Raw genomic sequence first — 60,948 nt, forward strand, 5'->3', positions numbered from 1 at the left:
GTTAGCAGGGAGTTAGTTTTCCACAGCTGATGGGCAGCAAGGCTGGAGCTGTGGGCATAAGCTGCATCCTGGGGCACACAGCTCAGGCCATGGCAGGTTTATTTATTTATCTGAAAGGCAGAGTTATAGAAAGAGAGAGAGAGAAAGGCCTTCCATCCACTGGTTTACTCCCCACATGGCTGTGTAGCCAGAGCTGGGCTTTCCCAAAGGTGGAAACCTCATTCGGGTCTCCCATGCAGGTACGGGGCACAAGCACTCGGAGTGTCTTCCACTGTTTTTCTTGGGTGCTGGATTGCAAACAGAGCAGCCAGGACTTGAACCCATGCTCACATGAGACGCCGCTGCACCCGGAAGTCCTCTCTGACTCACTGTTGCATTGCTTTTCTGCTTCTGTGGGAGCTGAATTCGGTTCCAGCACACACATGCCTCCTTTCTTCCTGTACCCCAGGCAGACATCAGCAGCGGATCCCAGATCTCCTGCTCCATCATCCAGAAACGCACCTCGGAGTTCCAGATGGCTTCCAGCTGTAGCTTGGCTCCAGCGTCCCACCTGCCCACTCTGATGACCGCCCTTTAGGTTCAAGGAGGGGACCTGCAGCCGAGCTGACCCTCCGGTCACTCTCAGGCTGCAGCCTAGGCCTGATGGGGCCGGCTCCTGGCAGGGGTGACCCTGGGGTCCTCTCCTGCATGGTGGCCCCACTTCTGCAGGGCCTCCAGGAGACGGGTACCTCGGGTGGGTAGCTGCTGCTGCAGAAACATTTGCTTTAAGTCTTAAAATATCAGGTTCCCACAACTCACCGGGGCTGGGGGCTCCCTGAGGGGCTGGGAGGGACTTCAAGAGTAAGATGATTCCCAGAGCAGCCCCCATGCCACTCAACTGAAGGCAGCCCGTCAGGGCGTGCAGAGCGTCCTGCTGAGGCCCCCTGCCCCGCTCCCAGCATCCCAGGGGTGAGGGGGCATCCCCCAGTTCATTCTGTTCTCCACTACACCCCAGCCTCGTCTGAACCTGGGCTGGGGTGCAGGCTGGACCCTGAGCGTACTCCAACCTGCTCCTGTGGGGACTGGAGTAGGTCGCAGCCAAGGACAGTCTGGATGGAGAGACAGAACCAGGAGGCAAGGAGACGGTGACCGCCCCTCCCTGCCCCTCCACCCCGGGGACGGGGTCCCACCACAGGGTCTTGAAGGAGGAGAAGAAACTCCTGCCCCAACCCAGCAAAGAGGCGTGCAGGTGCCAGGTTCAAGCAAGCGGCAAGGGGCAAGGGGCAAACCGCCATGGGCCCTTTCTCTGGCACAGGTTGGTGGCAGAGGCGGTGCTGGTACTTGGTGCAAAGCTGGCTCCCTCCCACCTCTGCCCCCTGGGACAGGGTCCCTCTCTCCTCCCCTCCCTCACCAGCAGACCACCAGCCTCGGCCCTGGGGACTGGCCCCAGTGCAGAGTAGGGAATTGGAGCCAGGAGGCAACAGCTGGCTCCACTCCAGCATGCTGGGGTAGGACTTGGTGGCAGTGGGGGTGGGGGGCACCGCCTTCATTCCCAGGCCCCCAGCCCAGCCCATTCCCAGGCTGCACCCCATCCCCCAACACCAGCAGCAGCAGCGTTGGGAAAGTATCTCTTATCTCCCCCTCCCTGGGGGTTACCAGGACCCCCTCTTGGTGCGTGCCACCATGTCCAGACCTGGGTATGGCTATTTTTGCATAAGGGACCCTCTGCCACCTGCCTGGAGATACCATGTGCCCAGAACCCTGCACACCCAGGAAATCTCCCATTTCTTAGCTAGGGAAATGGAGGCGCAGACAGGCCATGAGACCACAGCTGTGGCCATGGGAGTGTGTGAGTGTGTATGTAGGGGGTGGGGGGAGGTGGCCAAAGACACCTCCAAGCTGTATCTGGGGACAAAGACAGAGGCTCCCCCTCCCTCCACCAGCGCCCCTTTCCCGAACCAGACTTGGAGGGGTCCCGGCCCTGCATCCACAAGGGCGAGAGTCAGACGTGGAGGTTGTTGGCGCCCCGAAACCCGAGCCGCAGGGGCTCTCTGACCCCTGCTGCGGCCTCTGGGATCTCAGAGAAAATCCTGGAGGCCCAGTTAATACCAAGACCAATTTTTATTTCAACAAAGCTAATGCTCAACAATGCGATGCTGAGGCGGAGGGATTTTCCTGCCTTCGGAGCACTGCAGGAGGGGGCTGGGGTCCCCCCTCCTCCCCTGCAGCTGTCCCCTGGAACAGGCCGGGAGGCGCGACCCCTCAGGATACCCCACTCCTCCAGGCACTGCACTTCCTAGTCCCCTGGCCTGAGGTGGGGGGAGCTTCAGCCGCTAGCACTACTGAGGACCGGGGGTGGGGGGCACCTGTTTGGGTTCTTGGGGTGCAGGGGGGCCTAGTCAAGGCCCACATTGCAAAGGGCTAGGAAGGGTCTGGGGTGTCCTTAAGGCCCTCCAGGGAGGCCCCCATGGGGAGAGGAGCAGAGAGGCAGCCACTGGGGTTCAACCTCACAGCGATCCCTATCCTATCCCCAACCAAGCTTCCCCGGAAGCTGTCCCTCCCACTGGCTAATCGATGATCCTGGGGCCATGGGCCGGAACCTGTCAGAAATTCCTCCTGACAATGACCACATGGACAGCGTCAGAGAAGGCCAGGGCCTTCATCCCACCCCCATCCACCCCCTGCCCCCTGCCTGCTGTCCCAGGCATTGTACTGCGTTAGTCTTGGTGTTGGGCACTCAGCTGGCTGGGCCTGGCTGGTGTTCCCTGTCCTGGTCCTCCCTGCAAAGTCCAGGCTTGTGCCCAGTGCTGGCATCCACCCGCCGACCTGACCTCCCAGGGTGGAGGGCTGGGTGGGGAGCTGGAGTGGAGAGCGTAGGATGTGGAGACTGCCCTGAGTGTTGGAAGGACACGGACCCCTCTTGCCACTCCCAGCCCATGGCCCCCCTCCAGGGGTTCTGGTCTCACTCTGAGGGTCTTCATGAGCCCCCGAGGGCAGGGGTGGAGGCTCAAGGGCATCCACCGACAGGCCAAAGTCAAACCAGATGGGCTGGGGGGCCCCGCGGGGCGCAGAGGGCCATTTGTCACCGTTATCTGCCCTGCCGCCAAAATCACAAACACATTTTTAAGTGAAGGACTGCCCGCCACCGGCCTGCGGGCCCCTGATGCCGCCCAGCTGTGGCCACACGGCCAGGAGAGGAGGAGAAAGATGCTGGGGTGCGGGCGCCATCGGCCGAGGGGCGGGGGTGGCAGGCACTGGACTGCGTGGTCCGGGGTGGAGGGGTACCTTCTGCATGGGGTGAGTGGCTCACTGCTCATTCTGGGAGGCTGGGCTGGCATGGCCAGAGAGACATGGGTGCTCACAGAATGAGCATCAGGGACCCCTTCCACCTGCCCCCACCCCTGCTTCCCACTTCCACTTGTGGCCACGTGCCCAGACCCTGCCTGGCCCTGTGTCCCTACGGCAGCACCCTGGACTCCCAAAGGGATGGACCCTCGGGAGGTAGGAGCGCCAGGAGAAATGGCCTGTGACGGGTAGGCGTCCCGGGCCAGCAAAGGCAAACAGTGTCAACAGCTAATGAGCAGGAACCGGCCCGAGGCCTAGGTCCCGGGGAGGGGGGAGGGCCATCGCTCATCCTGACAGCGGGCGGCGCGGGTTTGGGGGAGGCCTGAGGAAGCTCTCTGGGGACCCGACCCCGCGTGCAGATGGACGGACCGACGGATGGATGGTGGAGGTCTTCCTCCTCACTGTGCCAACCCCCCCCCCACCCATCACCCCCGGGACTTGCTTGAGGGGTTCCCTGTCCAGTACTCGCTCACATTCAAAATTTTGTGGGGGCAAAAAGCAGGGTTGGAGGGAAGCGGGTCTGGGGAGCTTCGCAGTTGCACACTGGAGAGTAAGAGCCCTGGTCCCCCTACCCTGGGCTGGCCTGGGGCCTTAAAACCTTTGGTGGCATCAGTTCCCCCATTTCTGCAAGGCAGGGGGAGGCCCCCTCATGCACAGCCCCCAGCCACCCTGTATGCCCCCCTGCCCTGCTCTCCACAATCACCTTGAAGCAAGCCCCCCCCCCCCCCAGGCAGGTAAGACCACATCAGGCTGGGTGGGTGTCCCCGGCTGCCCTGAGCCACAGCCACCTAGAAAAAACTCCAGGGGGTTGTGAGCACAGCCAGGTGTGGGGAGCACCCCACCCCACCCCCAGCCATAGTGGCGTTGCCTGCAGAGGGGCCTTCGAGGTGCCCTAGCCCCCCGTCCTTCCCCAGCCCTGGGGAAGCGAGGTGCAGTCATAAATTCACACCGCCAGCCGCCGGCGGGATAAATGTGTCATCAGCTGAGCGATTTACGAGTACAACCCTGGCCCGCGAGGCAGAGAAAACACTTGTGTGTGTGCACACAGGCAGGCGGCAGGCAGTGCAGGGCCGGGCCGCTGGCTGTACAGGGTGCACCAACAGGGGAAGCTGGGCATTAGACCAGCACTTGGGCAGGTGGTGCGGAATATGCAGGGGTACTGGGCAACAGGACCAGGAGACTCCAGGTGTTATGTGCACAGAAATGTAGGCCAGGCCTCCGGCCAACCCAGATGGTTGGCATGCCAGGGAAGGGACAGGGACACACAGCAGAGGTGCAGGCTGGCACTTGGGCCCTCCTCTGCTGCTTTCCCAGGCACATTGGCAGGGAGCTGGATCAGAAGTGGAGTAGCTAGGACTTGAACCAGCACCCGTATGGGATGCTGGCGCTGTAGGTGTCTGCTTTACCCTCTGCACTGCAGTACCAGCCCCTTGCATTGCTTTGGGTGCCTAGAGGAAGCAGGCAGGGACTCAGCCCAGACACTAGGGGGAAGAGTGGGGCCATCCCTGGGCCTTGTCCCTTCACCAGTTCTGTCCATCTTGCGCACCAGGAGGGCACCAGTCCAGGTTCTGCAGCCCAAGCCTGACACAAGTAACCACAGGGAGCACTCTGGGGGGGACCTAGACTTGGGTAGGTGGGGTTGGAGAGCTCACAGCCACAGTCCTGAGCAGGCCAGGCCTCAGGGTGCTGCAGGAGGTCAGTGGAGTGGGTGCTGAGGTCTACCACCTCAGTGGGGAACGAACTGTCAGGGCTGGTGGGCCAAGGGGCAGCACGCACACTACCTACCATGTGTACCCAGGTCTTCACCTCGCCTCCCCACCAGAGAGTCTAGCAACAGCTGGACTCTTTGCCCACGGAGGTGGGGGTTTGACACATGTCTCAGAGAGACAACCGTGGCTTCACCACGGCTCCGCACCAAAGGGGGGCACCATAGGGACTGGCACAGTGGCATAGCCGATAAATCCTCCACCTGCAGCATGGCCAGTTAGAATCCTGCCTGGCTGCTCCACTTCTGATCCAGCTTCCCACTAACACACCTAGGAAAAGCAATGGAAGATGGCTGCAGTGTTTGGGCCCCCCCGCTATTCATGTGGGAGGACCTCCACGGGGATCTGTTCCTGCTTTTCATATTTGCTAATATTTATGTTTGAAAGTCAGAATTACACAGGGATTTTTTTTTCATCCACAGGTTCACTCCCCAGATGGCTGCGATGTCTGGTGCGGAGCCATGCCAAAGCCAGGAGCCTGCAGCCTCATCGGGGTCTCCCACAAGGGTAGAGAGTATTGAGTACTTACACCACCTGCTGCCTTCCCAAGGTGCTTCTGTCTGGAAGCGGGGCTGGGCTCAAACCCAGGTGCCCACATATGGGGTGCCCAACGCTGTCCCCTCCTGGCCCCAGAATGACACTCTGGGGCTTCCAGATTGCTGTGGGTCCAGCACCCCCTCACCCTGCCGTGCCCTCCCCAACCTGTGGCGCTGGTTTCCTTCCAGCCCCTGGCCCCCCAAGCTGCACTCATCCAGAAGGTGATGTGGGAGTGCATGGGGCCGGGCGTGCTGGGACAGGCAGCCGTGTCAGGCTCCCGCCCTGCCCCCAGACCCGCTCAGACAGAGCCCCTTCCCTCCTTGGCATCTGTAGCGGCTGGCTGGAATTCTTGAAGAGCATCTTTAGATAAACACAGCAAAAGGAAGAATAAACTCATCAACACCCATCACATCCAAACAGACGGGGGGTAAGGACGCCCGGAAGGACAGACGGATATGGGTAGCACCTCCCTCGCCAGCTAGGGCTCTGGAGACCCTGGCCCGGCTGCTGTGGCACACAGTGGGGACCTAGTCCCGGCCACAAGCCTCCCTTGTGCCTGGCATGCCAGATCCGACCACAAGAACCCATGGGGGCCAGGAAGGTAGCTGTTGGGGGGTTGGGGGACTGCAGATCCGCTGAGCTTCCTGCTGGCTTGTCCCCAGGCTCTAGCTGCCACTCAGACCACTCCATTCCCCCATGTCGGATGGTGCAACCCTGGCAGTTGGAAGCATCGTCCCTTCCCGTCCCCTGGTCCTGTCCAGCTGCCCTGGAGGTCCTGAGCCCAACCCCCTCCTGGCTCACTTTCCAGCCTCCCCCAGGCCTACTGATGGTGATGGGGGCCGGGGACAGTGAGGACCCAGTCAGAGAGTCCCTGCCCATGTGTCCTTGGAAAGCAAGCAAGGCAAGGCTGCCAAGCCTGTGTGTGCATGCAGTGTAGACGGCAGCGGGTGTAGACAGCTTGTTCTGCTGCGCTGCTGCTGACACCGAGAGGTGGGGGCTGGGGGCAGCAGAGAGGGCCACCGCCAAGGCCAGGCCTGGGTCGCCAGAACCAGTGACCCTGAAGACCCTCCCTCAGCCTGGGGGTGGCATGGGGAGCGGTGGGGAGCAGTGGCAATGCTGGCCAAGACCCCTGGCTGATTTATAACCCTCCCACCGGGAGTCACACGGCCAAAGCCCACCTCCCCCGCTGCCTCCTCCACCTCCCTGCTTGCGGGGGCGGTGGTCAGCCGGAGTCGGGGTGGGGGTCTCTCAGCTGGTTTCCAGATGGGCTTGGGGAGGGGGTGGTGGGAGGCGCCTCTTCCCCACCTCACTGTCCTGGTCCCTCTCTCTCTGTCTCAGGGTCTCTGTCGCCTGGGTAGTGGGTGAGTGGGTGGGTGAGGATTGGTGATTTATAACGAGCCGCCTGTCTGGCATAGGAAGCGGCGCCGAGGGTGGGCGCAGACGCCGCGGTGAGCTATGGGCCCCCAGGGGGGCGCCCCTGCCACCCACGCCAATGTTGTTGCTCTGTCTGGACAGCGGGTGCAGCCCCCTCCCCCACACAGCCAGGGCAGAGCCCCCCACGACGGTCCCAGGGCCTCCTCTATGGGGGGTTGTGGGGGAGGCAGTGGCGTGCCCCCGCAGCAGCTCCCAGGCCTGCTGGAAGCTGACTCCTGGCCACTCCTGGCTCTGCCACATCGGCCACAGCCCTCCTCCTCCTCTTCCTGCTCCCCCTACCACGGTGCACACAGCAGGAGCCCAATAAGTGTTTACCGAGCAAACACCAGGGGCGGAGGGAGGGCGCACCTGGGCTGACCTCCCCTTGCAGCCTGCGGAAGAGGTCTCTTATCTACAGGTTTGACGGGCTGTCAGGGCGCCCGGGCCAGCCCCGGGAAGGAACCCCCTGCTCCCCTACCCGGGGCCTGGGCTTCTGCAGGCTGGCCTCTGGCGGGCGTCTTCTGCGGGCCGCGCGCGCCCTCTGGCGGCGGCGGAGGACAGGGTCGCTGCAGCTCGGGCTTCCTTGCACCCATTACACAGATGGACCGCAAAGGACCCCTCGGCTTGCTAGCTGTGCATGGGCCCTAGATGTAGCCGGATCCGCACACCCACCCACCAACTGCTGCTGATAGACCTCAGAGAGGGGGGCATATGGTCTGAACCAAGACATACCTGGGTCAAGGGAGGAGGAGATTGGCTGTTAAAGGATGGTGTACCAAAGGCTAGGCCCAGGGCTAAGGACCAGGGGTCAGCCAACCTGGGGACTGGAGGTTCTGAGCCAGGGGCTGGACAGGAGACCCCGCCTTCTTGGTCTGAGGGTGCAGAGGGGACCAGGTGGCCGATGTGGCCCTGTGACAGGTGCACAGTCTGTGAAGACAGAGCCAGGGCCAGCACAGTTCTCCCCCGCCCCCCCGGGTCTTCCCCCTCGCACCATTCAGGGGCGCTGAGCTGGGACCGTCCACTTCCCCTACAGGCCCCAGGGTCAGCACGTGGCGGGTCAACTTGGGGTCAGCAGGGTGGGTGTGGTTGGATGTGGTCAGTGGCTGGACTCAAAGAGGGAAAACAGGCAAGGGGCCGATCCTGGGGTCCAGCCCCCGTCACACCTGTCAGGGAGCAAGCAGCCCTTCCCTCACATCAGGACCCCAGCTGCTTTCCCCTCTGCTGCTGCCTCTGGGAGTCCCTATGTCACTGCCAAGGGGGGACATGGCTGCCTGGCAGCTCTCAGATCATGCAGGCCAAGCCCCTGGAGGTCACCTAGGATGCCCAGGGATCCCCTGGGCCCTTCACTTCCTCCTGCCTGGTCGTGACCTCTGACCCGCCACGAAGGACCCTGCCCCCTCCCCACACCCTGGGAGGGCTAAGGTGGACAGCTCATTTGTGTGAAGGCGGCCATCGTAGTTGATGCGGTGATAAAAGCCGGATGAGGGCCGCAGCCTACAATGAGCCGGATGCCAGGCACCTGCCTCCCAAGAGGAGCTGGCTCAGCCCCGAGATAGCATCAGCTCTGCTCCAGGGCCATCCGTCTTGGCCACAAAGGCCATGTCAGCGGCAGCCTCCCGACCCAGGTCAGTTGCTGTCATGGGGCGGGTGGGGCGGGAACAGGTCTGAGGCCTCTCATCCGGGTCCCCAAGGGCAGGGGCTGTGAGTGTCCCCAAGGGCAGGGGAGGGTGTCCTGTCCCAGCACCCCAGCAGCCAGTGAGCACAGCAGTGGTTGTCATGGCTTGAGAGGCCCTCATGGAGGGTGGCCACCCCGGGACCCTGAAGCTTAACTACCAGCACACTGTGAGCACCTCAGGAAACTGGGGTGGGACGGGGAGGAAGTGGTATGGCAGGGCGCTTTATGCTTGGGGCTAATGACCGATGCTGGGGTGAAGAGACTTCCCACACCCTGCTGCCCACTTGACTTCCACAACCCACACCCCCAAACTTCCCAGGCCCAGTCTGTACTGTCACCATCCCATCACGCACAGGGGCTTGGCTGGCATGTTAAGATGCAATCATGTGTCTCTATGAGCCACCTTTCCCCACCACCCTTGGGGACTTCCCTGGAGGTTTCAGAGGGAGGAAGCGTGTGTGCGGGGTGGTGGTGGTGGTGGCAGGACTCTGGCACAAAGACAGAGGAGAAAGGTTTATTCAGCTCTGCAGGCCAGGAGGGAAGAATATGCAGGGTCTGAGCGCCACTGCTCCAGAAATGGAGCGGCACATGGCGGTTCATCCCTCGGGGATTTGGGACAACATGTAGGGGCAGACTACGAGCCAGACCGGAGCTCTGAGCGCAGGGTCCCTTCCCGGTGCTCCCGGCCTGGTGTCCGGCTCCTCTCTCAGGACGCGTCAACTCCAGCCTGCGCACCCACCAGCGGGGTTGTCAGTGACTGTTGGGGTGCGATGCGTCGGCGGGCGCTCAGCCTCCGCAGGCGGCACAGCAGTAGCACCAAGAGCAGCGCGTGCAGCAGGCCAAGGCCCAGCAGCACCATCTGTGCCGCCAAGGCCCCCCAGCAGAGGTGGCCCAGCGTGCAGGCGGCGCGCAGCTCATCCTCGGCCAGGTAGGCAAGCAGGCGGCCACGCAGCACTGCAGGCGCGACACAGCGCAGGTGACGGTAAGGCGCGCGCTCCGGTCGGCCAGCCAGCCAGGCGCGCAGCGGCACCAGGTGGCAGTCACAGCGCCAGGGATTTGCGTCCAGGTACACGGTACGCAGCGCGGGCAGCGCATCCAGAAGCCCCGGTGGCAGCATGGTCAGGTTGTTGCCAGTCAGCACCAGTTCTGTGGTGTTGGGCGGAAAGACGGCTGGCAGCGTCGCCCAGGTCAGCCCACGGCGCCCGCAATCCACGTATGTCCCTGCGCAGGCACAGGACGCCGGGCAGGCCGCGCGGCTCGCTGGTGAAGCCAGCAGCAGGAGCAGCAGGCTCAGAGCCCCGCGCGGCCCTAGAAGAGAAGCGCCACTGTGAGCTGGGCGCGTGGCTAGGTCCGCAAAACTCTCCACCCGGGGAACACACTGCGCACCCTGGCTGCCAGGTCCCCTCTCCACCCAGGCGACCTCCAATCTCTCTCCCTTCCCACCTGAGCGCTCCCCTAAGCCAGGTCTGCCCGGGGAGGACGCGGGGTGGGGGGCATCCCTACCAGACCCCTGGACTCACCGGAGCCCATGGTGAAGAGTTTGTACGCCCCCGTTTGCTCTGGGAGAGAGAGGCCCCGCTGCAGGGCGCAGACCACAGAGGCCGCCAGGAATAACCCCAAGGCTGCACCCCCGGGGCACTGCAGCTATAGATAGGGTGCTATCGCTCTGGCCCCGCCGCCACGTGCTTCCGTCCCCCCACCCACCCAGGGCCGCACGCAGCACGGAGCCACTGCCACTTCACCAACATGTTCTCCTGTCGCCAGCACAGGACACGGAATTCACAACGGAACAAAACGGAGCTGGGGGAGCTGGAGGGCCATGCGGAATGGTGGGGTGGGGGGGAGCACACATGGGAGATCAAGGGCCAAAGGGTTGCCAGAGGGAAGGGGGGTGCCTGGCGCTCGGGACAGTGAACGACCCGCAGTCGGGGTGCAGTTAGGGTTGGGCCTGGCACAAGAGCAGAAGTGCACGCACCGCAGAAGCGCCCACTTGAGGTGGAGAGCAGCCCGACCCCTACAGGGTCGCTAAGGGCTCTGCCCATGCACATGGGTGGAAGGGAGGGAGAAACCAGCCCACCTGGGCAGAGTGAACGGAGGACTGGGCCCACCTGGGGCCTCCCTGGGGTAGCCCTGCGGGGACAGGCACAGAGAGTTCCCAGGTCTCCCCCGCAGCCCTGGGTGAGAAACACAAGGCCCCCTCCTCTGCCTTGCTTACCCACCCCTTGAGCCTACAAGCACTGGGCAACCCTTTGGGAGGTGGGCATGTGGGAAGATGCCTCCACTTCAGCTCCTGCACCATGGGGGCTAGAGGGGGCCAGTGGGCAGACATGGGGCTGTGGCACGTCCAGGCACCCTTGGGAACAAGCACAAATGACCTGGGAGAAGCCGGGGCTCAGAATAAATTAGGGTCAGTACGGGGGGCGGGGCAGAGGCTCCGCATCTTCTTCCGGTTGGGAACAGTCAGGTCAGGGGCCACTCTGGGCTTGGGTCCAGGCCAGACCCAGATCCCAGTGAATCCTGGGACAGGAGGCGAGGCCTGTCTGGGGCTCAGGGGCGGGAGCCAAGGTGGCATGGGGGAGGGGCGAGGTCACTGGTCCTGCATCTGCTGCTTCATCTTCTGTAGCATCTCCTGCATGCGCCTCAGCTGGGGAGTGGGAAGGCAGGGAAGAGGTCAAGCCCGGCGCCAGCCCCCTCCCCTGCCACTGAGCCCCACCCCACCCAGCTCCCCCCGACTTGGCCACTCAGCCCCACCCTACACCCAGCTCCTCCCACCCGGCCCAGGCTCCTTCCCCCGGCACTTGGCTCCTCCCCTGGGTCCCCACCCACCTCCTCATCCTTCATCCTGATGAGCTTTTCCGTCTCAGCGTCGGGGGTGGGCAGGGGCAGGATGGGGATCGGACTCTCCATGCGGCTGTCCTGGGTCAGTTTGCTGCGGGGACAGGGGGCTCAGCGTGGGGGGCTACAGGTTGCCTGTGCTGCGCCCATCCCCCGCGCTTTGGCCGGGGCCAGGCCCAGGCGCTGCATGCCCACCTGGTCATCTGCTGGATGCAGTGCGCTCGATAGTTCTCATAGTGCACGTCACACGTCACGTCCTTCAGGTCGTGCATGTGCGTGCGGATGAGCATGTTGCGCAGCTTCACGAAGTCGCAGTGCGCCTGGTTCTCCACTGGGGGGCAGCAGCGGACAGTGGGTGGCTGGACTCACCCACAGTGGGGTGTTATAGTGGGCGGTAGGTGGCTGGAGGAGGGCCACGGTGGGGAGGTGGGGGTGAGGGTTAGAGCCTTCACAACTCGGGTCCCCAGTGACCTGACCCCAACTCACCCTCTACGATGCCCCAGGGGTACAGCCGCCCTCGGACACGCTGCCCCTTGGCCTCCACCACCGTGTTACTGCCAATGACTGCAAAAGGGGCGCTTTCCTAGGGAGGTGTGGGAAGGGAAGAAAGGGCTCAGCTGACCCCACAGGAGTGCCAGGCCAGCTGGTGCCATTCCCTGCTGGCCACCCACTCTTCTGCCAGAGCCCCAGCAGTGGCAGCTGCAGAGGCCCGGATGCCTGGCCTTGGGGTCAGGGGGCTGGTCCCCTTGTGCAGGTGACCCAGTGGGAAGCAAGCAGGGCAAGGCTGAGCCAGGTGAGGACCCCAGCCCTAGAACACCTCCTCAGGGGGGACCCCAGTGGCTCTTCCTCAACCCTGGGCTGGCAGCCCCTGTCCCCCCGCCAGCCTGGGCCCTGCCACCTTCAGTTCTCGGTCCTGCTGCTTGAAATCTTCATCCTCATCAGAGTCACACTCAGGGAACTGGTATACGTGGATCCCAAATTTGTCAATCTCCTCTCGGATCTGGGGAGGTGTGTGTGGGGGGGGTGGTGGCTGTCAGGGGTGGGGTTTCCTCTTCCCGCCCCAGACTGCCGCCCTGGGGGAGGGCCGGCTCACCCGTTCCTTTAGCTTCCGGATCTCGCTGGGCACGAGGCAGTCAGCTTTGGCGATGAGTGGCACAATGTTGACTTTCTCATGCAAGGCCTTCATGAAGCCCACGTCCACTGGACGCAGCCTGTGTGGGCATGGCATGGTGACTGGCGCAGCCCTGCCCAGCCGGGCCCTGCCCTGCCCTGCCCAGCCCGGCCCGGCCTGGCACCTACCCATGCCCAAACGGGGAGATGAAGTAGAGGCAGCAGTGCACCCTGTTATCCTGGATGTTCTTGCGGTTGAGGCCGCTCTCATCCCGGAAGTACTGCTCGAACTGCTGGTCCACATAGTCGGTGATGGGTTTCCAGCTGGGGGAGGGGGAGGGGGCAGGACACAGGAGGGCTGTGTGAACCCAGGGCGCCCAGCCCCCCAGGTGCGGACGGGGACAGGCCCTTCCTCCCTCACCACTCGGAGTTGTTCACCGCGTCGCCGAAGCCCGGTGTGTCTACGATGGTGAGCTTTAGCTTGACACCCTTCTCCTCGATGTCCACCGTGTGTTTCAGGATCTCCACCGTCTGGTTGATACGCTCTGCATGGGGGAGGGGGAGGCACCGTGTGACCCCAACCCACCACCTGCTACTCTGACTCCCTCCCTGCTGGCAGCCTCAGTCACCCTCCGTGTGCTGCCCTGGCCACACAGCTGGGCCACCCCCCACTCCTGGGCCGGGAAGTAGGGAGGTCCAGGCGGAGGTCAGCAGGTCAGGACCCTGTCTTGGGGTTGGGGAGCCGGGGAAGGGTCACTCACCCTCGGCACTGAGCAGCTTCCGGTCCTTGTACAGGTCAGTTAGGAAAAGGCTGTGGACCAGAGTGGACTTGCCCAAGCCGGACTCACCTGCCCCCCAGGGACAGCGGAGGAGTCTGGTTAGCTCTGTGCGTCTGTCCCCACCCCCACCCCAGGCTCTCCCAGCCCACTCACCGGCCACCATGAGCGTGAAGTCAAAGCCCTTCTTTACCGACTTGCGGTGCACCTGGTTGGGCAGCGTGGCAAAGCCCACATACTGCTTGTCAATGTCCTGTGGGGGAAGCGGGGTGTGGGTGGGCCAAGTGAAGGGTGCATTGGAGGGGTGGCCAGCATGGGGGATACCTCCTCAGATGCACCAGGAGGTCCCTTCCAACGGGCAGGGTCCTCCCTTCCTGTGTGGGAGGCCCCAGGACTTGGATCCCCGCTTCACTCCACTCCACCCCCCACCAACCCTGGATGCAGTCCAGGTCTGCCATAGCGCAAAAAGTGGCCCCTCCTGGCCACGATCCAACAGTGCGTGCGTGGGGGTGGCGACCGCAGTAGAAATGGGCTATTTATAGCCAATGGCCGAGAACCTCCCCCACCCATCCGCCTGCCTCAGAACAGACCCCGGCCCTGCCAGCCACTGCCACGTTGTGACCCAAGTCGTCCTCAGGGTTCTGGGCTGGGTTGGGCAGAGCGTGCACCCATTGACCCACATTCCACACACGCACGCACCTTGAGCCGCCGCTGGGCCTGGGTCCGCGGTGACAGCAGCTGCTCCACCAGGCGGTCCTGGGGCGCAGCCAGGGAGTCCATGGCGGCGATGGCCAATCCCCCCCCTCCTTCTCCAACACCCTGGTTTCCCTGCCCGGCCGCGTGGACCTCAAGGCCAGCCAGCAGGAGCCGGGCGCTCGCTAAGGACTCGCGGCCAGGACTGTGTCCCTTACGCCTTGCTCTCGCCCCCGCTCAGCGGGCACGGAGGCCAAGGGCCGCAGCGGGGTGGCCGTCCACCGTGGGGGTCGCCGGTCCAGCGAGCCGTCGACGGCGCCATCCGCCCCCCTTCTCCTGGGCGCTGCGCCCCCGAGCGCGCTGGCAGCTGCGTCGCGGCGGCCTGGGGGCGGGCCCGGCTCCCGCACGCGCGCTGGAGGCGGGGCTCCGCGGCGGGCGGCGGGGGGCGGCGGGGCGCTGGGTCCCGCCCGCCGTCGCTGGGAAACGGTCTTCTGCAAATTGGGGCCACCGGGCGGAGCCGCCGCGGAGCGCGCGCGCAGGCGGCCACAGCGCTGCGTGCACCGAGAGCCGCGCAGGAGACACCCAAGGGAGGCCTCTGTGTTAGGGTGTCCTGACGGCGCGGGGCGAGGCGGGGTCGCCCACGCGGACGAGAGGACCAGCAATGGGTGGGATGGGGTGGGGCGTCTCCAACGCCCAGGCTACTGCGCGGCTTCTGCCTGCCAGAGGGCGCCCGCAGGACCTCCAATGACGCATGGAACCGCATGGAATCGACCCCACTCAGTACCCACCCACCCCCACCCTCGCGCTGCTCCAGACACGGCCTGTGGACCCTCCTGGCGGTGTCGCCGCGCTCCCAGGGGCCCATGCAGGCTGCACTCGCTGCACCCCTCCGCTCCATGTGGATGACATACCCAGGCGTGGGTGCATGTTTGGGAGATTCTTTCCCACTGTGGAGCCCCCCAATCCCCGATCCCCCAAGACATGCTGGAGTCCCAGGCGAGGTTCAGAGCCCATCTCTCTCTCCAGAAGGTGACGCTTGTGGTGTGGGAAGAGACGGGGGATTACCCTCTTAGATACAAACTGGACCACCACTAGCTGACTTGCCCTGCTGCCCTCAGATGCCCCCCCCCCGCACGGATGACCTGGGGTTGCCCACACGTCCCTGCAGGCACCTGGGTCACCTGTGAGCTTGCCCTCAGGTCCTGAGCCACAGGACAGGGCCCTTGCCCTGATGTGGCGGCTCCAGGAACCTCCTGGCCACTCCCAAACCAGGAAGGCCACCTCAGGAGCCCAACAGACCTTCCCTTCATCCTGTCTTCCTAACCAGACATCCCAGCGTGGCACCAAGCCCGAACCGGTGGGGCCAGAAAGCAAGCTGGGAAGGATGTTAGGTGAACAAAACAGCTGCCCCTGGCTACTCTGCCCACCCCACCTCCCCCTAATCTCACTCCCTGTCCCACTCCATGACCTCCAACCATTCCCACCTGGAGGGGAGGGCCAGCCCCCAGCAGGGAACAAGAGCCTCCTTCATCCTCTGGCCCCGCTCCTGCCACTCCCAGCAGCGGCCACAGGAAACCTTCTCACTGGCCCTGGCCAGTCCTCTGCCCGCCCTGCCAGCGTCCAGTACACACACACACACACACAGAGTCCTCGGCCCGTTCACAGCGGCTGGAGCCTCAGGGGCCACTGGAGCACCTCCTGGAGCACACCCCTGGCCACACGTCAGGTTGGCAGCCAGTCTGGGCACCCCAAGCTCTTGCTTGGCTGATGGGAGCTGGAGGTACGCCCGCTGCCTCAGTTTCCCCACTTGAGAACAGCTATCTGGTGGAGAAGAGGACAAGAGTCTCCTCTCCTCCCATCACCCAGCCGGCCAGGTCAAGTCCCACATCTGGAGTCCTCCCACCCCCACCCCCATAAACACCCCTAGGGTTTCTGAGCCAAGCAGGGCAGCAGTGCCCACAGCTGCCGCTGGGAACTCTGGAGGCATCTCCATTCTTAGAATCTCTGTGTCAGCTCCGGAAGCGGCAGACAAGGCTGCTGCCCCAGAGGAGGTTGGGGGGGCCGGGGGTGGGCACATGGGTAGGCAGAGCCCCCACCCCCAATCCTCAAACTCACAGGATTGAAGTGATGCTGGGATAGATGCTGGGCTTCAGTAGCACCCACAGTGATAACAGCCAAGCTATCCTGTGTCCCCCAGATCCAAACACCCCTTAAGCCCACCACTGTCAGTCCTCTCCCCCCGCACTTGTATGCCCTGTTTGTCCAGGCCTGGGGCACAGGCCATGAGGGTGAGGCTGGCCACCTCGGCTGACTGCAAAGGATGGGCAGCAGACACAGGATGGAGGCAGGGGGAGCTGGCTGGTGCTTGGGGGGAGGGGCGGGGTCTGGGTATCCTGAAAACCCCCAGGCTATGCCAAGGAGGGGGCACCACAGCCCCTGGAGAAGCCTCAGGCTTCCCTTGAACAATAGCCCAGCTGGCTGGCTGCGAGTCCCTAGCTCCTCTCAGGCTTTGTCTGACTGCTGGATGGAGAAGCAGCCCCTTGCCTGACGCAGGCTACTGGGGGGAGCCAGGCACACCTGCCTGTGGGCAGGGTGGGGCCCCCTGCCAGGCAGTCGGGTGAGGCGTACCCCACCCCACCTGCCTCACAGTTCCTGCCCAGCTTGGGCCAGAACTCCAAGGGGGCTTCTGGGGCGGGGGGCTTGCAAGTGTGCACATTCTAGTTCTGATGGGGGCTGCTCCACCACGGCCCCAACCAACCAGCCTCGTCCCCTACCCCTCCCAAAACCAGCTGGGTTTAAGCCAGAGAGGCCAGCAGAGACCCCCACCCACCTTGCTAGCCACTGCTTCCTCTGCTGTCAGACCTCAGAGCTTCGCATCCCCCCCCCCATCATTCTATTTGCACAAGGCGGTGCCCAAGGCCAGCACCCACCCCGGCGGGGTGGAGAGGAAGCCAACCCCTCCAGCAGACCCATTGGGTGGGCACCGGGATGACTCAGATGAGGAGGCCTCAGCAGGCGGCAAGTCACAAAGCAGCGCACCCTGGAATCTTAGGGGTTACACACACATCAGGGGGCACAGAGATGCTCCACCCAGCAGAGGTGCTCCCCCCAGCTAAAGGACCTGGAGCCCGCCCCCACACCCCGGCGCCGTCTGTGAATCTGTCATGATCATGACCTCCCCCAGGACCACCTCCCTGCCCGGCACGTGGCCTAAGACGCGATGGAGGGTTGCTGGACCAGAAGGTAGGGGGGCCCATCCCATCCCCCACCCTGGGCAGGGAGGGGGCTCACGGCCCCTTGCTGGCTGGAAAGCGTCCCCGGCGCGCGGCGCCCACCCTGGCGCTGACCAGCGCTGACCAGTGACCGCGACGCTGGGGCTGGGGCACGGGCGGCGGAGGGCGGGGTCGCCCCAGTGCCACAATGGGTTGACAGCAGGGAGTGCTATTGGGGCGCACGCGCGCGCGTACCTGCTTGTCGTCTGTGCAGCCGGGTCGGGGTCGGGGTCGGGATCGGGATCGGGATCAGGGTCCGGGGCAGGTCCCAACCGGCGAGGAGAGATGGAAAGACACGGTGAGGGGCGGGCGGGACAAAGAGGCGCGCGCGCGCGTGTGGGCGCGCGGCGGACAGCGGGCTCACCTGGGGTCGCCAGCTTGCTCTTGTACCGCAGGCCCGTGCTCATGGTGGCCGCGGCGGGGGGGACGTGCGGCGGCGGCGGCGGCGGCGGCGGGGCGGGCGGGGCGGCGAGCGGCGCAGGCCGGGCCGAGACGGGGTGACCCGCCCTCCGCGCCGCCGCCGCGCCCCGCCCGCCCGCGCGCCCCGCCAGCCAATAGGCGCCCGCCGCGCCCACGCGCGACCCGGCGGGGGCGGACCCCGCGGAGCCCCCCACGGTCGGTCCGCGCTGCGGGGCTCGGGCCGACGCCCTCGTCTCCTCTCACCCGCGGGCTGGTCCCATTGCCAAGCAGTGCCCGCCTGAGCCCCTGATGACCGTGCGCTCCTGGTCAGATGGCAGAATCCGACTCCCAAACACCCTCCCTCGGGCGTTTGTCCAGCCTTGTTTTTCCTGGGCTGTGAAATGGGAGTCTGGGTGACACACAGCAGAGCCCAGCTGGAGCCTCCTGAAACGTGTCCAGAAGGACTTGCAAGGGAAGCAAGTGGGTGCTGTGAAGGCTGGGCCAGGGCCTGCAACCCACTTACAGATCGGGGGAGCTGAGATCCACACCCCTCACCCATTGGCGGGACTCAGTGCACCAAACCCCTTGAAGACACCAGTATCCTCACTGCTCAGTCCTGGCTTGCCCAGATTCCGTGGCAAAGCCGATCTGTCTCTCCTTCCTCTAGATCTAGCCCCAATGGTCATGACCAGCCTGAAGGTGCTGGTGAGGGGGGCATGCAGGATTTGAGAACAATATTCCGTGTGGAGGGAGCTCAGGGGCCTTGCTCTGAAACGGTTGGGCTGGTCGGTGAAAAATGGCACCTGGGTATTTAGCAGCCAGCTCCATTGGGGTCATTGGGGAACAGGGGACAATAGGGAGGAAAGACAGGAATTATAAAGGAGGGGACCCCTCCCTGCCTGGCCCACTGTGGGAGGGTGGCTTGGGGTGGCTCTGGCTGGATGGGGGCCAGGGGCGTTGGAACTTGACTTAGCAGGTGTGCCAGAGCAACAGGTTTTAAAACAATCCAGGCAAGCGATGAGGCATACCACATGGGCATGACCCTGTTATACCAAGGTGAGTGTATCCCAAAAGACAACGTAGGGACACACACTTGGGTTAGAGGCCAGTGGTTAATGGAGAACCAGGGAGCAACAGATGGATGGAGCCCAGGGCAGCCCCGGGTGAAATGCTTCATGGAAAATTCCCCCAGAGGTAAGGCTAGCCTTTTGGAGCAGCCAGTCAAGTCACCTGCAATCACTCCAGCATCCCATATGGCCACTGGTTTGGGTCCCAGCTGCTGTGCTCCCTGCTACCGCTCCTGGGAAGGCAGCAGAAATAGCTCATGGCTTGGAACCCTGCCACCCAGGAGTCCCAGGCTCCTGGTTTCAGCCTGGTCCATCCCTGGCTACTGCAACAGTTTGGGGAGTGAACTGACAGATGGAAGATATCTCTCTCTCTCTGTAATGTCACCTTTCAAAGAAAGAGAGAAATCTTAAAAATACATGTCCAAAGCCTATGGTGATAGGGACAAGGCTGGGTAAGGGGGAGTGGGGGGATCCCTTCCTGGCAGAAGGGGCAGGGTCTGTCCCCTGTCCTCAGTGAGCATGCGTTCAGCAGACAGCTCCGAACCCATCCCAGAAAAACCCAGGCTGTGCCCTGTGTCTGTGGTGACCCGCTGGGTGGCAGCCCTTGATGGCTCACATGTAACTGCCTGGAAGGACATTTCTAAAGTCTGGCAAATGGGCAGCAAGGACTGTGGTGGTCAGATCTGCAGGCCACCAGGGGGACCCTGAGCCTTGGGAAGCTTGTGAGCTCCTACCGGCATGTCCAGGAGGCCCAAGCAAAGCTTCCGCAAGGCTCCTGTCCCATGCACCCAGAGCACCCCTGCCCTGGAGCTCGGCATTGTGTGTGTGTGTGGTGTGTTTGGGGGGGGAGGGCAGTATCCAGCTAGGATGCCGCGGCTTACAGGAAACTGTGTCTCCAAGTGGGTGTTTGTGTCTGTTCTCCACAGCAAGCTGTAGTACACAGAGGATTGTAAATAAATCACTCCTGTGCTGGGGAGGAAAAAAAAATGAGCTTTTAATTCATAAGGGAAAGTTAATGAGCAACAAAAGAAGCTACGTCAAGAAAAAAAAAATCTGTTCAGCCAATTTGGGCTACACATAGCTTGATGCTTTTCAGAGAAAAAAACCCAGAAATTCATTGGTTAAGAAATTCTCAAGAGTGCTGGCACTGTAGTGGATCAGGTTAAACCTCTGCTTGTAAACCGGCTCATTCCACAGGAGCCAACTGCTCCACTTCCAGTTCAGCTTCCTCCAGATGAGCCTGGGAAAGCACCATGTATAAATTTAGGTGACATTTATCCCTGGAAACTGCGGTCATGGACTTTACCCCCTACCCCATGCAGAAGAAAGACAGAGGTGAAGCAGGTATCTACACAGGTTTAAAAAAAAAAAAAAAGAAGCCAGTAAGAGACTTGTAAGGGAGTTTTAAATTCCCCTTGACACAGAAGCCGAAGGGAGTGTTGCTTCAGCCCTTATTTGGTGGGAGATACTGGTTTGTGTTTGGCTGGCCCTCAGAGGGGATCCCCCACTAGAATTCAACAGTCGGTTCCAGGTTGCAGCTTGGGTGGTGGCTTGAAGCAAGCTCCACCTTCTTCTGGTTGCCACGGCAACCCTTAGAAGGAACTCCTGGCTTCAGGGAGACAGATGGTCCATCTGCTGGTTCATTTCCCAAAAAGGCCGCAACAGCCAGAGGATGGGCTGGCCTGAAGCTAAGAGCCTGGAACTCCATCTGGGTCTGCTGCAAGGATGGCAGGGGCCCAAGCGCTGTGGCTTTCCCAGCAAGCATCACCAGGGAGCTGGGCAGGATGCGAAGCAGCTGGGACTTTACCTGGCACTGACAGGGATGCTGAAAACAGCTTAACCCATTGCACCACATCATCAGCCTGCCACCCTCGTGTCCCCTGGGGGCTGCTTACTCCGGGTCTCTGTTGACTTTGCACTGGGCGGGGCAGGGGGGTATGAGCATCCAGTATCCCTGGGTAGGTAGAGAGGGCCAAGGTCTTGGAGGTGCCCGCAGAGAAGAGGTATGCTATGGGAACCCAGCAGTCAGCTCCGTGGGACAGCATCCCCCCAAACCTGTGTTCCCAGGCTGTGCTTGGCCCCTGTGTATAGTGCGGGGTGTGCGTGTGTGTGTGTGTTTGGTGAATGCACAAATTGAGGAGCTGTTGCTCAATTTTTTTGATAGGAGAATGGGAGGGATCAAGCATGTGTCGCCAACCACAGCCAGGTTGTTCTAGGAGCACAGAGCAGCTAGCCCCAGTCACACATGCTGGCCGTTAAATCAGCCAGTGTGTCCAGGGATCGTGCCCGAGGCCACACGGCGTCCCCAATTCCCTCAGCAGCTGGAAGCAAGGCACTACAATGAGCGCCTATGCTAGGGGGCAGGGAGCCAGCTGGGGGATCCCAGAGCCAGGGTGTGATGGGCTGGGGAGGAGGGTGGAAAGGAGGCAGGCCAGCCAGGTGGGGAGAGGGGGTTCCCAGAGCTGGGATGGGGTGGGGTAGGGTGGTATGGGGTAGTGGTAAAAGAGAGACCTGGGTGAGATAGGGTGGACTGAGGGGTTGAGGAAAAAAAAGGCAGGCCAGACCTGCTGGTGGGGAGGGTTCCAGAGCTGGGATGGGATGGGATGGGATGGGGGGTGGGAGGGTGAAAGAGGGGGCATACCAGCTGAGGGGGTCCCAGGGGTGGGATGAGATGGGGCAGGGTGGATGGGGGAGGGGCAGCTGGGCCTGCAGAGCAGCCCAGGGCAGCGCCCTCGGGGGCAGGTGACTCAGGGCAGAAGAGCTACCTGCCTGTGAGTGTTCCCATCCCCTCCAAAGGGAGACATCTCCCCTGGGGCTATCTCTGGCCCTTCCCTGGCTGGTTCTGTCCGCACCCAGTGTTGGGACCTGATGAGAAGCCGCAAGCGCAAGCGAGAGAACAGAAAGATGAAGGAGATAGGTCACTGGCGCCAAGAAGGAGGGAGATCATCCCGCAGGGCCCCAAGGCAGGAACAGAGTCCCACAGGAACAGGCAGTGGGTGGGGGCTGAATCCTGAGGCAGCCAGTGGGCGGGGCGTGGTCAGGCTCACCCCCACTTCCCGTCCACCTCTCCTCCAGGAGACAGCTGCCAGGTCAGCCTAGGAGCACCAGGCCAACCACAGGATGTGGTCAACTGCTTTCCCAGGCCACAAGCAGGGAGCTGGATGGGAAGTGGGGCCACCGGGATTAGAACCGGCACCCATATGGGATCTCAGCGTGTGCAAGTTGAGGATTTTAGCCTTTAGACTACCGCGCTGGGCCCTTTAAAGCTTCATTTTTAAAACTGAACGCACCTGTGTCCTAAATCGGAGCCCCCGGCTCTTGGTTTTAGCTCATTGTCAGCACAGGTAACTGGGAGGTGGCAAACAAGTGAAGGCAAGCGTGATGGGGTTCCTGGCACCCGCTGTGGGACACCTACACTGTTTCTGCCTCCAGGTTGCGGCCAGTGGATGGGATTCCCATCCGTCTCTCTGTCTCTGGGCATCCGCAGTAAAGAATGAACAAAGAGAGGAGAAAGAGGATTACTGGTTCACTCCCCCAAATGCCAGAAACAGCCAGAGCTGGACCAGCAGAAGCCAGCAACCAAGAGCTGCATCCAGACTTCCCACATGGGCGGCAGGGATCTAACCCCCTGGGGCCATCTGCTGCTTTTTCTCCTCTCATTAGCAGGAAGCTGGTTCAGAGTAGAGCAGCCAGAACTCAACCAGCACCCATAAGAACGTCTTTTGGGACCCGGCGCTATGGCCTAGTGGCTAAAGTCCTTGCCTTGAACGTGCCAGGATTCCATATGGGCGCCGGTTTTAATCCCGGCGTCCCCACTTCCCAACCAGCTCCCTGCTTGTGGCCTGGGAAAGCAGTAGAGGACCCCCACACCCACGTGGGAGACCCAGAAGAGCTCCTGGCTCCTGGCTTTGGATCGGCACAGCTCCAGCCATTGCGGTCACTTGGGGAGTGAATCATCAGATGGAAGATCTTCTCAGTCTGTCCTCCTCTCTGTACATCTGACTTTGCAATAAAGATAAATAAATCTTTAAAAAAATCTTTCAGTGGGACTTGACTCGGGGTGGGGCCTGGGGTGAAGCTATACACGGGGCCTCTGATCTCCTTGATCTGGGTTCATGGGGACCCAGCGGAGGGGGCTTTGTCCAAGGCGAGCTGGAGAGAGGCTGGGTGGGCTGATGAGGGCTGAAGGGGTTGGCTCTCTTTCTGCAGCATTCAGGCAGGACCCAGCCCACTGGCCAAGAGAGGAAACAGCGGTGGTCCAGACTTCAGCAGCGCTGAGCAGTGCAGGAACATGAGTTCTACTTGTCTACTGTGGGACTTGGCCACCCAACCACACGAGCCACAAGACCTGAATCTGCCCACACACAGCAAAAAAAGGGACCATAAAGCAGCCAGAAAACAGAAGAGTGTGAGAGCTCCTTGCACTTTTAGAGCCCTGCGGGGACAGGCCTCCTGCAGGCCCCTAGTCGGACAGGCAGGGAATCCCCCAGGCATCTTCTCCCAGCTGCCCCCAGGGCTTTGAAGGGGAATGTGGTCGGTTTGCTGCAGCAGGGACACTGGGAGGGACACTGCACAGGGGCCTCTAACTTCACAGCAGAGCATCCCTGGTGTGAACCTATGGAGGGCATGGCTGGCTCCCAGCTGCTCTCCAGAAACCCAGCCAGGCAATTCCACTTGGAGTAAAATGTCTGGTGGTCCAACTCAGGCACAGAATGGAAAATTACTTGGAGCTGACTCCAGATGTAACAAAACTTCAGAGTCTAATAGTACCTCAGGGAGTGGCAGTCTCATCACAAGAGGAAAACGGAAGCACAGAGGAAGAAGGAAGGTAACTTTGTAACTCAGGGAGCCTCTGAGAAGATTGTACAAGTCAGTACTCAGCCAATGAGGAGCTGGGGGAGGGACTAGCGTGATGGATATAAACTGCCTAGGGCGCACCTGCTCACCCCACACCTAATCTTGGAAGACTGCTGGGAAGAAAGGTCTCCTGGAGTGGACAGGCTGTCAGGCAAGGCTATTTCCCACATGCTCCACTGTGAAGCTAAGGCATGCTGGAACAGCCTGGGTCTGGCGGGCAGGCTGCAGCTGGGGGCCCTTAACCGCAGCTGCCATCTGGCCTGCGTCCTTCCATCTAGGATAGATGCCTATGGGACCTGAGCCAGCTGCAGCCTTCACAGAGGGACTTTCAAGGCTGTGATGGGGTCACATAGTGCATTTCACTCTTTCAAATGTTCTCCAGACAGACGGATCATTTTCTGCTGTCATTTGAAAGAGCGTGGAGTGAACTGAAATATTCTGGAAGGCAGGGAGCTGGGGATGGAGCTGCTTTGGGCTCACGTCTGAGAGCCTGGGTTTAGTTCTCATCTTCACCTCACCTCTGACTGTTGGGAGCCTTTGGGGGAGGGAGCCAGCAGCTGGGATCTCTGCTCTCTTGCTCTTTCTGCACCCCAAAAATCTTACAGGTGTAAGCTCTAGTGAAGAAAAATAGAAGCAGTCTAATACAAACTTACACCCTACTCCCACCCAACGCCTCTCTCCAGAAATGGCCTACGGTGTATAAAGACAGTGGTCTCATTCAAAACTTGGGCCTGGAAGTGAAGTGCAAACAGGATAATGGGTGACATACTGTACATGACTCCAGCCCGACAAAGGACATCACCGTGATGTAGGCAACTCACTGGGATGGAATGCTGTGATGCAGTGTGTTAAGCTGCCGCTCGGGAATGTCTGCATTTTGCGTTGTATCGGAGTGCCGGTTCAAGTCCTGTCTCCACTTCCAACCCAGGTTCCTGCTAGTGCAGACCCTGGGAAGGCTGCGTGGGTTCCTGACATGCACGTGGAAGACCCTACAGAACCTCAGGGCTCCTGCCATCAGACTGGCCCAGCTCTGCCGTTGTGGCCATTTGGGAAGTGAACCGGCAGGTGGAAGATCTCTTCTCTCTCTCTCTCTCTCTCTGCCTCTTCTCTTTCTATAAATGTGACTTTCAAATAACAATAAATAAGTCTTTTTAGAAAACCGCCTTCCCTGGCGGCACTTGCATCTGTGTTATTACCTGTACCTTTGTGCCTATCTGGTTTCATGCCTGGCATGTGACACAGGTTACCCACATGCAGGGCGGTGACTGTTTAGGGCGGGGGAGCATTTCAGTGACAGATGTACTGAGCAAACGAGAGTACTTCAAAAAATACATGGAAAAAATTAAAGAAAAAAAAAGTACATGAAGATGGAATTTAAAAAGAAGTTGATTTGGATGCTGAGGTGAAATTGACATTTATGCAAACAGGGAGGCATCTGAAAGTTCATGGAAATAAGTATTATGTCGTCAGAACAGGTGTATCTTAGAATTCTCTTTCCACAGAGTTTTTGTTTATTTTAACTGGACTGCTTTTGATTTATAGCTGAATGGGCACAGGTTCATGGAACAAACATATACTTCATTTTTACACTTTTTACACAGGCTTGTAAACAGAAAATTACATTGGGCCCGGCGGTGTGGCCTAGTGGCTAAAGTCCTCTCCTTGAATGCCCTGGGATCCCATATGGACACCGGTTCTAGTCCTGGCAGCTCCACTTCCCATCCAGCTCCCTGCTTGTGGCCTGGGAAAGCAGTCGAGGACGGCCCAAGGCATTGGGACACTGCACCCGCGTGGGAGACCCGGAGGACATTCCTGGTTCCTGGCTTCGGCTCAGCGCGCACTGGCCTGTTGCGGCTCACTTGGGGAGTGAATCATCGGACGGAAGATCTTCCTCTCTGTCTCTCCTCCTCTCTGTATATCTGACTGTAATAAAATAAATAAATCTTAAAAAAAAAGAAAGTTACATTGACACATGAACATATGACACTTCAATTTCAGATTTAAGACAATGATTTCCTAAGAGAATACAGGTTATATATTTCAATAATTAAAGGCTCTTAGGTGTAAACTGTGTCATGTATACTCTTAATTGTATATATTTTAGGCCAATGGAATCTGTAACTAAGTACTTACTGGGTTCACAAAAACTCAAAGCATGCCCATATGGTGTTCTTTTTTTTCTTTTTCTTTTCTTTTCTTTTTTTTTTTTAACATTTCTTTACTTTCATTGGAAAGTCAGATACACAGAGAGGAGAGACTGAGAGAAAGATCTTCCATCCGTTGGTTCACTCCCCAGGTAGCCGCAACGGTCGGTGCTGAGCTGATCCGAAGCCAGAAGCCAGGAGCCTCTTCCAGGTCACCTGCATAGGTACAGGTCCCAAGGCTTTGGGCTGTCCTCGACTGCTTTCCCAGGTCACACACAAGGAGCTGGATGGGAAGTGGAGCAGCAGGGACCTGAACCGGTGCCCATATGGGGGATCCTGGCTCATGCAAGGTGAGAACTTTAGCCACTAGGCTACCACGCTGGGCCCTCTTTTTTAAGAATCATTTTAATATCAATTACATAGCTGAGGGGGTCATAGACCCATGCTAGTCTCTGATTAAGGTGGAGAGTGTGGGGGGGGTGGGTGTGATAAAATGTTTCAATTTTTCTCCTGTGTCCATGGTGGTGGAGACCAGTGGGGGAGCGAAGGGAGAAATGCGCCACTCCTTGCTGCTAGCACATCAGTGTTGACATTGAGTACTGCGCTTGTCTGGCTCAGACCCCCAGTCTGGGCTCTTGTGAGCACCTGCAGTCTAGCAGGGTGTCCCCAAAGAAGGCCTCCTAGGCCCCACCCCAAGCCCTGGTTTTCGCACATGCCTGTGGGCGGTGCGTCATAGCCTGGTTCTGCCTGTCCCCAACCTCAGCTTTTGTGTGTGCCATTGGCTGCTGAGGCCTAGTCAGGGTGACCCCGAAGAACCCCTTCCAGGACCCAACCCCAAGCATGGCTTCCTATGTCTGTGGTGGCTGCTGTGCCCTAACCTGGGCCTCAGGGCTCTGAGGCTGACCAGGGCTCCAGCACATGGGAACAGAGGTGTTGTGCCCTGTGGTACAGGAGGCTGCAATTGTCAGGGCCTGGGATGGCACACAGCAGGGATGTCACTGTCCCAACCATCTTGGAAAATGACAACCTGGATGGATGGTCGACTGCATCGTTTTGTCTGCAGCCTGGGCAATCAGTGTCCTTCTGTCCTGAAAAAGCCGTGTGATGTGAGGGGACTGACTCCCCAGCCCCAGGTGGGAATGCTGCATGGGGGTGGTCATGCATGGGAAGGGGCCACTCCTGGTGTGGTAGTGGGAAGAGGAGGAGGTGGACGGGTGCCCGGCTGGTCAGAGGAGCCATCCTGTCTCTTTTGGCTTGGCACCTGCCGCCCGCCCAGGGGGGCTGCCGCTGAGACTCCATGCCTTTGTGTAGGGGAGTCTGCAGGGTGGGCTGGGACCATTGGCTGGAGCAGGAAGGCTTCTTGCCTGCTGAAGCCCCACCCACCCGTTGCCTGGGAGAGAAAAGCCCCATACCACTGGGGTGTTTGGCTTGGCTGGTGCACTGGATGGAACTGAATCAGGCTCCAGGGGAGGTGCTCAGTGAGCAGAGGGTACATTCCATGGTGGCGGTGGGGCCTGGCACCGTCTTCTGCACCCCTGCCCGGCCCTGAGGGGGGGCACCCATGGGTTCAGTTTTGTTGGCCAAGGCATGGAGACCTGGCAGGTGGTGGGATGGGGGGGTGACAGAGGGTCTCCAGTGGCCTCCAGGGGTTTGCTGTGCACACAGCTCCTCCCACCCCATCACCCACTATCCTCAGGGGACAGCAGCTCAAGGTGCTGTGACCCTGGTCCAAGGTGGCTTCTACAGCAGCCTGGGCCAGTCTGGGGGTGGCAAGGTGGTCTGGAGAGGCATCTCACGGTGTCCCACTTCTGTCCCTTGCACGCAGTGTCTGGCAGGAGCCGAGCCAAGGGGCCTGGGCTCAACATTATTCCCCATGCCCAACTCCTACCTGAGGGGCTAGCTCTTCTAGGAGCAGGCTTCACACACACACACACACACACACACACACACACACACACACACTTCCTGGTTCATTCCCAAATACTTGCGATAATAGCCAGAGGCTGGGCCAAGTTGAAGCCAGCAAGCTGAAACTCCATCTGTCTCCCACGTGGATGCAGGGGCCCAAGCCCTGGTCCACCCTCTGCTGCCTCCCCAGGTGCGTTAGAAAGCTGGATCAGAAGTGGAACAGCCAGGACTTGAACCAGCGCCCAAATGGGAATGTGATGTCACAATGCCAGCCCCTCTCTGCCTCTGGAATAGATGTCTAATGGAAGTTTGTGCTTTTGCAATTTCTAGTCTTATGACAAACATGTGAACTGCAAAAAGGAACAGAGAATTGCTCAGGCAGGGCAGGCTGAGCAACAGAAACCCAGGGGCACTCTCCCCATGGGTACCCCCCACTCCACCTCAGCCCCCAAGGGAGGCAGGGGCTCTGTAGGGATGTCCCCAAAGCCCTAGACCCCACCTAGTCAGGGCCTGACATTCTGGAAGGGAAAATTCACAACTCTCATCCTTTAAGGAGCTGAGTAATGGGGCCGGGGCGTGGACATTCCAGGCGGGGTCAGGAGTGGGAAAGGCGGCTTCCCTGTCTCGGCCTCTAACCTCACACATCCTCGGTGCGCAGGTCCGGTGGCGTGTGGTCAGCCGGCCCGGCAGCCACGGGGACCGCGCGGAGTGCACCGCAGAATTCCAATGGCCGTGGTCAAGACTTTAGGCCTGAAGCCACTTTCTGCCTGCTGCTGCTGCTGCCCAGAAATGTCAATGGGAAGGACCGACCTCTTGGCAAAGACCATGTCATCAAAATGGACTCACTTAGAAGCTTGGACGGATGGGCGAGACATTTCCATCCCTGCACCCAGGAAAGTTTCGGCTCACCTGAAGGAGAAGCAGGCGTGGCTTGGGTTGTGAGCTGTGTTCAGAGATTCCCCAGCCCCCCCCCTCCCCACGCCGCTAAGATGAAGCTGGTCTGAGATTGGCGAGTCTGACAGGAAGTTGGCTGCTCGGGACACTGTTTCTCAGCCTCTGACTTCAGCAAGATGAGAGGCAGCCCAATTTTCCTAGATCAGGTTTCCAAAGAAATGGAAATTACTTGTGCTTCTGGCAGCGGCTCCCGCCTGGAGAGATGAGCGTGTTTGTCCCTGGGAAGGGGCGGGGGACCTTGGCGTTCGGACTCCACCCCGGGAGGGCGAGGTGTTCAGCCACAGCCTTTCCACAGTGACCCCAACACAGGGCAGGCCCTCCCCCCCAATGGCAGTGTCCACCGGGAAGATCACGGCCATGGGTGCCTGCTGATCTCCTAGACATGGCTAACCCAGGTGGAGATGAGCTACAAGGGGGCAGTACGCATGTCTGACCTTGGATGACCCCTGCCTGACCTTGTAGTGACCATATCTGACACCGGATGACCCCTGCTTGACATTGTATGATTGTGCAGGACACACACCCCCTATAGATCTCAGTTTTTATTTTTTATTTTTTTTTTAAAAAAAAGATTTATTCATTTTATTACACCCAGATATACACAGAGGAGGAGAGACAGAGAGGAAGATCTTCCGTCCGATGATTCACTCCCCAAGTGCGCCGCAACGGGCCAGTGCGCGCCGATCCGAAGCCGGGAACCTGGAACCTCTTCCGGGTCTCCCACACGGGTGCAGTGTCCCAATGCATTGGGCTGTCCTCGACTGCTTTCCCAGGCCACAAGCAGGGAGCTGGATGGGAAGTGGAGCTGCCGGGATTAGAACCGGCGCCCATATGGGATCCCGGGGCTTTCAAGGTGAGGACTCTAGCCGCTAGGCCACGCCGCCGGGCCCGATCTCAGTTTTTAAAGGAGATATTTGCTGGCTCTCATGAGGGATGTTAGCATTGCAAGTGGCTGCTTAACATACTGCACCACAATGCTGGCCCCCTCAGCTCTAACGTCTTCTAGGGTAAGAGCTGATGGGTTGATTCCTGCTGGGGACTAGGTCTTGGGGGCGGGGCTAGATGGATCACAAGGTCGGAAAGGGTGGTTCTCTCCACAGGATTGGTCATTTTTTTTTCATAATAGATTTATTTTTTATGATGTTTACATCGTTGAGAAGGATCATGTCCATGTAGACCACTGATTAGGAATGGAAAGGTCAAGAAATGAGGGAAAGTGATAACTGCTTTCAATCTTCCTTTATTTTTTTAAAAAAAAATTTATTTTTATTGGAAAGTCAGATATACAGAGAGGAGGAGAGACAGAGAGAAAGATCTTCCATCTGATGAATTCACTCCCCAAGTGGCCGCAAAGGCTGGAACTGTGCCAAATCCAAAGCCAGGAGCCCAGAGCCTCCTACGGGTCTCCCACGCAGGTGCAGAGTCCCAGGCTTTGGACCATCCTCAACAGGCGGGGGACTGGATGAGAAGTGGGACTGCTGGGATATGAACTGGTATCCATATGGAATCCTGGCATGTGCAAAGCGAGGACTTTAGCCACTAGGCTACCACGTCGGACCTTCCAATTTTCCTTTCTATTCTTTCTGTATCTGGGGAAAGGGGGGAAGATGGAGAGAGGGTCACTCCCAGCAGTCTAACCGCCTCAGTACCCGAGGATGTGGGACAGCCACCTGATGTCATCCTAGGGTCCCCAGTGTGGAGTCTGTTCAAATGATATTGCTTAGATGGTTTCAATAGTTCTGAGATGCTGTTGGTTTCATTGTTTCTAGGTTGAGGAAATCCTTCCAAAGTCCATTGGCTGACACAGTCCTCCTAAGAGTGTCCTCTTGACCAGATACTTGTCCGGGAGAGTTGTCCAGTTTGTTCTGCCCTCCTTGGTACTAGACGTCCTCTGCAGGCCTCAGTGAACTGGTTGTCATGTACCCATGTGCATCTGGGCATGCCATCCACTGCACGGGATTCAGCAAACAAGGAACCCTGGTTCTGACACACGCACTCCATGGTCAGACCACACAGATCCTGTGATTTTCCACGTAGTTGGAGTTTTGAGCTCAGTGGTCCAGTTTGGGGGAGTCCCCAAAGAAACCTCATCTAGGTTGATCCTAGACCTGACTTCCCGTGAGTGCCCGCCAGTGTGCAGTCTGGCTCAGTCCATCACCCACATCAACCTGCACACACACTAATGGCCGCAGCCACCTGGTCAGTTCTGTCCCCAGCCCCATATCATACACAAACCAATGGATGCTGCAGCCCAGTCCTGCCCACCACACACTTGGCCCACTTACACACCAGTGAGAACTATAGCCTAGTTGGAATGATCCCCATTAACTCCTACTAAGCCCACCTCTAGCCCCAATTCCTGAGCATAATGGTGTGTGCACCAAACTGGTCCAGTCCATTCCACATCCAATTCCAGCATCAAGGGATGCTGCAGCCTAGCTCAGTCTGACCAACACCACTATTCAGCCCACACTTACGCCAGTGGGCATCCTATTGTCTGTCCAGCTTGGCCTGCCCCCAGCCCTGGTTCTCATGCTTACCAGCAGGAATTGCAGTCCATCAGAGAGCTCCCCACAGTTTCTGTACTAGGCCCACTCCCTGCCGCGGATCTTGTACTTCCCAGGTGGTCTTATAGTCTAAATCTGACAGGACTTACTCCCAGGTCTAGCACTTGCCGGCTGATGCCGCGGCAAAGCCCAACCAGCCCACACTCACTCTGGCTCATGCGTGTACTAGTGGATATGGTCACTTGGCCCAGCCTGGCTCTCCTGCTAACTCAGTCCACATGTAGGCCAACAGGAGTTGTGACCCTGCCTGGCCTGGTCTGCCCCTGGTCCCAGCTCTCATGCTCACCTGCGGGAGCAGTGGTCTAGGAGGGCAGCTCCCACTGCCCCTCTTCTGGGCTTCCCTCCTACACTGGGTCACATGCATTGGTAGATATTGCAATCCAGTCTGGCCTGGCTCACCTCACCTTGGCATTTGCTGGTGGGTGCTACAGCCTAGCCCAGCCTGGACTACCCCCAGTCCCAGCCCTAATTCAGTGAACTGGCTGATGTGTGGCCCGACCCAACCTTTGCCAATGGGTGTTATGAACTGACCCAGCCTGGTCTTCTCTCAGACCTGACCCACACTCCCATGCCAGCGGGTACTGTAACCTGGCCTGGTCTGGGCTGCTCCCAGCCTTGGTTCTTGGACTCACCTGCAGGGACTGTGTTCTGACAGATGAGTTCCCCAATCTCTTCTATCAGGTCACCTCCCAGTGGCAGATCTCACGCACTCCAGTGGGTCCTTGGCCCAGCCTGACTTGGCTCACCTCCTGTCCTGGCAGGCACAGCAGTCTTGCCCAACAGGCCCACACCCATTCTGGCTCTTAGTGTTGGGTGCTACAGCCCAGGGCTGGTCATGTAAGCAGTTTGACTTTACTCTGTTCTGGACTTGCTGTGTAATATGCCCTCTGCATTGGTCCTGCCAGATGCCAGACCAATAGGGCCACTTGACCTTGAACTTTAAACACTCCAACGACAAACTCACCCAGGTCTCTTCCTTCCCAACACTCTCAAAGATTTTAAGTAACAGTGTTCTGACTGACGCACCTCCCCCAAACTCCAATTCCAAATACTATCAACACAGGAGTTGAGGGATGGGGACTGGTGCTGTGGGATCGTGGATAAAGCTGCCACCTGAGGGGCTCGGCTGAATCTCTGCCTTGCATCCACTGGCATCCCCTGTGGATGCCAGTTCTAATCCCGGCTGTTCCACTTCCTATCTAGCTTCCTGCTTGTGGCCTGGGAAAGCAATAGAGGATGGACAAAAGCTTTGGGACCCTGCACCTACATGGGAGACCTGAAAGAATCTCCAGGCTGCTGGCCACAGACAGGTCCCGACTCTGGCTCCTGTAAGCATCTAGGGTGCAGCTAGCAGTTGGAACATGTTCCCTCTGTCTTTCCCCGACTTCTCCCTCTCCCTGTAACTCTACCACTTAAATATATAGGTCTTCTTCTTCTTCAAAAAAAAAAAATAACTAAATCTTAATAAATAAATGAAGTTTAAGTTGGGCCTGGGGGGCTTCCTAGAACACCAGCTTCCCCTCACCTCCCCCCACCCAACAACAAGGAACCTCCAGCAGGCCGGAGCAGCAAGCCCCCTTCCCCTACCAACAGTGAATGAGTAAATGAAACTGAAGTGGGCCAAGGCATGCTGCTAAAGGGACAGAAATATGGGGCTGGGACATGGTTATCTGACAGCCACTGCAGCAGCAAGTGAGTCAGCCAAGAGCCCACGCCAGGTGCTAGGAATTGCCAGGTACTGGGAAACGGATGGTTGAAAGGTTGTCGGGGGAAGGGGTCAGCTGCTGGGCCGGAGACTTCCGGCAGACGCCACCTGGGCCCTGGGAGTGTCACAGGTTCCAGCCAGGGCTCTGTCCTGCCACTCTTGCTCACACCATGTCCCACCTGGAGGACTGGTCGGACACACCCAGGCTAAGGGTGTTACATCCATGTCACCGAGACAGGGAGAAGCAAGGAGGTTGCTGCTGATCCATGCTTGGCCAATGCATGTGTGAGCCACACCCACGTGGCGTTCCCAGATGCCAGCTTGGATCTGGCTTGGCCCAGCCCTGGCCAGATGGGGCAGGGGGAAGGCAGAATAAACCAGTACATAAAACTCTGTGTTTCAAATGGAAAAAAAAAAAGAAAGAAAGAAAAAGAAAAGAAAAACAGGGGCAGGCACTGTAACAGAGCAGGTTAAACTACTGCCTATGATGCCAGTATTCCATATGGACTCCAGTTCAATTTGGCTGCTCCACTTCCGACCCAGCTCCCTGCCAATGGCCTTGGAAGGCAGCAGAGGGTGGCTCATGTGTTTGGACTCCTGCACCCATGAGACTGAATGTTCCAGGCACTGGCCCTGGCTATTGTGGCCATTTGAGGAGTGAACCAGTAGATGGAAGATCTCTCTCTCAGTCACTCTGCCTTTCCTTTCTTTTTTCTTTTTCTTTCTTTCTTTTTAGCTATTTAGTTATTTCTTTTAATTGAAAGGGCAGATCTACAGAGAGAAAGATATTCTGTCCACTGGTTTATTCCCCGAGTGGCCGCAATGGCCAGAGCTGAGCAGATCCAAAGCCAGGAGCTTCTTCTGAGCCTCTCACATGGGTGCAGGGTCCCAAGGCCTTGGGTCATCCGCTACTGCTTTCCCAGGCCACAAGCAGGGAACTGGATGGGAAGTGGAGCAGTTGGGGCCTGAACTGGGGCCCTTGTGGGAGCCTGGCACTTGCAAGGCAAGGATTTAGTCATTGAGGCACTAAGCTGGGTGCTGTAATCCTGCCTTTCAAATACAAATTGACTCATGATCATTTACTCAGCCCCCTCCAAGCAGACACAGCCCTGGGGACATGGGTGGCACCCTGCTAATGTTCCTAGGTGAAGGGTACAGGGTCAGCAGGAGGCTCCCGAGGGGCCACTTAGAGGTCTGCAGAGAAAGGCAGGGAAAAGGGCAGGGCAGGCAGGGCAGGGGGAGAGACAGAGAGCAGGACCCCTGGTGAGAGCACAGCTGTGGGGCAACCCTGTCCAGCTGGCCCCGTGTGGCTTCCATATCCCCTAGCCATGCCCACGCGGGCTGTGCCATGGCTGAGACTCACCCTGGAACTCTTTGGCAGCACAGCCCGTCCACCCAGTTCCACGAGCTGCACGGGGCAAGGCAGGCCAGCGTCTCCCAGCCTCCCTGACAGGTTTCTTGGGGCCCAGAGCCAGTGCCCCAGCCCCTGCTGTGTGGGAACTCCCAGAGGGCGCAGTCGCAATGCAGCTGTAGATTAACAGTGGCTGGGGAAGAGTCGGGGAGGAGGGGCAACTTCCCCTTGGGTTGCTGTGAGCAGAGGGGCCCGGGTTGGCAAAGGGGACTGGGCAGCAGGTGGCCTCGCCCCGTTAGCCCGTTAGGCGAGCCCAGGAGGCCCCTGGTAGAAGCTCTGCGTCCGTTGTACCCTGCAGACACTGAGGGTCTGAGAAGGGCAGGCTTCACCCTCTTGGGCAGGAGAGCAGGAAGAAGGGCAGATAGGTGCTGGGGGCGTTTCGGGGACAGATTCCTGGGCCTGGCTCAGGGTGGGGGACATGGAGGGCAGGAAGGAAGAAGAACTGAACTTGCAAGGACACGACGTTTTTCAAAAGATCCTCGAATTATTTATCTTCAGGTCGTTTGAAAGGCGGGGAGAGGGAGAGAGATGTTCCCAGATGTCTGCCATGGCTGGGATTGGGCCAGGCTCAAGCCAGGAGACTGGCTTCTGCTCTGAGCTGCTCCTGGCACAGCCTGCACGTAGCCCAGTGCTTTGTCATGTTTTTGTTTCTCTCTTCTTTCTTTTTTCTTTTTTTTTTTTTCCTGAAGCAGAGGTGATGGTTTCCCGCCAAAGACATTCAGGAAGACGAACACCTGTGGTTCAAGTGCCTTCTGCCTGATTGGTTGCGTCTCTGGCCTCTGGCTGACTTGAAGTGCTTTCAGAAAGCCAGCTTTCTATTTGGAGTTCTTGGTAGATTCACCTGCCGCAATAGGAAGCCACGTGGGGAGGCCACTGGAGCCCTTCACCCACTTCCTGCCCACGAAGACATCTTGCAAAACAGCAGAAAATAGCAACACCGAGTGCTGACCTTGACCTTGCTGAGACACAAGTCGCTGCTCTTTCTCTTATGGGAAAGCAGAGTTACAGGGAGAGGAGAGACAGAGCGATCTTCCATCTGGTGGCTCACTCCCCAAATGGCTGCAAGGTCAAAGTCAGGAGCCAGGAGCTTCTTCTGGGTCTCCCACATGGGTGCAGGGGCCCAAGGGCTTGGGCCATCCTCCACTACTTTCCCAGGAGCATTAGCAGGGAACTGGATGGCAAGTGGAACAGCTGGATTATGGGGTAGCGACACCATCGCAAGTAAAGGCTTAGCCGGCTATTCTGAGCACTGGTCCCCGGCTGCCTCTTCTTCTTTTAAGATTTATTCATTTTTGTAGGAAGGTCAGATATACAGAGAGGAGGAGAGACACAGAGGAAGATCATCCATCCCTTATTTTACTCTGCAAGCAGCCTCAATGGCCAGAACTGAGCCGATCTGATACCAAGAGCCTGGAGCCCTCCTCTCAGTCTCCCACACGGGTGCAGGGTCTCAAGGACTGGTGCCTATATGGGATCCCGGCGCATCCGAGGCGAGGACTTTAGACACTAGGCCACGGCACCAGGCCCTATGTGTTGGATTTTTATCTACGTGGTTATCTCTGTAGATAGCTACATCATTCACAAGCAGGTGTGTCACAAGGGTGTGTCATTTGGTTTCTGTGCATGGTTCCTGGCTCATTACTCCCGTCAGCCCATGTTCCTTCGCAAGTGACGGGAATAAGGTGGGGTTCTTTGGGTCTTACAGAGTTCCTCACTCTCTGTTACCTTCTCCTATCCTCCTCCCTGCACTCATTTCCCCTAAGGCAGATCAAAGAAATGACTTTCGGCATGGCATGGTGGCCTAGTGGCTAAGGTCCTGGTCTTGCATGTGCCAGGATCTCACGGGGTGCCGGTTCTAATCCCGGCAGCCCTGCTTCCCATCCAGCTCGTGGCTTTGGATTGGCTCAGCTCTGGCCGTTGCCGCCACTTGGGGAGTGAATCAGTGGACAGAAGACCTCTCTGTCCTCCTCTCTGTATATTTGACGTTCCAATAAAAAACAAATATAATCCTTTTTAAAAAATAACCTTTTTTTTTTAAGTTAGAAAGACAGGGTTCCACAAAAAAAGAGAGATCTTCCATCTATTGATTCACTCTCCAAATGGCTGCAATGGCCAGAGCTGGGCCAGTCAGAAACTAGGAGCCTGGAGCTTCTCCTCGTCCTCTTCTGCTGGTGCAGGGTCCCAAACACTTGGGCCATCTTCTGCTGCTGTTGCAGGTGCATTATCAGGGAGCTGGAGCAGAAATGGAGCAGCCAGGACCATATGGGGTGCTGGTACTGCAGGCAGAAGTTTAATACGCTATACCGCAGCACTGGTCCCATCCTTTCCTTACTTTATCACGCGGGCTGAAACCTCCAGCGAGGATGAGGGTGGGGATGGACAGCAGGTGTCCTTATTTGGTGGGAAAGTGTTTAGGTTCAGGTCAACCACAGGTATTTTACATTCTTCTCCACAACAGGAAACGCCTCCTCCCACCCCTCCCCCCACCCCCATTTATTTTTATTTTAAGTATTTTTACTATGAGTGGGTGTTGAATTTCACGTAGCGCTTTCGACATATCCCTCTGTTTTTTTTTTCCCCCATTTGATACGATTGCTTTAGAGCGTGTCTTGGGGGCTGGTCTTGCAGGAGTAAACTCTTCTTGGCTGTGGTGTCTGATTCCCTTTTTGTGTTCCCAAATTTTTATCTGCTCACACTTTGCGTCTGCTCTCTGTAGTCCTGGGATCTGTTGGTCTGAGCTGCTCTGTTTCTGTGCTGTCTTTGCTTTTAGTACCAGGGTCCTAGTAGCTACTGAAGACTGCTTATGAAATACATGTCCCAAAATAAAAATTAAAAAAAAAAAAAAAAAAAAAGAAATACATGTCCCTCCCATCTTCTTTAAGGGAAATTGCGAATTCTCTGAAGAGTTGACGCAATTCTCTGTTGAAATCCTAGGAGCCTGGAGATTTTTTTTTCCTTCTTTTTCTTCTTCTCTTCCTGTTGGGGACAGAGTTTTCAAATTCCGCATTCCACTTGCCTCCTGGGACGACTCATAGTCCCCTTTCGATAGTGAGTTTGAGACCTGGCGTTAGGCGAGGAGTTGGCTTGTTGCACGTCCATTGTCAAGTGTACGTGTGTAGGACCGTTACTGACATCAGTCACTTGGGCTTGATTTTTCCCTGTCCGTGCTGCCGCGAGGGCTCTGTCGGTTGCCCTGACGTCTCCAAGGCACGTTTGTTTTTGAGCCTGCGTGACAGCGTGGAGACTTTTTCTCACATGGTCTTCAAGTTTCCTCCTGGCACTTGTTGAAGTAGGATGGTAGCTTTAAATTCTGTTGAGAACAGCAGAGGTCTAACGACTTCCCATGTCACAGGACCCAGGTTCAAGTCCCCCCTCCTGCCTCCTGACCCCAGGCTCCTGCCTCTGCAGACGCTGGGAGCTGCAGGGGGTGGTTCAAGTGGTCCCTGCTACTCACAGGGGAGATGCGGAAGATGCTCTAGTTGCTGGCTTTGACCTGGTCCAGCCCAGGCCTTTGTGGCCATTTGGTGAGTGAACCAGCAGAGAGAAGATCTCTCTTAGTCTCTCCTTCTCTCTCTATAACTCTGCCTTTCAAATATAATACAATTTACTTTATTTATTATGACTTTACCAGGCCAAAGCCGGGAGATTCTCCCTTGTCTCTCTTTGTAGGTACAGGGGCCCAAGCACTTGAGCCTACTTTTCTAGGCGCATTAGCAGGAAGCTGGAGGAGCTGGGCCCTAATCTGGGGTGCAGGTGCTGCAGGCAGTGGCTTTACCCACTACACCATAGCATCAGTCCCAAGTCCATACCATTTCATAGAAGGAACTGTGTATCTGAGAACTCCAGCATCTGTGGGGGGCCTGACACCCACTCCCCTCCCCACCCCACCACCTGCCAGACAGGAAACTATCATCACGGTCAAAATCAGGACCACACTTCCCCCTCCTGTCCCTTAGCTTTATTTGCTGAGTCTGTTTTCATTTTATTTGAAAGGTAGAGAGACAGAACATGGCAACTTTACCACAACCTCTCCATCAGCGGGCTCCCGTGAGGTGGTTAGGACCACAGAGGGCCACTTCCGCATCTGAGCTGCACGTGTCAGTCAGGGTCTGGGAGCTGGTGCACCCCAGGGTGTGGCCCCCCAGGACGGGACCTCGGGGATCCAGGGTATGCAACTGCTTGAGGGCCACACTGCCCCCTGGCGGCAGTGTCAAGCCAGGACTGGCTGGGGCCTGGGTGCAGGCAGCCACTTCCCAAACAGGTGTGGACACAGTGAATGTGCAATTGTCCCCTTCCCCATGATTTCACTTCCCTCAGTTTCAGTTGAAAATGAACTATTACATAAAAAATTTCAGGCCCAGTGCGATAGCCTAGCGGCTAAAAGTCCTAGCCTTGTATGCGCTGAGATCCAACATGGACGCCGGTTCTAATCCCAGCAGCCCAGCTTCCCATCCAGCTCCCTGCTTGTGACCTGGGAAAGCAGTGGAGGACAGCCCAAAGCCTTGGGACCCTGCACCCATGTGAGAGACCTGGAAGAGGCTCCTGGCTCCAGACTTCGGATCGGCTCAGCTCCGGCTGTTGCGGTCACTTGGGGAGTGAATCAGTGGGGGGAAGATCTTCCTCTGTGTCTCTCCTCCTCTCTGTATGTTTGACTTTGCAATAAAAAGAAATAATAAATCTTTTTTTTTAAAAAGAAAATTCCAGAAAAAATCTTGAGTTTTTAATTTATGACAGACTGTTGCGATGATGACTCCATTACTGTTGCTGCGAATCGCTTCCCGTGTCGCATTTAGAAACGTTTGCACAGGTTGTACGTAAAGGAAAAGAAGTCACTGCATCAAGGCCAGTGATGCCAGCATCCCATGTGGGCGCTGGTTCAAGTCCCGGTTGCTCCACGTCCCTTCCAGCATCCTGCTAATGCACCCGTGATGGCAGCATAGGATGGCCCAGGTCCTTGGGGACCCTGCCGCCCATGGGAGACCCGGATGGAATTCTTACCTCCTAGCAATGGCCTGGCCCAGCCCCAGCCATTGCGGCCATTTGGGGAGTGAATCAGCAGGTGGAAGACACTTTTCTCTCTCTCTCTTTGTAACACTCCCTTTCAAATAAGTAAAATACATCTTAGAAAATAAACACATGTCCCAAAAAATATCCCATCCCTAGATGCTTCAACAACAAATATTTCAGCATTTATTCCCCATGGTACTGGAAACTCAACATGAGCAATCAGGGCTCTGTCACTGGTCTCGTCTAATCATCAAAGTCACTGCACCCAGCCCCTCCCTCCTTCCTTTCTTTCTGAGATTTGTTTTTCTTTGAAAGGCAGTTACAGACAGAAGGAGAGACAGAGAGAGGAATCTTCCACCATTGATTCACTGCCCAAATGGTTGGTGCTATGCTAGGCCAAAGCCAGGAGCCAGGAGCTGCGTCTGAGTCTCCCATGTGGGTGCGGGAGCTCAAGCACTTGAGCTAGCCTCCGCTGCTTTCCCAAGTGCATTATGAGCAAGGAGCTGGATGGGAAGTGTAGCAGCTGGGACTCAAACCAGCACCCATACGGCATGTCAGCATTGTAGGTAGATGCTTAGCTTGGTACGCCATGAGGTTGGCCGCATCCTTTTTTGCATGTTATGTTAGAGGCAGGGACAGAGAAGAGAGAGAGAGAAAGACCAAATCCCTCAAAGGCTGGGCTGAGGTTGGGACTGAGCTGAGGGTTGGGTCTAGGCCGGGGCTGGATTGAGTTGAGGCTGGGCTGGGCTGGGCTGGGATTGTGCTGGTGCTGGCCAGGGCTGGGCAGGGGCTGGCCAGGGGCTGGCCAGGGCTGAAGCTGGGTCTGGGCTGGGGCTAGGTTGGCTCTGGGTTGGGTCTGGGCTGGGGCTAGGCTGGTTATTGGAAAGGCAGATTTACAGAGACAGAAGGAAAGATTTTTTGTCTGCTGGTTCACTCCCCAGTTGGAGTGGAAAATAAATGGGACCGTTAATGTTTTCCCCACAAACTGGGCAGACTCCTGACACCCTCTCCTGACTGTCCCGTGGCTTCTTCTCCCCTGGAGCAGGGGCTCTGGACAGGGGAGGGAGTCCCCTCTGGATCTGGGAGCAGGAGGCCGGCTCCCCACTTTCCCTGCCTAGGGAGGATGCTGTCTGCTCACCGCCCCCCTTTTAATCCCCCACCCTGCAAGTTGCAACACCCAAGCCCAGGGCGGGAGAAAGGAGAATTAATGGTTGGCCTATATCAGCAATTGACATACACAGCTCCTCCCACGGCTCCATGTGAAGCCTGCAATGAATAAAAATAGCCGTGGCCATGAGCGCCCTAGGGGTCTCGGAGAGCAAGGCTGGAAGAGGCGGGAAGCCAGGCTGGGGCAGAGGGGACTTGGAGACTACAGACAGGGGGTGAGGGCAGCAGCTCCAGGATGTTCCCACGCTACTGACTGCGCTTGTTAAAAATACCTTCAATACCGAAAATTACAAAGCGTGCCATGAACCCTCTGCACCCAAGCCAAGAAAAACACTATCAGAGCACACACATAGACACACACAAAATGTATGGCCCTGGGAGAGAACTCCACTCGGGACGGGAGTGTCCCTTCATTCCCCCCAGCCAGGCTGGCAGTCTGGGATTTGGGTGCTTTTGTGGAAAGCAGGTGCCAATGCTTCCACAGGCAGATCCTGGGGGCTCTAAGTTCTCCATGTTCCTCCCGACCCCCGATCCCTGCTTCCAACCTGCACGAAAGTCTCTAGCAAGATTGTGTCCTGGACAGGGGCTGTTCAGGAACTCCCTGCTGGGCACCAGATGGGCCTGGGGAGGGGCGGGATGAGAAGGACGGGGTGGGGCGAAACGACTCTGAGCCCATCCCTCAGATGCAAGTGTTGAGGCCCCTGGACTTGCTCTTCTGGTCCCTGGAAAAGGCAGTGCCTGCCCCTTCCCTGCCAGCCCTGGGGGCCACTGCCCAGCCCCAGCGCCCAGGAGCATCTCCAAGGCACAACTTCCCCCAGAACCTTCCCCTCACTGGTCTTGCCCCTGAGTTCCAGCTGGAGTGAGGGTCAGGGTGCATCTGGGTGTGGCCTGAGGGGTGACACTGTGGCTGGCCCTGGGGGGAAGCTGGGGCAAGGCAGCCTGATTGCCGCATACAACCACAAACACACACACACATGCAAACACACACACGCAGCACTCAGGGCCAGCCTGCACCTCCACCTGCCTGGAAATTCCTTGCAGATGCCATGGCTGAGCTATGGCTTTCTGGAAGCTTCAGAGCCTCCAACAAGAAAGACACCTCCGCTGGGTGGCCAGAGTGCCATCCCTTGGGTTCCCGGTTCAGCCGCCTGACTTGTCTCGCTCTGTGCCTATCTGTCCGCTTCTGCATCCCCAAGCCTCATATTTATTTTAAGCAATTACTTTAGTTGCCGGCATTTGGGGGCGGCAGCGGAGACACCACCTCTCATATTGGAGTGCCCCGGCTGGAGTCCCAAGCTGCTCCACTTCTGATTGCAGCCTCCTGCTCACGTGCACCCTGGGAGTCAGCAGGTGGGAGCTCTGCCACCCCGTGGGAGACCTGGATGGAATCCCCAGCTCCTGCCTTCGGCCTGGCCCGGCCCCAGTTGTCGCCAGCAATTGGTGAATGAACCAGCAGATGGAGGCTATCTATATAGATAGATACGGATTTAGAGGTAGATACAGATAGATCTATACCGAACAGAGCTTTGATCTTGCCATGCTCTCTGCACCTACAGTATCTGCTTACTACACAGAGTTCCCATCTGCTGTTCTGCCCCCTCAGCATGCACAGTGGTTGGGGCAGGGCTGGGCCGAAGCCAGGAGCTGAAAACTCAGTGCAGGTTTCCCACACTGGGCAGCACAGACCCAGCTCCCTGCACCGTCACTGCCTCCCTAGGTCTGCATTGGCAGGGAGCTGGAGTCAGGAGCCAGGAACCACACACAGGGACTGATGGTGGTTCATGGGTGCCCCAATTTAAATCTTTTTTTTAAAATGATTTATTTATTTATGTGAAAGGTAGAGCTATAGAGAGAGGAGAGAGAAAAGGAGAAAGATCTCGCATCCTCTGGCTTACTCCCCAAATGGCTGCAATGGCCAGAGCTGGGCTGGGAAGAAGCCAGGAGTTTCTTCCAAGTCTCCCACATGGGTACAGGACTTGAGCCATCTTCGTTTGCTTTCCCAGGCCCGTTAACAGGGAGCTGCGTTGGAAATGGAGCAGCCAGGGCACGAACTGGTGGTGAGTTGACACGCTATGCCATCCTCTTTACGGCTTTTTTTTTTTTTTCAACAGGGCTAACATTGTATTGTCTAGATGTTGCAGAGTGCACCTGCTAAAAGGCATCTTGGTGCCTTCAAATGTTGATAGCATTTTTCAAATGGCTATCAATGTCTCTGTGTTGGCTTTGGTGTGACCATTAATCTTCACCGTCTCGGGTGAATACCAAGCAGACAAAGTGCCAGGCTGGGACCTGGCATGATGATGCAGCGGGTTAGGTCTCTGCTTGTAGCGCTGGCATCCCGTACGGATGTCGGTTCAGGACCCGGCTGTTCCACTCTGGATCCAGCTCCCTGTTTATGGGCTGGAAAAACAGTAGAGGGTGGCCCCAGTGTTGAGGCCCTGCATCTGTGTGGGAGGCCTGGAAGAAGCTTCTTGTTTGTGGCTTTGGCGTAGCTCAGCTCCAGCTGTTGCGGCCAGCTTGGGAGGCAGCCAGCAGATAGAAGATTTCTGGCTTTTTTTCTTTCTCTGTGTAACTCTGACTTTCAAATGAAACAACAAAATCATTTTTTCTTAAAGGACATACTCATCGCTTTAAAAATGCAAGGCATCTTCTTTACAGGAAATTTATAAACCCAAAAGGACCATCTAGAGGATAAAATGCTGCTTGGCTTCTTCGTTGTACGGGGAGATTAGCGAGGGGGCAGCAGCCGGGGCCAGCGGCTCAGACAGCTCAGGCCCCAGGGGACTTTAGCGTGTGGAGACGGGCTGACCTCAATACGCAAATAAGTCACTGTGACAGCCTGCGGCAGTGGAGCGTGGGACGGGAGCCTCGCCGGGAGGGAATGGGGAGGGAGGCTGGGTCCCAGGAGGACAGAGAATGTGTGTTCGGGGCAGTAGATGAGGGGATGGCAGCCGCGTCATGCGTGCAGGCAGCTCTGCCATGGACCTGCCCATCCTGCATCCCTGCACATGCCCTGGCCCCGCCCAAACTCGGTATCTGATTGGCCACTGCATCCCTAGAAGGGCCAATCACGTGAAGACTGCACAGGGAGACCTGGAGAAGTGCATGAAGTTGGGGGAGGAATGAGAGGGGGAGCGCAAGGGAAAATAGAGCAGAGGAGAGGATGGGAAAGTGAAAGGACAGAGGGACCCGGGACACACACACACACACACACACACCCCACAGAATCCGCTTGCCGCGATGCTGAGAGGAGGATGTGGGTGTCCTAACAGGTGTCCTCAATGTGAGACCGTACACCCATCGCTTGGTCACTTTATTAACAGAAAGGTTTGATTTGGGTGGTTGCTGTGGCACAGCGGGCTAAGCCGCACCTTGGGATGCCCACATCCCATCCTGGGAAAGCAGAGGAAGGCCCAAGTGTTCAGGCCCCTGCACACACTTGGAGGACAACTTGGCTTCTGCCTGGCTCAGCTCTGGCCTTGTGGAGTGAACCAGCTCATGGAAGACTTCTCTGCTCCTCGCTCTGTAACTCAGCTTTTCAAACCAATAATTAAATCTGAACACACCCGCATACACACACACACACACACACACACACACACACACACACACACATCAGCAGGGGTCCTCCCACCTCTCGCTGGGGCTCCCCCGGACCACCCTTGGAGCGTGGCATGGGTTGGGGCTCCCACCTTGCTCCAGGCAGAAGCCCACCACCCCAGGCCCTGAGCAGGGGAAGATGCTGCCCCCGTGTGGCCTTCCAGGATGAAGGCACGGTGGCCAGAGAAGGCGCCACAAACGGGCTGCCAGTCAGATGGTGTTGACTTGACCTTGGGAGAAGAGTCTAGAAAGAAATGCCAAGCGTTTCCGCTTGGCCAGGTGTATGCCCCTGATGTTTCATTTATAAGGACAAAGGTGCGTGTGCAACCATCGGGAAGGGGAGGCAGTTTACAGGGGCACCTGGTTGGAGGGGGTCCCTCGCTCCCCCAGCTTCCCTGCCTTACAAAAGACCTGGCCGAGTCTCACCGCCACGCTCCATGTCTCTGTCATCTGTCTCTCGCTTCACTTTCTGGGTTGATTAAAAGGAGTCTTTGCATAGACCATGTCAGTTACCTTTTAAAGGTGTTCCATTTCAGAAAGTTGTGTGACATCATAGACTGTGATTCTGAAATGTCACTATTTTTTTATTTGAAAGACAGAGTTTACAAAATGAGAGGGAAGGCGCGGGAGAGGGAGGGAGAAAGAAGAGAAAGAGCGGAGAGAGAGAGAGAGAGAGAGAGAGAGAGAGAGAGAGAGAGAGAGAGAGAGAGACTTTTAGCTGCTTCATTCCCCAAACTGGCAGCACTGGACTGGTTCAAAACCAGGAGCCAGGAATTTCTTCCAAGTCTCCAGCATGGCTGCAGGGGCCCAACGACTTGAACGATCTGCTGCTGCTTTGCTAGGCTTTAGGCAGGGAGCTGGATCGAAGGTGGAGCCACTGGACTGAACTGGTGCCCATGTGGGATACTGGTGTGGCAGGTGGAGGTTTGTCCATGCTGGGCCATGCTGCAAGATGATTTCTCACCTGTCACGCCCACTGCACCTGCAGCCTCTGGCGCCGATGTATCTTCTCCTAAGAATCGAGGCGGAAAATATTGTTTGCGACTCTTACATCCCTTATGTGTCTCGTCCAAGTCCCCACTTCTCCTCTTCCATCCAGCTGCGTACAGGTATGCGCCCTATGGAGACAGCAGGTGATGGCTCAGATAGCCCCGTCAGTCACAGGGCAGACCTGGATGGAGTCTCGGGCTCCTGGCTTGCACCTGGCTCGGCCCCGATTGCTAAGGAGCATCTGGGGGAGTGAACCAGCAGATGGGAGATGACTTTTCTTTCTCTGCCTTTCAGACAGAAGTGAAAATAAATAATTACAAAGAAATCAGAGCGGCCTTCCCTTACCAGGCATTCACATGGCAGAGAGCACACTTAGGTAATTTTTGGTGTCTGGCTTCTCTCAGTGTTGTGCGGCCCAGGTTTAACTGTGTTGCTGTGTGAATCAATACTTTGTTCCTTTTTTTGTAGCTGAGTGCCACTCTGCTCTGGGCGGACAGTGCCTCATTTTGCTTACACGTGCTTCCGTCGTTGATGTATATCTGGGTTGCTCCTCCACCTCTTTGGCTATTTTGGAGAAACCTGCCAGGAATACGCATGCATGTGCGCTTACATACTAAGAACATACATGCACCTGTGTTTACATGCTGGGATTATGTGTGCATGACTCCAGAGTTGCACAGGTTCTGGGTGTCTGTCCAGGAATGGACCTGCCGAGTGTCAGGATGTCTCTGTGAAGTCTCTGAGGTATCGTCAGTTGCCTCATTTCACATTCTTGTGAGCAGCGGCTGAGGGCTTCTTGGTTTTCCATAGCCTCACCGATACTTACAATTCATTAAGAGATAGATACGCAAAGCATATCTTGATTATGTTTTGCAAAGGATTTGAATGTTTTGAAAAACAGTTACAGGCACACACACACACACACAGAGGTTGAGAGAGAGAGAGCGAGAGAGAGAATTTGTCCTCTGCTTGTTCGAGGGTCCACTCCCCAATTGGCTGCAACCACCGCGGCTGGGCCAGCCCAAAGCCTGGCGCCAGAAGCTTCCTCTGGGTCTCCCAAGTGGGTGCGGGGGCCCAAGCACTTGAAATGTTCTTACTATGCAGTTAGGCCTGCAGGGGTGGCACCCAGAGTGGACATGCTTTTTTTCTTCTTGTTGCCTATAATCCCTAAGGAATACATCATGCAACCATTCGCAGGGCGTGTCCTTAGCATTGGTCATTAAATCAGCTCAGCTCTGGCCATTGTGATCACAGATGGAAAATCTGTCTCTTCTCTCTGTAAACCTGCCTTTCCAATGAAAATAAATAATAAATCTTTAAAAGAAAAGAAGTAAGGACTGGGCATAAAAGACCCAGTGGCTGAAAAAGAAAGCCCAGGAGCTGTCCACGGAACAGTCGGCCCCGGCAGGTGCATGACGACAATGGGAACCGAGAGCTAAAGGCAGGCTGTTTTCTTGCAGAGACACACACTGGTGTCTTTCCACCGATGTCTGGGAATACTCGATAAGGCACGGTTAGTCCTGCCAGATCCCAGCTCACTGTAGCCTCGTCTGTCAGTTTCTCTGTTTGTCACTCTGTCTTTCAAATAGATAAAATCAATCTTAAATAAAAACAATCTCTCACACAGGCTGAAGTTTCCGAGTTTGTGACTATCTGGGTCCCCAGGCCTGTTCCTGAGCCTCTCTGGACCTCAGTCTGGTCTTGGTGAGCACAAGGTTGTGGACCCCCTGCCTCCAGTGGCCTTGGTGATGCTGCGCCCAGCAAGTAGTCAGAACAGTCAAGGGAAAGCAGCCTGATCGGGCCCATGGCTGTTGGCATCTGGCAATGACATGTCTGTGAACACCTCGGTTACACGTGTGGGATTGGCCACAGAGGTGGGGGTCCAAGGTCATGGTGCCGGGGTGGGGAGGGCGGCATCTCTCTGTGCCCCTCAAGGTCTTGTTTTGCTTTGTTTTAAAAAATACTTTGTTTCTTTTAAAACTTTTTAATTTAAAAGGCAGAGTTACAGAAAGAAAACACACACACACCACACAGATGTTCTATCCTGTGGTTCACTCCCCAGATGTTCAAAGCAGACAGAGCTAGGTTGACCAGAAGTCAGTAGTCAAGAGCTTCCTCCTGGTCTCCCATGTGGCTGCAGGATCCCAAGGTTTTGGCCCATCCTCTACTGCCTCTCCAGACCATAAGCAGGGAGCTGGAGCAGAAGTGGAACATCTAGGACTCGAACCGGTGCCATATGGGATGTTGGCATTGTAGTGGGAGGCTTAATGGACGATGTCACAGCGCTGGCCTGGTATCAGAGCTGCTGGAGAAACACAAGCTGGCCCACAACAATATGTGACTTATTTCAGAGGCAAAAGGCCCCACAGGCAGGGATGGCCTGAAACCAGGAGCCTGCAGCTCCCTGCACATCTCCCAGGCTCATGGCAGGGCTCAATCCCTGAGCACCTGTCCCCTCCACGGTGGGTGTGCATCCTCCCCCTGCGCCACGGCCACTTCTCCACGAGAGGGCAGCAGCGCTCCCGTCCTCACCGTGCACACACTTCATTCCACAGCCCAGAAGCAGCTGGGGCAAGCCTGCCATGCACCTGCGGCCTCACGCCTCCTGTGCTGAGGCTGGCCAGGGTCACGTCCCTGCAGAACCAGTGAAGCCAGGGGGAGAAGCCAAGAGCCCCCTCCGCACCCAGGCGCCTCCTCCTTTCCCACCCTCCCTGTTTCAGCCCTGGGGTAAGATGAGGATCTTGAGGAAGCAGCTCCCAGCTCAGCGTTCTGCCAGCGCTGGGTGACTTTGGGCTTCACTTTGAAATTATTTGTCTAGTTGAGAGACCAGAGAGTTCCCATGCACTGGGGTCAATCCTCTAAAGCACCAACTCCAAAGCACATCCAAGTTTGTGGCAGGGGCCAGATTACTTGAGTTGGCACCTGTTGCTTTCCCAAGTCTGTGTTGGCAGGAAGCTAGAATAAGGGAAAAAGAAGTCTCTGCTTTTATCCACTCCTACAGGGCCCATGGCTAAGGGGCCGCCATGGCATTCCCGGACCTGACCTGCCTGAGGTCGTCTGTTCTCAGCCTCGGGCAGCCTGGGAATGCTGGCTACTGATGGGGCACTAGCCTGCAGGAGCAGACAGGACATTCTGTCAGCGTCCAGGAGCTATATGGTGGGAAGTGGAAGCCTTGTAGCAGAAGTGACTGTAGAAGGGCTCGTCTTCCAACAAGCACACAAAAACCCCTGAAACACAAACCTTTGCACAACTCACAACAGCCACAAGGGGGCAACAACCCAAGGGTTCCCTCCACAGCGAATAAGCAAAAAGGAAAAAACAAAAACCAGGCAGCCAGTGGATGGACCTTGAGGGCCTAGTGCTCTGTAGAAACAGCCAGCCACAAAAATTGGCAAGTTCATAGACACAAGGGAAAAGCGCAGAGGATGCCAGGGGATGGGGAGTACAAAGTGGTTTAAAAAATTTATGTATGTATTTTGAAAGGTAGGTTTTTTTTTGTTTGTTTGTTTTCCGAGCAAGCAGATCCATTTACTTTTTTTTTTTTTTGAAAGGTAGGTTTTAAAAATATTTTATTTCTTTATTGATTTTGGAAAAGCAGATTTATAGAGAGGAGATACAGACAGAAAAATCTGCTGCTTCATGCCCCAAGTAGCCACAACACCTGGAGCCGAGCTGATCTGAAGCCAGGAGCTTCTTCTGGGTCTCCCATACAGGTGTAGGCTGCCAAAGGCTTTGGGCTGTCCTCCACAGCTTTCCCAGACTGCAAGCAGGGAGCTGGGGAGCAGGCAGGCATGGAGCAACCAGGACACAAACTGGTGCCCATATAGAATCCTGGAGCTTGCAAGAAGAGGAATTAGCCACTCAGCTATCGTGCCATGCCTGAAAGGTAGAGTTATGAAGATAAAAGGAAAAACAGAGAGAGAATTTATATCCTCTGGTTTGCTCCCCAAATGTCTAGCTTAAGGTTGGGAGCCAGGAGCTTCTTCCGGGTCTCCCACGTGGGTGCAGGGGCCCAAGGCTTTGGACCATCCTCCACTGCTTTCCCAGGCCACAAGCAGGGAACTGGGTGGGAGGTAGAGCAGCCTGACCACAGATTGGAGCCTGTATGGGATTGCCAGCACTTGTAGGTAGAGGGTTAGCCAACTGAGTCATCGTGCTGTCCCCCAAGTTCATTGTTTGGTGATTTGGTTCAGCCCACAACTGATGTTGTAAGTATCCAAGCGGCCTTTGGTAGAAGGAAGACTCCCCACCTTGATGCATGGACATTCGGAGTCCAGGAAGTTGTAGAAAGATGGGACCTTCAAGCCGTGGCCAGGGGTTGGGGGACTCCAGGTAGGGGAACCCCCTTATTGCAAATATACCCCCCCAGCTAAGGGAAAGAAGGATCTGGGGTGACAGGAATGGGAGTGGGTGTGACCTCCTTCCTGTACTGGATGAATAGCCAGGGGAGGGTGATGTGGTGGCCCTTGAATCAGCAACTATCCTGGATGTTGGCAATTGTAGGCAGCAGCTCTACCTGATACAGCAATGCCAGCCCTGCAAGTCTTTATACAAAGCATGAGAGACCAGCACAGTGGCATATCAGGGCTATGCCTCCATCTTGCGATGCTGGCATACCCTATGGATGCTGGTTTGAGTCTTGGCTGCTCCTCTTACAATTAAGCTCCCTACTAATATCCTGGGAAAGCAATGGAGGATGGCCCAAAGCCTTGGGACCCTGTGCCCCCATGGGAGACCCAGAGGAAACTCCTGGCTCCTGGCTTCAGAATGGCTCAGCTCCACCGACAACAGTGGCCATTTGGGGATTGAAGTAGCATATGTATGATCTCCTGTCCCTCTTTCTCTCTTTTAACTCTGACTTTCAAATAAACAAATCTTAGCAATAAGAATAAAGAATACATATGAAGGAAGATGCTTTTCAACAGAATTATTGAGGCACTGGAAGGACTTTGTGGAAAATGCAATTAAAAAGATAATTTTGGGGCGCAGTATCCCAGGGGCTGAAGTCATTGCCTTACATGAGCCAGGATCCCATATCCCTATTCGTATCCTGGCTGCTCCACTTCCCTTCCAGCTCCCTGCTTGTGGCCTGGGAAAGCAGTTGAGGACGGCCCAAAGCATTGGGACCCTGCACCCACGTGAGAGACCTGGATGAGGTACCTGGCTCCTGGCTTCAGATCGGCACAGCACCAGCCATTGCGCTCACTTGGGGAGTGACTCATCGGACGGAAGATCTTCCTCTCTGTCTCTCCTCCTCTCTGTATATTTGATGTTGTGATAAAAATAAATAAATAATAAATCTTTTAAAATAAATAAATAAATATTTTTTTTAAAAAATCTGCCCTTCCAATAAAAATGAAATAAATCTTTAAACAATTATTTAAAAAAGAAACTCTAATTTTGGTGCAGAAACCTTTGGAACTCGTGAACTTGATAAAGGCATCTTGCGGACTTTAAGGACATGGAAGGGTGATTGAAGGAAAATGCCATGGAAAAATAGTCCCAGAAACTTACATGTCCTCTGTGACGTGTGTGTGTGTGTGTAGTCCGGAAGAACCCACCAGGAGTGTACAGATCTGAAGTCAAACTTGCATTGAAGGCCCCTGACCTGCTCAGTGCCAGGTTCAGCCACCCATCATCCTGTGTGGTCATGGCACCTCCCAACACAGTCAGGCAGGTATGGGTCACACATCACAGCCCCAAGTGGACCTTGTAGTGAATGCTTGTCACCCTTGCACCACAGCCAAGCCGAAAAGCAAGCAAAAAACCTCCTTAAGCCATCTTCAATCTGAGGTCATTGGACTCTCCCCTCCCTCCCCCATCCCTGCCAGCAATGAATGATTCAGGATTTGCTTTGTAAAGGTTTAGGATAAAAGGGTCCCCAAAAGGGTGACAGGAGCCCAAGTACTTAGGTCGTCCTCTGCCGCTTTCCCAGGCCACAAGCAGGGAGCTGGATGGGAAGTGGGGCTGCCGGGATTAGAACTTGTGTCCACAGGGGATTCCCATGCTACAGGCAGCAGGTTAACCCACTATGCCACTATGCTAGCTCCATATCACTTGTCTCTTTAATGCTCATTTAATGTTTTCTTAGACAAAGCCTGGGACTGAAGGTTCAGGTGGGTGTGCAGGTGGGAGTCTGGGCTCCTCATTCTTGGGGCAGGCAGCCTGAGCACCTCCATTTCTGCTGCTGGGGGTCACTGGTGGATAATTAGCTGGACTGGCTTATCTTCTCAAGTCCCTGTCCCCGCATCCTGTGGCTTCGCTTCCCACTGGCCTCGGTGACTGCAGTGGGGGCCGCTCTGTCATCCTGCAGGTGACAATGAGGTGTCAGGGATGGGTTGGTTCTCCCTCCTGCAGTCCATCCTTCCTCAGGGAGGTGCTGGGTAGTGGCTAGGTGACTCCCCACACCACCTGGATCCAGCCTTAATTCCCATTCCTTGTCCCCAGCCTGGCCCGTCTGACCTGAACTTGGCCCCGCTGGCCGCCTAGCTGCTACACTGCCCACTTGCCCATCAGAACATTTGAAGTGCCCCATAGGACATTCTAGAACCCAGGGGCTGCACCTGCTGTTGTGTTCACCTCTGCCTCTGATCTCCGTGTCCGTCACTGGATCAGGCGCCTTCACACCTCGCCAGGACCTCCCCTCCCTCTGCCACACCACAAAGCTGGGGACATAAAAGGGGGCTAGAAGAATTCCCCCTCCGGAGCCCCTGGCAGAGACAGGCTGGTGGGCTGGGCCCGCCCCCGGGGCAGAGCGGGAACAAGCACAAAAAAACAAGAATGGCATTGAACTTGACCAAGATCACAGTGATTAGAAAGGCAGCTGGAACAATAGCGGGAAAGCCAAAACCAGGGGCGCAGGAATGGTCCCTCGCCCGGGCTCTTAACCCGAAGCTTTCCTGAAGGGAAAAAGGCGCACAAGAAAAACAAACTGTTTCTCGGGTCGGTAACGAGCTCGCGGGGCTCGTGGGCCTCCAGAGGGTCTGCACCCGCCGGAGATTAGCTTCCCCTGGGAAATCAGGGGCGTGGAAGCGAAGCCAGCCCCTCGTCCCCACTTTTCTCATGATGTCACTCTCCCAGGCGGGTGGTGCAAGCCCCGCTGGTGACAGGGCTGCTGACATGGTGTGCCCTGTGGTGATAGGGCATGCGCGCAGTCTCTCCTGCAGGAGAGGCTTACAACTTATCTTTGCATTTCAGCAAGACAAAACAGGAATGACCTGAAGCCGGGGTTTCCTCCAGAACCATCCAGAATGTGCCTTCTGCCTGGCCCAAAATCACAGGGAAAAAAAAAAAATAACTACAGGCCTCTCCCCGCATCCCCTCCCAAGTTGCCTTTGAGGGCCACATCTTAGAGTGCTTACAGATCTGCCAGCTGGGTGGGTGGGACAAACTCAGGGTGTTTTTAAGATGATTATTATTATTTCTGATTAGTCATTGTGTGCGAGAGATGTTGTGAGCTAAAATAATACACAAGAATTTCCCCGCGGAGAAAACAGGCACGTTCGTGTTGTTGGAACCACTTAACACAGCCTTAGCAAGCTAAGGGAAAGCCTTTGGAACTGTGGGCTGCGTTTCTCTGTCCTCATGGTAGAGAAAAAAACCTACATTTTCTTGGCCTCCAGGACAGTCTCAGGTGGACGGTGAACAGGTGCACCCAGTGTTTACAAATTTTTTAAAATTTTTATTTGAAAGACAGAGAGAGAAAGAGAAAGAGAAAGAGAGAGAGAGAGAGAGAGAGAGAGAGAGAGAGAGAGAGAGAATCTTCCATCTTCCCACATGGCTCGCCGCAGGCAGGGCTGGGTCGGAAATCAGGGGTCTATTTTGGGTCTCACATGTGGGTTCATCTCCTACAACTCTCAGGCCACACACAGGCTTGGAAGCGCAGTGGCTGGGAAGCGAACTGGCACTCCACCACAGGGGGAGGAGGTTTAACCTAGCACATCATGATGCTGGTTCTGATATTATTTTTATATAAATCAGGGTCATGCCCAATGAAGCCTGGGTTTTCTTTTTGCATAGTGACAGAGAGAGAGAAAGGCAACCCAGTGCTACACTCCCGCTCTAAGTGCCAGGAATCCAGCCTGGGTTTCCTGCATGGGTGGCAGGAACCTTACTCCTGGAGCCTTCCCAGGGTGTGCACAGTTACCAGAAGCTGGGGTCCTGGGTTGTGAACCCTGGACTGTCCGATGTGGGATGCTGAGTGTAAGACCAGGCAAAGCCCCTCAATCAGCGGCGCTTTCCTCTTTGGAAAGTGAAGTTGGACTGTCGCCAAGGGACGGGGTGGCCAGTGCCATTTCAATAGGGGACGTGTCCATTTACAGCCGGATGCTGGGCTCCAGGCCGCCCGCCACCACCTGTCAGTGCTCGGGAAGTTTCGTGTGAACAGTGACAGTGACAGACAGCGACCGGAGTTAATAAGTGACTCACACCCTCATACCGGGAGAGAGAAGTGTGGAACGGGGCGGGGATATTACTATTATGCTGCAATAGCCAAGGCCACAGACATTTTTATTTCTTTCATTTTTAAAAGATTTATGTGGAAGGCAGAGTTACAGAGAAAGAGAGGGAAGAGAGAGACAGTAAGAGTTCCCATCCATTGGTTTACTCTCCAAATGGCTTGACACAGGCAGGGCTGGTCTGATGTCAGGAGCTTCTTCTGGGTCTCAAACACTTGGAACCTCCTTTCCCAGGTATGTTAGCAGGGAGCAGGATGAGAAGTGGAGTAGCTGAGACTCCAACTGTTACCCATGCAGGTGGCCGCTTCACCCGCTGATCCTGGTATTTGTCTTTCCCTGGTGGTTCTGACCCTAGGAGGCCTCGAGGACAGTGGACCCTCTGTGCCCTTTCTGTGCCACACCTGGAGATGTTGTGTCCCCTGCGGTTGTCCATCTGTGGGCATCTGGGTCCTAGCTCCTTCTGCTCCCTAGGATACCAGCTGCCTTGGGTCAGGGCCCTCCATTTCTTAGCCTCATCTTAAAGCATTCACCTAGTGTCTAAAGAACACATTTCCAACTACAGCATCTGCACTTCTACACAAGAAAGTTTTAAAACTCTATTTTGTGGCCAACACTTTAGCATAGCCACCTGCGACTCCGGCATCCGATACGGGCACCGATTCGTCTCCCAGTTGTGCCACTTCCGATCCAGCTCCTTGCTAATGCACCCGAAAAAGCAGCAGAAGATGGTCTTACTGTTCGTGCCCTACAACCCCTGAGGAGACCCAAATGTAATCCCTGGCTTCTGGCTTTAGTTTGGCAAGGCCTGCCTATTGCAAACCTTCTAGGGAGTAAATAACAGGTGGCAAATTCTCTGTAACTCTGGCTTTCAAAAAAAAATGATGAGATTAGAACAGGCACCCATATGGGATGCCAGTGCTTGCAGGTGGAGGGTTAGCCTTAGGCACCATTGCACTAGCCTCATTTAAAAATATGAAAACAGGGCCAGGCGGCATGGCGGCTGAAGTCCTCGCCTTCAACGCACCGGGATCCCCTATGGGCGCCGGTTCTAATCCCGGCAGCTCCACTTCCCATCCAGCTCCCTGCTTGTGGCCTGGGAAAGCAGTCGAGGATGGTCCAAAGCCTTGGGACCCTACACCCACTTAAGAAACCTGGAAGAAGTTTCTGGCTCCTGGCTTTGGATCACCTCAGCTCTATCATCGTGGCCACTTGTCTCTGTCTCTCTGTAAATCTTCCTTTCATATATATATGCCATTTTGTTTATTTTTATTGGAAAGGCAGATATACAAAGAGAGGGAGATACAGAGAGGAAGATCCAGGAGCTTCTTGCAGGTCTCCCAGGGGGCCATCCCTGACTGCTTTCCCAGGCCACAAGCAGGGATCTGGATGGGAAGTGGAGCAGCCATGGTTAGAATGGGTGCCCATATGGAATCCTGGCAAGTTCAAGGTGAGGACTTTAGCCACTAGGCTACCACGCTGGGCCCCAAAATAAATATATATTTTTTTAAAAATGAGGATTTGGTGGCATTTGGCATGGTGTTTGAGACATAGTTCAACGTGCCTGCATCCATATCAGAACGGTCTGGCTTCCTGTTGACGTGCACCTGGGAGGCACAGCAATGGCCCAAGTCCTCAGGTCCCACCGCCCACAGTCCGGGTGGCTGACTTACTTGGAGTTCTTGGCCCCCCACTTTGGCCTGGCCCAGTCCCCACCTGCTGGGGGCCTTTGGGAAATGAGCCACAAGGATGGGAGATGGCTCGCTCTCTGTGTTTCAAACAAAAATGGACACAGTTGGACCAGACTGCCCGATTCCTGAGTGGGACTACAGCAGATCCCCTTACCCACACCCTCAGAGAGAGTGTAATGTCCATACTGCCCACTCTACCCTCTCTGCCCACACTGCCACACTGCCACACTGCCCACAGAGATGCACACCCAGAGGCTGGTCTTGAGTGGCTGCTACCCTCTACTCTTCCTTAGGGCAATGCTGGCGCTGTGGATATCGGGGCCATCACAGCCTTTTCTCAGTGCCCATGAGGCATTGACTCCAGGATCCCTAAGTGAAAGAAAAATATTTCACACAACCTTTCTGGGGCTGGCTTTGTAGCATAGCAGGTAAGGCTATGCCAGCATCCCTTATGAGTGCCAGTTCAAGTCCCTGCTGCTCCACTTTTGATCCTGCTTTCTACTCAAGAGCCAGGGAGAGCAGTGAAGAATGACCCGAGTTCTTGGGTCTCTGCACCTGTGTGGAAGACTCATAAGAAACTCCTGGTTCCTGGCTTCAGATCGGCTCAGCTCTGGCCATTGTGGCCATCAGGGGAGTGAACCAGCACAGGGAAGATTTCCGTCTCTCTCTGTAACTGCCTTTCTAATAAATAAAATAAAACCCTGTGCTGATTCTCCTGCATGCTTTAAATTTTTCCATTGATTTATTTGAAAGGTAGAGCGAGAGATTTTGGTATCCACGGATTCCCTCCCCATATGCCTGCCTCAGGGCTGGCCCACGCAAGACCAGGAGCCCAGATTTCAACGCCGCTCCACCATGTGGACTGCAGGGACCGAGCTATGCAAGCGGTCACCTGCTGCCTCCCAGGAGGGGCATCAGCAGGAAGCTGGAGCCACGACTCAGATCCAGCCCTGTGTTAGGAAAGGCAGGGCTCCCCAAGGGCTTCCGATGAGCTACACCCTCTCTGGTACAAGTACACGCACATGGAGGAGATGCTGGAGGACATTGCTGGGGCTCGGCAGGTGCGTGAGTGCTGCGTGGAGTTGATGTATCAACCTGGAGCTGAGATACAAAGAGGTGGGATGGGCCCGCACCATTTCTGAGCGATTTGTCCTCATTCATTCTGCTGTTAAGAACTGGAAGAAGTATGCCTGCTTTGAAGAGAAACACGCTTATTTTGCCCATGCTCGGAAACTGTATGAGCGAGCTGTTGAGTTCTTCGGAGACGAACGTGTGTTCATATGTTGCCTTTGCCAAGTTTGAAGAAAAACAAAGGATTTGAAAGAGTGTGAGTGATCTACAAGTATGCCCTGGATAGAATTTCAAAGCAGGAAGCCCAAGAGCTCCTTCAAAAGTACACCATCTTTGAGAAGAAGCTTGGTGGTAGGCGTGGGACTGAAGCTATCATTGTGAACAGAGATTCCAGTATGAAGAAGAGGTGAAGGCTAAACCACACAATTACGACGTATGGTTTGACTCCTTGCGCTTGTGGAACGTGCCGCGGAAGGTAACACTGGGCAGGAGTTTTATCAAAGGGCCATTGCCAACGTGCTGCCCATTCAGGAGATGAGGCACCCGTGGATGAACTATGCCCTCTAAGAGGAGTTGGAGGCAAAGCATCCTAAGGGGACAACACAGGTGCATCAAGCCTCTTTGAAACTAATTCCTCCTAAGATGTTCACATTTACCAAAATGTGGTTATATTACGCACAATTTGAAATCAGACACAAAAATATACCTTTTGTCAGGAGAGCTGTGGGAACTTCCATATTTATCCATGAACAAGTTATTTAAAACTTACAGAGAATTGGATCGGCAGCTTCGAGAATTTGACAGATGCCGGAAACTTTAAGAAAAGTTTCTGAAATTTGGACCTGAAAATTGTGCTTCCCGGATTAAATTTGCAAATTAGAGACAATCCTTGGTGATACTGACAGAGCCCGGGCAATCTATGCATTAACCATCAGTCAGCCACGCTTGGATATGCCAGAGGTGCTGTGGAAGTCATGTATTGATTTTGAGATTGAGCAGGGACAAACTGAAAGAACACGAAATTTCTACCAACAGTTGCTTCAAAGGACACAGCATGTCAAGGTGCGGCTCAGTTTTGCTCCGTTTGAGGGATCTTCAGGAAAAGATGGAAGTTTGACTAAATGCAGACAAATTTATGAAAAGGCTAACAGAACCACGAAAAACTGTGAAAAAAGAAGCGAGACTTATGCTGCTGGACTCTTGGCGGAAGTTGGAGGATGAATTTAGAACGGCAGCGGATGAGGAGAGAGTTGACAAACTCATGCCAGAGCAGGTCAGGAAGAGAAAGTAGGTCCAGGCTGGTGATGGGTATGATGCCAGTTGGGAAGAATACTACGATGACCTCTTTCCAGAAGATGTTGCCACCAGCCCAACGTCAAGCTACTGGCCATGGTCAAGCTTGGGAAGAAACAGCAGCAGGAAGGGAGGCTGCTGCGCAGGACCCCCGATAATGACATTGATGAAAGTGACCCCTGACCTTTTTCATAATGATAAAAGTTTATTCTTTTTATAAATTAGTAGTTTGAAAAAACAACAACAAAAAAATAAAGGGCCCGGCACAGTAGCCTAGAGGCTAAAGTCCTCGCCTTGAATGCACTGGGATCCCATATAGGTGCCAGTTCTAGTCCCGGCAGCCCTACTTCCCATCCAGCTCCCTGCTTGTGGCCTGGGAAGGCAGTAAAGGACGGCCCAAAGCCTTGGGGTCGTGCACCCTTGTGGGAGACCTGGAGGAGGCTCCTGGCTCCTGGCTTTGGTTGGGCGCAGTTCCAGCTGTTGTGACTGCTTGGGGAGTGAATCAGCGGATGGAAAATCATTATCTCTCTTCTCCTCTCTGTATATCTCACTTTCCAATAACAATAATAAAATAACTAAACCCTTAAAAGATAATCTGGTACCTGGATTCAGTGCCCCAAACCCAGCTTATGGCTCCCTGCTGCTACAAACGCTGGGAGGAAGCAAATGACAGCCCAAGGGCTTAGGTCCTTGCCCCGCACGAGGGAGATCCAGATGCAGTTCCAAAGCTGATTTCAGGGGAGAGAATTGAAACAGAAACATAGTTTTCCTCCCATTCATGGAAGCTTCTGGAATCGGAATCCCTGGGTCCGAGGGGGCAGTTCTGAACATGTCACACGCCGTCGTCCCCAGGCTGGGTCACATCGCTGTTGACACAAGCTGGACACTGGCACATGAGTCCCCACTGGGGAGCGTGCTGTGCAGCCAGCTCCGTGAGGCTACGCTGAGCTGTCTTCTAGGCCCCAGCCGTACTGTTGGCCCTTTCACGCATCACCCCAGTCACAGGCCGCGTCTCCCACTCTCCAGGACTCAGCTCATACCATTGGCTAAATCCCACTTTCCCTTCCGTCCTCCCATCCCTAGCCTGAACTCCTTGGCAACTGTTTACACCTGAGCCGCCTCTCCAGACTCGCAAGTCCCCGCCGCAGGTTGCGTGGAAAGGGGTATGGGTGGGGACAGATCCGCTGGTGTCACAAGCCCTTGGGGCACCAGCTGGAGCCAGGATTGGAGGAGAGCAGCTGCCACACTGCAGTTTTTCCGGAAAACTGAGATTGAGATGGGTGGGGGCAGGGAGCTGCTGTAAACATCTCTGACGCAGAGCCCAGCTCAGCTTCTTTGGAGCCTTCCCCTGGCCAGCAGGCAGGCTGCACCCTTTTCCCTACCATCCCCCACCCCCGCTGCCCACTCCCCCCCACCTCAGGCTCCGGGAAGCACCTGGCCTGACTTCACTCGGCTGTCACCGGGCGGGCGGGAGACACGGTACATCCTGTGTAGAAAGCAAAGCCAGCAGGGACTCCCGCACAGGAACACACACCTGCCCCTGACAGCGCCACGCCCCCCCCATGTCCCCAGCACCCCCCCCTCCGAGTCCCTCCACCCCCACTCTGTCCCTGGAGACATGCGTGCAGCTGGTTACAGCAGCCGGGGGCCTCGTTGTGGGGGCATGAAAGGCCCGGCTCAGCTCTCCCAGGCTGACCACATCAGATGGCACTGGCTAACTGGCCAGCCAGAGTTTCCTGTTTCTCTGGGTGCAGTGTGGGGGAGTCTGACCAAAACTCCTGACATTTGCAGCAAAATGGAAGCCACTGCAGGATGCCAAGTGAGAGAGGCCAGCCCCCGCCCCCACCGCAAAGGTGTGTGGGAGTTAGCAGAGAGAGGAGAGACAGCAAGCGTGTGTAAACCACATCACTGCGTAGGTAGTTACAAGCAGAGCTTTGCTGAATCAGAACACAGAATTAAAATACACTCTTATTCTTCATCATCATCATCATAGTAGGAGCTGGTACGGTGGTACAGCACGCTGATCATCCACTTGCGGTGCTGGCATCTATATGGGCACCAGTTCATGTCCTGGCTGCTCTACTTCAGATCCACCGCCCTGGTGATGCACGTGGAAGGGAAAGCAGTGGAGGACGGCCCAAAGCCTTGGGATCCTGCACCCATGTGGGAAACTCAGAAGAAGCTCCTGGCTCCTGGCTTCCAGTTGGCTCAGTTCTGCCCATTGTGGTCATTTGGAGAGTAAATCAGTGGATGAAACACTAATTCTCTCTCTGTAATTCTGACTTTCAGGCAAAAATAAATAAATCCTTGAAAGAAAGAAATGGAGGGGTCTGGCAGTGTGGCCTAGCGGCTAAAGTCCTCGCCTTGAACACGCCGGGATCCCATGTGGGCGCTGGTTCTAATCCCGGCAGCTCCACTTCCCATCCAGCTCCCTGCCTGTGGCCTGGGAAAGCAGTCGAGGACGGCCCAAAGCCTTGGGACCCTGCACCCGCGGAGGAGACCTAAAGGAGATTTCTGGTTCCCGGCATCGGATCGGTAGCACCAGCCGTTTTGGTCACTTGGGGAGTGAATCATCGGACAGAAGATCTTCCTCTCTGTCTCTCCACTCTGTATATCTGACTTTGTAATAAAATAAATAAATCTTTAAAAGAAAGAAAGAAATGGAGGAAAATAGTGTAGGCTCTCGGGGAGCCCACATGGCTTAGCTCTGAATTTGAGCATCATCAGATGTCCCCAAAATCATTGATCCAGATGCTTCCACGTATATCTTGGCAAGGTTACTATATTACAATGAAAGGTTTAAAAATAATTTAAAAAGGAAATGGTACCTCATTATAAAAACAGAATAGAGGCTGTCATAGTGGCACAATGAGTTAAGCTTCTACTTGTAACGCTGGCAACCCACATAGGCACCAGTTCAAGTTTCGGCTGCTCCATTTCCCATCCAGCTCCCTGCTCATGTGCCTGGGAAGGCAACGGAGGACGGCCTGAGTGCTTGGACCCCTGCACCCATGTGGGAGATTTCAAAGAAACTCTGGCTCCTGGCTTTGGCCTGGTTCAGCCTTGGCCATTGCATTGCAGCCATTTGGGAAAAGAATCAGCAGATGGAAGATCTGCCTCAGTCTCTCTGTCTCTCCTCTTCTCTTTGCAATTCTGCCTTTCAAATAAATAAGAGATAAATCTTAAAAAAAAAAACAAAACACACAGATATCAACGCCCATGGTGTACCCACGTGGGAGACCCAGATGGAGATTCCGGATTCT

The 60,948-nt window shown here is 56.2% G+C and overlaps 2 protein-coding genes and 1 pseudogene across 2 annotated transcripts; 1 reads left to right on the forward strand and 2 right to left on the reverse strand.

Annotated features, from left to right (window-relative positions):
• Positions 1–9,213: 9,213 nt before the first annotated feature.
• Positions 9,214–10,942, reverse strand: GP1BB (glycoprotein Ib platelet subunit beta). The gene is made up of 2 exons (XM_004592160.2): positions 10,236–10,942; positions 9,214–10,023 (listed from the first exon to the last, which is right to left on the reverse strand). The coding sequence occupies exons 1-2, from the start codon at positions 10,243–10,245 to the stop codon at positions 9,422–9,424; spliced, it is 612 nt and encodes a 203-aa protein (XP_004592217.2). The 5' UTR covers positions 10,246–10,942; the 3' UTR covers positions 9,214–9,421.
• Positions 10,943–10,962: 20 nt separating this feature from the next.
• SEPTIN5 (septin 5) lies at positions 10,963–14,483 on the reverse strand. The gene is made up of 11 exons (XM_058656683.1): positions 14,136–14,483; positions 13,593–13,689; positions 13,422–13,508; positions 13,082–13,205; positions 12,850–12,984; positions 12,644–12,761; positions 12,449–12,550; positions 12,037–12,133; positions 11,746–11,881; positions 11,542–11,644; positions 10,963–11,359 (listed from the first exon to the last, which is right to left on the reverse strand). The coding sequence occupies exons 1-11, from the start codon at positions 14,214–14,216 to the stop codon at positions 11,303–11,305; spliced, it is 1,137 nt and encodes a 378-aa protein (XP_058512666.1). The 5' UTR covers positions 14,217–14,483; the 3' UTR covers positions 10,963–11,302.
• A 3,995-nt stretch (positions 14,484–18,478) lies between these two features.
• Positions 18,479–57,868, forward strand: LOC101524814 (crooked neck-like protein 1; annotated as a pseudogene).
• Positions 57,869–60,948: the final 3,080 nt, after the last annotated feature.

Source organism: Ochotona princeps, chromosome 29 (genome assembly GCF_030435755.1).
Source record: "Ochotona princeps isolate mOchPri1 chromosome 29, mOchPri1.hap1, whole genome shotgun sequence".
Lineage (NCBI taxonomy): Eukaryota > Metazoa > Chordata > Mammalia > Lagomorpha > Ochotonidae > Ochotona > Ochotona princeps.

Bases quoted from the DNA above. Each gene is read 5' to 3' on its own strand.
- SEPTIN5 (XM_058656683.1), bottom strand. From the start codon at position 14,216: ATGGACTCCCTGGCTGCGCCCCAGGACCGCCTGGTGGAGCAGCTGCTG. The intron at 13,690-14,135 runs GTGCGTGCGTGT...CTTCCCCCACAG, and splicing joins AGGCCCAGCGGCGGCTCAAG to GACATTGACAAGCAGTATGT. The intron at 11,882-12,036 runs GTGAGTTGGGGT...GCTGCCCCCCAG, and splicing joins CCCCTGGGGCATCGTAGAGG to TGGAGAACCAGGCGCACTGC.